The sequence below is a fragment of the Drosophila navojoa genome, chromosome 3 (genome assembly GCF_054131105.1).
Source record: "Drosophila navojoa isolate 15081-1374.11 chromosome 3, UAZ_NAV_1.0, whole genome shotgun sequence".
NCBI lineage: Eukaryota > Metazoa > Arthropoda > Insecta > Diptera > Drosophilidae > Drosophila > Drosophila navojoa.
The window spans coordinates 4,909,572-4,970,519 of NC_142891.1; the positions used below are offsets into that span (position 1 = coordinate 4,909,572).

The 60,948-nt window shown below is 36.8% G+C and overlaps 2 protein-coding genes across 4 annotated transcripts in view; one reads left to right on the forward strand and one right to left on the reverse strand.

Annotated features, from left to right (window-relative positions):
• The window catches only part of LOC108649311 (uncharacterized), a 2,403-nt gene extending 879 nt beyond the window's left edge, over positions 1-1,524 (reverse strand). The window contains exon 1 of the mRNA XM_018098282.3: positions 1-1,524. This exon is cut by the window's left edge and continues 178 nt beyond it. Coding sequence (XP_017953771.2) covers positions 1-1,439 — 1,439 coding nt within the window. The 5' untranslated portion in view covers positions 1,440-1,524.
• Positions 1,525-9,471: 7,947 nt separating this feature from the next.
• Positions 9,472-59,970, forward strand: beat-IIIa (beaten path IIIa). 3 transcript variants are annotated; one of them, XM_030387991.2, is made up of 7 exons: positions 9,472-9,803; positions 13,211-13,752; positions 42,113-42,321; positions 45,479-45,614; positions 58,318-58,580; positions 58,639-58,762; positions 58,837-59,970. In XM_030387991.2, the coding sequence occupies exons 2-7, from the start codon at positions 13,398-13,400 to the stop codon at positions 58,947-58,949; spliced, it is 1,200 nt and encodes a 399-aa protein (XP_030243851.1). In that variant the 5' UTR covers positions 9,472-9,803; positions 13,211-13,397; the 3' UTR covers positions 58,950-59,970. The 3 variants fall into 3 exon arrangements, with proteins under 3 accessions (XP_030243851.1, XP_089113835.1, XP_089113836.1); XM_089257709.1 differs by having other exon boundaries at positions 9,472-9,717; XM_089257710.1 differs by lacking the exon at positions 9,472-9,803 and adding an exon at positions 9,854-10,054.
• Positions 59,971-60,948: the final 978 nt, after the last annotated feature.

A 60,948-nucleotide genomic window follows, 5' to 3' on the forward strand; every position in this document is an offset into this window, starting at 1 on the left:
AGGGCGGAGTCCATGCGGGTCGCCTCAAGCTCCTCGTTCAACTTGATCAACTGACTGTCGACCTGGTCCAGCGTCTTGCTCTGGATCTCAAGCAGTCGATCAAGCTGGAGGAGGGACTTTCGCCAGCGCTTGTAATTGAACTTATCGAATTTACCCTCAACTGTAATATAAGTCATCTCCTTCCTGCGCAGGAAGTGATCCTTCAAGCTGCCGGCCAACAGACGCCTCTTGCTGGCCACACTTCGCAATTGGGTTATGGAGGAGATGAGCTGCTTCATCAGTTTCTCCTTGTCCAGGGAGTGATTGAGTTGATTAACTTTGTCCTCGACCGTAGCGACAGCACGACTGATGAGCTCTTGCAGGAATGGTTCCAAGATCTCATTTTGCTGTGCGCTCGGATCGGTCTCCAATATTTGGTGTGAGCTATCGTCTTGACTCAAGTCTGTTAATCTCTTCGTTACATCAAGGATCATAACCGATCTTGTTTTCGCATCAATCACATGGACTTCATCGCTCAAACTGCTCAGTGATGGAAATGCGGTGTTCAGTCCCGTTGTCTTCGAGCTCGCGGTCGCGCGACCCACACTTTCAGCAAAGAGGCTCTGCGTATCGTACTCATCGAAAATGGACGTGTCATACTCTCTCGACGATTTAGTTTTGTCAGTGGGCTTATCCACCTTCCTCTGCACAGCTATCGAATGGAAGCTGCTGACATCGGTCAGATCATTGATGTCGGGTAGAGGCCTCAGGTTAGCCATCAGCTCGTTTCGCACGTAGATTTCGTCATCCCGATGAATCGACAGTGTAGATAAATTCGAATTCGAGGAGGAGCCCTCATCCGTATGGATAACATACTTCTTCTTCTTGCGGGGCTCCGGGTGTTTAATCACCTTAAACATATATAACGATGAGCTGGGTTGGGAAGGAATGGATCGTCCGCTGCTATTCCTCGATAAGCTGTGCAAATCATCATTGTTCATCGTTGTGGATCTCTCTCCAAATTGTGACTGCTTTTTCTTTGGCTTTGGAGCCTTCATTTTTAGCAACGATTTTGTCTTAATGCTCTTCTTGGTAGCTTTTTTCGTCACAGTTGGCTTCACTGTTTTTCTTTTCTGGTAGACCGATTTAGGGATTGATTTCTTCGTTTTCTTGAGGATCTCGGTATCGACGGAGGACACGCTGCCGCTGTTGTCGACGGAGCCATCCATAGAGTCCAAGTCCGTTGAAGCATCGTCTGAGAGCCGGCCAGCGTTGAATGAATCCAAATTATCCAGATAATCCTTGTTGGATGTATCCAAATCTTCGTCCGGCTGATCGACAAAGTGTAACAATAAATTCAGTTTGGGCTGAACAATCGACGGCTGTGTTGACTTTTCGCTGGCTTCGTCAGCCGTCAGTGAAATCGCTGACAATTCCTTCGAACTCAACTGCCCAGACATGCTTCTAAGAACAACAGATACAACGAAAAGAATAAAATGGGCAAACAATAAAATCTTAAAAATAAACAAAGCAAATGAACTTTTCGACAAGGCATCAAAAAGTGTAATAAGCAAACATTCCAAATCGAACAAAGGTGGCTGAGTTTTGTTCTCTTTTTTTTTGGTAGGCAGCCCTTTGGAGAGTGTGTGTGTGCGCCAGCGTATTCGATTATCGAAATGCCGTTAACAGCAAGTTTTCACTTGGGCCCAACGGAGCACCGATGCGCAGCTAGTCTAGCCAGTAACAACTTCTTCAGGCACTAAGCACACACACAGACACATGCACACACACACACACTCACTCACATTCACTGACAATTACCGCAACTAAAAAATCGCCCCGGTCTAACAGAACCACAGGCATTCAAGGCTAAGCTCCGTTTTTATACACCCTGCAGACATACCAAGCGGATGAACGTGATCTTGTTTGCAGCCGAATGAGGTGGAATAGATATATACAATTTGGCGATTATCGTACTTTTATTCTTTCGTTTCTCTTCTTACACAACTGCACAGCTCTTCTCTTTTATCTCTGCAGCTGTGCATTAAAAAAAGCTTATGAAGACAACGTAAGCTCATCAATTATTTAATAGGTAAATGTAACAAATCTAAATCTATATATTATAATTAATATTTTCTATATAAACTAGATATTGCCTTTTTTCATAATTATTTAATTGTATATACTTGTATACATATAAGTATACAATATATTGAGATATTCAATAAATAATTTTTTTTTTGTTATTTAATATATGTTTTTTTTTAATGTATAATAATTTATAATTTATTTCTCATATTTATATTAAAAAATTATATCAACCAAAAATTATTCTATTAAAAATATATATTTTTTAATTAATAAATTAACATCTTTACTTCTTAAAATTTGTTTCAAATTTTTTTTAGCATTGGTATATACAAATTAGTTATAAATTTTTAATAAATAATTCTTAAGTAATAAAATAATAAAATCTTAATTTTTATATTTCTTAAGCTGTAAATAATTATATTTAATAATTTCTCTTAAAAAAAAAATAAATAAAAATAATAATAATAATAAAATCTTAAATAAAAATATATTTATAAATGTTGTATTATTTATCATAATGATAAAAGAAATGTCGTCTCTATCGTCACTTAATTTATACCAATTATTCTCTCAAGCCACACCAATTAATTCCCTTATTTTGTAGAATTTTTTTTTATGCATCTCACACTAAGTTTGCTTCCATTAATTTGCTCCCTCCATTAATTTCCTCTAACTGAAATAAAAATAAAATAAATAAATAAAAACTATCGCCATCTCTCATTCCATTCCAGGATATTTCCTAGTCGCACACTCTTGCTCTCCTGTTTTGTTGCTTCATTTCTGTGCTTTTTTTTTTTTGGTGGCTGGCCCGTTTGGCCTCCGCCTGCCGCCCCATGCCCCTGCTGGCACGTTTCTGGCTGGCCTGTTGTTGGTTAATATCATCACTCATGTATGCCGCATACTAAAGAGAATTTATCATGTCTGCTGCGGCAGCTCTAAAAAAATAGAGGGAATAAGAACGAAGGCAGCAGCAGCAGCAACAACAACAGCTCTCGAACGGGTCTTTGGCTGCTGCTGCTGCTGCTGCTGCCATTGTCGCTCAAGTGTTTCGGCAACCCAACTTACCTATACACAGAAATCTATCCATCTATCCATATATATTTATATATGCGTTCGTGTGTGTGTGTGCGCCTGTGGCTTTGGCTCTGAAGTTTCACCTGCTGCTGTTGCTGCATATTCGCAAAATTCGTTTACGTTCACGTTGCCCCCATTTGCTAAGTAGATTTCGGGCTACCTGCATGCAGGCAGCTCGTTACAGCTGCAGCGCTAAGGGAATATATCTATATTCCCCACTCGCTCTCTCTCTCTCTCACTCACTCTTTTCTCTCTTTCTCGCATCTCTCTTTTTTACAGCTTTTCAGATATATAGTATATGTGGGTTTTTTTTTGTCGTTCTGCCTTCGGGTTGGGCTGAGCGAATTCTGTCAAATTGCCTAAAACTTTCTTTATATTTGATGTAATGAATTCCCGACGTGCTGCTGCTGTTGCCCCAACTCTCTCACCAATGCAGAGAGTGCACAGTGGGTATCTATAGATACAGCACACCTGCATTGCCATCGACAAAGAACGCAAAGCAAGCAACAGCCACACATTGCGTATGCGTAATGTGTAACAGATATGCACGCTAAATTTGTTCTCCCACTCTGCCTAGCTAGCCACATGTGTGTGCGTATTTGCGTGTGTGTGTGAGCGAGTGTGTGTGAGTTCCGTTTCCGCAATTAAAATGTTGATTACATGAAGTACGACTGCCGCTTGTTTGTTTGCCGCTGCTGTGGGCGCTACAAAGGAAAACGGAAATTATGTGTATGCGGGCGTTAGCGCTTAGCTAAGCCTCAACAACAACAATAAGAACAACTGCAGCACCAGCAACACCAGCAAGAGCAACAACAACTGGCGCATAAAATGTAACCGCTCGCTCGTCTGATAAGATTTACGAGCTCCGCTTTTATGTCTTCCCAACTCTGAGCTATAATTAACCAAGTAAATGAGATAAAGAATTTACCAAAAAAAAAAAAAAAAAAATCAAATAAATAAAACAAAATAACAAAGGCAGCGGCAACACACTCGATAAATTTAGCATAAAAAAGCAGTCAGCGCTGAATCCCGATGAGCAGCAAAAAGATTTAAAACCATATGAAAACAGTAGCAAATATGAATTATTTTTAAAGAATAAATGCTAGAAAAATAAATTTGGAAAAGCTCAAAAATAATTTGAAGTATTTCAGTAAAACACATTTGTCATTTCGTTCTCATGCCCTGAATACATGAAAATAAATAAATTCTTGTGATGAAGTCAACGTATGTAACATTGATGCGTGGGTGGCCCCTTTCTATTATTAGATCATGTATTCATTAAGGAATTTGCTTGGGCTCAATACTAGACAGTCTCTGCTTACTTTTCGAGAACTCTAGTATGTGGGTATACATGAGCCCGGTCTGCTAAGACAAGCTCGTTGAATAACCGAAGTAATTGTTTGTTCTGTAAGTGTTGGCAAGAAGAGAGAAGAGCACAAAAAGCTAGATCTCGCTACAAAAAAAACCACTGAAAACGATAAATCGTGATTTTAATACATTATTGCAAGTATTAGTCATATATAAAAAATAAACAAAAGCCAAGAAAAGGTTAAAAAAAAATAAATAATATAAAAAAAAAAACTTTTGCAATATTCCAAAATCATTGAAAAAGGCATAACTGGCTGAAAAAAGCTAAACTGGCATCAATGTTTGCGGGCTATGCTTTCAGCATAAGCTTCGTCCAATTAAATCGCCACAACTCTTGCTGAAGTGCCCAAGCTGCCGTCTCACTCGCACCCACATAGTCGTCACTACGTTCAGCAACTACTAGCTTTGTCTCTCTCTCTCGCACTCAGAGTGAGTATATGCTAGAACGCAAACTCACGCGGATCATAGTTTTACAACAAATCTTTACAAGCTCTCAGCCACTCACTAATACTACCGCAACAGCAGCAGCCAATCACGTTGCGATTGAAGAGCATAGTGAAGAAAGAGCAAGCTGTGCGCGACTAAGCTAAGCTAAATGCTGATTTATCGTAGCTGATCGCAAAATGTAAGTAAAAATTATTTAATTTTAATTTAAAAACAAAGAAAATTTGAGAAGTAAATAAAAAAAAAATAATTCCATCTTGAATTTAATCGCAAAAAAGAATTAGCATGGATATATAGAAAATTCTATACAGTTGTTGTCGTTGCCTGTGAACCGTTGTTATCCAGCTCATCTCATCATGTTATCTCATTATTTTTTCAATAACCTGTGCAGACAATTTACAAGGCCGGAGCAAAGGTCAGGGGCCTCGCAACAGTTCCATGCGGCAAGCAAGCAAAGAAATCCGCCTTTAAATGTGGCAGTGGCGTGCGGCGGGTGTCCTCTGTTGTTAGACAACTTACATTGCTCGGTAATTAAATCAATCATACGCCCCGCATTGGCAGTAAAGCGCGCAACACGCAGCAACTGTGGCAGCAGAGGCAACGGCAAGAAATCCGAAGAAGCCGCGAAAAGTGGGCTACAGCAACAGCGACAACAACAACAACAGCAAGTTGCCTTAAGATGGTGGCAACACCCACGCAGACACCTGCAAATACTCACGCGTCGGCGCTTAGCATAAATGAATATTTATAATTCGGTGTCTTGGCGCCGCGCCTTCGCTCCCGACTGAGCCGCAAAGTGCTTTCGAGAGTGCAAAAATATTTTTTTATGAATATTTATTTGCTTTTGAAATCGAAGTTATGCATTTGTTGCTGCCCTCTTCAACTGCCAGCTACCTGTCGGCCGCCCAGCTCACCCCCCACTTTCCCACCCTGCCCCTTCAGCAGAGGTCGTCAAAGTTTTTGGCCCTTAGCCCGAGAGCCGCGTGCTCTGTGAAGGTGCGTAAGACAATTTAATTTATTTGACGCATTAAAGCAAAAATATTAACGCTATAAATCAATAAAAAATCATGCAAGACGCGTCCGGAGGCAGCCAAGAGGTGCAGAAGTTTCTTTTCATTGCGAAATATTTTATTTTTATTTAAGTATGCTGCAAACTTTGTTCTGCTTTGGCTGCTTTCTCTTGCTTATTTTTTTTTTTTTTTCTTGTTTGCAGCAGCAACAGCTTCTATTAATTTATGTGCCATTTGGAGAGCCTTTCCTCAAAGCCCGGCCCAGCCCAGCCCAGGCCCCGCCCCCCTCACTACGAACAGGCCGTGCAGCATTTTTATGACAGCTGCAAAATTATGGCAGTCAAAGTTGCTTTATGTGTCTTATGGCACTTATGGGCATTGCACTTAATATTCGCCAACAACACACATTCGCATTCGCATTCCCCTTCTCATTCCCATTCTCATTCGCATTGCAAATTCAATTTTAGTACATTAATCGCTAATCTCTGCTCTGCCAAAAACTTTAAGGCAACTTTCATGGGAATTCGCTAGAAAATTCAGCTGAATTCATAATTCATTTATGAATCCAGCCTTTATTTCGTATATCCTTCGAGGCCAAGCCGCTGAAGCCTTACCTTGGCTAAACAGAGTCTCACTGCAGCCAACCTTTCCAAGGAATTGCCTTGAAATTGACAACGACTGCCCAGACCAAATCCAACGCAGATACGATTGTCCTAAATATTTTCTAGGAATCAATTGGAAGCTCGTGGCATAGAGCTTAGACTAAATGTTCCAGAATTCATTCGAAGACGTAAACCTTTTTCGATTATACTTATATATGTAGGTACATATAATAATATTATTTTTTTTTTTAAGACCTTAGCCTGATTCTATTATATTTATACTTATTTTGTTATTATATATATTTTTATATATTTATAAAATATATAACTTCATTTAAAGTCAACTTACTTCAAAGTCTAAACTCTTTTAATGTATTTATTTCATTGAATTGATTTATATAAAAAAATATTTTGAAATATATATATATATATATATATATATATATAAAATGTTCTTTTAATTTGTAATTTAATTAATCTGTATTTTAATTTTCTTTTTCTGTATTGTATATTTTTTTAATGTTATTTTTATACATTTTTTATTTTAATTTAATGTCAACTATAATAAAAAAAATATATATATTTAAAAAATATAGACTTTTAAATATATTTTTTTTTATTTGAAATTTTGTATTTATATATTTTTTACTTGGTAATTTAAAGTCATTTCTATTCAATGTCTGCTTATTTAATAAATTTATTTATTATTATGTATTGTATATATTTAATTTACATTTATATACATTTTTTATTTTATTTCAATGGAAACTATTATCAAAGTTTAAAATCTGTTAATTTCAATATATAATTTTTTTTTACATTTTTTTTTTCATACATATTTTTAAATTTAAGTTAAAGTCAACTTTAATCTTATTCTAAGCGCAATTTATTTATTTTTTAATTGTATTGCATTATTTTTATTATTTTTATTTATTTTTATTCATACTTTAACTGGACGTCTTTTTAATACAAACTTGTTTGTATGATGATTTTTTATTGTGTCAAACATTTTAGATTTTCCTACATGCATTTTTCTATAATTTGCTCCTCCCATTTATTTTCTGTGCATTCGCATTTGCCGGTGTCCTGCTTTGCATTCTGCTGTCGCATTAGCTGAGCACTTAGACTTCTCTGTTCGATTCTCCGCCGCATTCATTGGCTTCGGACTGTGCCGTGCAGCTGCACAGCTGAGCAGAGCTGCACTCAAGGAAGCCGACAGTAAAAATAAAATGAAATGCCATTGACCCAAGATATTTTGCTGCTGCTGCTACTGCTGCTGCTACTGCTGCTGCTGCTGCTTGGAGTTTTCTTAGTTCCCCCCAACTGCAATGGTCAGAAGTTTCTTTTCATTTTCATGCGAAATTTGCATATGTATGGCTAGAGTAGCTGAGTGTGTGTATGTGTGTGTCCTTTGACACCCAACAACACCTTTGCAAGCGCTTCAAGTGCTGCTTAAATTTGCTATATAAATTCTCCAATTTCATATGACGCAGCTCAACCGTTTACAGTTGCATTTATTTAATTGAGGCAAACCATTTAAGAGTGCTCAAGTTGAGACTGTGCGACTATTAGAAATAAATACAGTTACTAAATATGTGTATATCAATTACAAAATCTATAAACTTCTCATGCATCTGTATTTCAAATTTAGAAACTCGAGATATTTTTATGAATGAGATGTTATTTTATATCTGATTTTTATATTAATTTTATTTGATATTAAAAAAATATTTAAAAAGAAAAATAAAAAAATAAATAAAAAATGAACTATTTCTCTTTTTCTCTCCCTCTCTCTCTCTCTCTCTCTCTCTCTCTCTCTCTCTCTCTCTCTCTCTCTCTCTCTCTCTCTCTCTCTCTCTCTCTCTCTCTCTTAATTTCAGATAGACAGGGCTTTATCGTCTTGGCATGTCGTCCTGATTAAAAATTTGTATAATGACATGTTATATTCATGAAATTTAATTATTGCACAAATTAAAATAAATTGTAATTACAGATTTGTTCTTGTAAAATTCCACATATTCGCACTTCATTTACTTTTTGCCTGCGCATCTATTCGGCTTCCATTGCCAATGAGCCCACATAAAGTCATATATCATGCATATATAAATATATATCTATTGATATGTGTATGTGTAAGAGTTGGCATTTTGGCTTGTTGGTTCATTAAATATTGTGATGATTTATCATATTTATTTGCATGTGGCTTTGCCCACCAGCAGATTGCAAAGAATTCACATATAATTTCATTGAATTTTCACCTCTTCTTTAATAGCTTTTAATTGTGCGCCAAGGATCAACGAGCGCTCGTTACACATTCACAATTGTCTCACATAGAAATTGTTTCGTTAGCTCAGAAGAGCTGAGCACATGTGCCACGCTGCTGTATGATTAATGTGCGGCACTCAAGAAGGTGAGAGATTTTATTTTGTTCGACTTGAGAACTTAGATAGATAGTGGCAAAGGCTAAATTAGTTTAAGATTTTAATTAGAAAGCTATTTGAACATATTTAAAATTCATTTGATAAATCAATTCATTAAGCTGAATTAATGTGAATTGACTAATAAATTACCTTCTATTAATATTTTCTGCGATCCCAAAAACACAATTCAAATGAAATGGCGCCCAAGTCAAACGAAAAATCCCATTATTTTAACAGCGCAAAGCTTTCTGTTAACGCTGAAGCGAAACGCCTGGGCAATGAAACACGTTCATAGCTGAGAGAATAACAACTGCTCGTTTCTGTTGCTCTCTCTCTCTCTCTCTCTCTCATTCGCTCGTGTATGTTGGCTCGTCTCACTTGAGGCTCGTCGGCTTGGCGTGCGTGTCTCAGGCATGCGCAAGGATTGCAGTGGCAGGCATAGTTCCGGCTTTGACCGCTGGATGGCGCACCACAAACTTGCACAAGAAGTTGAAAATTTTTTTTAGTTATGATTTGCACTCCAGTCCGAACGCACGTCGTTTGAATCGCGCGCGCGCTACTCTTTGGCATTCGAATTGAACCAGAACTGAAAAACCGAAACCAGAAACCAGAGGCACGCACACATACACACTGACACACACACACACACAAGCACTCACACACACTGGCAGCAATACTTCTGCATTTGAATGGACAAGTGTCGTGTGCGGGCTTTAAAAGTTGTTTCGTGTTAGTTCCATTAAAAAATAAAATAAAAAATTTGTGCAATAAAATCAAATTGAAAGCAAACAGAGAAAATAAAGTGCAAGTTTTAGGTGTGCTTCAATAAATTTGAGAAACACGAATTTAAAATATATTTATATACAGAAAAAAAAAAAAAAACAAGCAAAACAAAACAAAAATAAATGCGATTTGCGTGCCACAAACATTTATCAAGCATTTTGTTTGTTGTTGTTGCTGCTGTTGTTGCTATTGTTGTTATTGTTGCTGTTCCTTGTGAAAAGTTTCGAACTGCTGCGGTTGCGGTTAATTAAAATAAAAGCGCGACAATAGGAACAAAAAAAACGTGGAAAAGTAACAGTCTCTAATATAATAAAAAAATACTTGTTTTTTTTTTAATATTGTTGTATACTTAAATTTACTTTGATGTAATTATGATCTGTCTGTTGTGCGTGTTCTCTGTTCTTTAAAATCTTTTTTGTGCTTGCTCTAGCAATTTCGGTTTGAGTCTCGACTGTTTGTGATCCAATTTGTTCTATGTAAACAAATTCTTCAGATTTCGACTGCTCATTTAAAATAAAATGTTTGTTAATTATCTAAATATTTTAATATTCACTTTTTTGTAATTCGTTTACCTTATTTTTGCATTCATTTCGTCTTCTTGTCCTTTTCACTGTTCCTTATCTTAGTTTGGTTTGAGCCTCTGCTGTTGCTGATCTGTTCTGGTTCTCACTTTTCATATTTAACCTGCTCAATTCAAGCAATGTAGTTTAATACTTTTGCTTATTTAGTTATTTTCCATTTGTATTATTATTTTCTAATCATTTACATACATATATTCAAAATCTTATATAGTTCGCTATCATCAAAGGTTGCAGTTTGGTTTGAGTTCTTGCTGCTGATCTCAATTCCACATATATGTTAGAGCTGCTCAATTTAAGAATTTGTTTTCGTATTCAACATAAATATATTTTTTACACAAATTGTTTTTAATTCAGTTTTTTATTTTTTAATTAATTTATTTTTTTTTCTCTTTTGACTTGCTTGACAAATCATCTCCTGTTCACATTAATGAGTCTGCCCTTTGGTTTGCGTCTTGACTGTAGCAGATCGGTTTAGCTTGTACCTGCGCCTATTCCCCCTATTCTGTGCTCCTTGCTCTGTGTCTTGGCTACAGCTGATCTGCACTCTCCTTCCACTTGCCACTTCTTTGCTTTTGTTTCAAGTTTTCTGTACTTTTTTTAAACTTAATTTGCATCTATTGTAATTTACATTATTTCGTTCTACCAACTCACTAATTTCACTTAATTATGTGCGCTGCTCTGCTGCTTGCTCTCCACCCTCCCCCTTCCACAACGTGTTGATTGTTTTAATTTCGGTTCTTGGAGGATCTGGTTTGAGTCTCGGCTGCCTCACACTATTCCTCGCATAAAATTTGCTGCTGCATATTTTTAGGCGCTCTCGAAACAATGACGCAGCTATTTGTTGTTGTTTTTTGGGTTTTTGTCCGCTATCGTTTGTGTTTGTTATTTGTTATTGTTGTCGCTGCTGCTGCTTTATTATCTCTGCTCGACTTGTTAGCTGCCACATTTGTTGTTATTGTTGTTGCTGTGGCTGCCATTGTTGTGCAAACAGCCACAACAACATTTTGTGTACAAGTGCGTGTAAAAAAAAATTTGTCAAGTATTTTATTTATTTTATATTGTTTTTGCTTTCTCTCCTTTTCTGCTGTCATTAAAAGCACTTTGTAATGCTTTGTTGTTGAATTTCCCATTGGCTTTTGTTTCTCGCTTTGATTTTTTCAACGTGCTTCAACAACATCGGCCCAAATCCTATTTAGTTGTTCAATCAAGCAACAGAGCTTGTAATACCATGATGAATTTTTTCCATTGTTGACAGTTTGAGTAAATTGTGTATGTTGTATTGTTTGATCTGCTGTGCTGCACTAAAATCTGATTTGTTGAGCTTGCAACTGTATTCGAGATTTGATTGTAATAATAAACCATTCTGCCCTGATTTTCCATTTTTAATGGATTCAGGTTAACAAAATATTAATTGAGCTAGATCAATAAATAGTTACAGGAATTTGAATTGATGAATGGAGAATGAAATAAACATATATTGAATTATTATATATAGAATTATGATTAATATGCTGCGATCTGTTATACTATCTACAAAAGACTAACTTTTGGATTAATATAAAAATTGATAATTATATATACATATATATTTTTTTTTTTATCAACCATTTAATACCTTCTAACGGCTCTTCTGCTGTATAATAATAATAATGATTTTATGTAGGGTTTAATATGAATGAGCAAGCCTTTTAAGCATTTTTTACTCGATTCCTTAAATATTTTAAAAATAAAATAAAAAATTAAAAAAATAATATTTCAATAAATATATGTAATGATTCTTTCATTTGATCTGATTTATTGGTTAATTTTAATCAATTTTTATTATCAGTAAAATATTATTTTACAATTTATTTATATATTTTAAACATGTTTCAATCCGAAAATTCCCCAAATACTTATTTATTGTATATATATTTTTTTATTATTTTTAGATAATTTCCTCTATTAATTCCTTCAATTCTCCATTTAAGTAATTGTAATAAATTTAAAGACTGCTAAACATGCGAGCCAATGTAAAGTTATAAATAGTAATTAATAGGGCCAAATGGGCTGCGTATTAATATAGAAAGTTCTCAAAGAGAGAGAGAGACAGCAGAGAGTGGGAGAGAGAGAGAGAGAGAGAGAGAGAGTGAGAGAGAGTAGAGAGTGATGGACACACCAGAGACAGCGGGAGCAGTTGCCGCTAATCAAGTTTGATGGGCATTTCGCTGCAATGCGGCCCATGTGGGTCAGCGGAGCGTGTGGCATTATTATATTAACAGCGGAGCATCAACAACGACAACGACAAGGGACAGCGGACAGCGGACAACGACAACGAGCTAGCAGCGAAAGTGCTTGAACAAGGACTCTCAATTGCCTTGTTGTAAGCGTTTGCCAGTTAGCCGTAAATCAAATGCGCGGCAGCAGCAGCCGAGACTGAGGGGAAAATTTTGAATTTATGTTGCATGCGCCTCAATAGTGTCCCAAATGCTGCTCATTCTCTCTCTCTCTATCTCTCTCTCTCTTTCGCTCGCTCTCTGCTGTTGCTGTTGTAATTAATCTTTGGCCAAAATGCTGCAAAATTTATGTCTTTAACTTTGGGCAGCGCGTTGGCTGTGTCCTGGCCGTTTAATAGTTTCGCCCGCTTCACTTTTCTTCTTCTTTCTATTCTTCGTTCATTCTTTGCTTTCCTCTGCTCGTTTGCTTTCCGGTTACATTTCGCGCTCCCGATTAAAAGTGATTAATTGCCAGGCAGTTAAAATAAGAATAACAACAAGCAGAAGAGCAACAGCAACAACAACAACAACAACAATATGAACAACAAACAGCTATATCAACTTAATGTCTAAATTAAATAAGTGAATTCTTGCTTCACACAGAAATTAATAAACACATCGAATAGAGAGAGAGGAAGAGCGAGAGAGAGAGAGGGAGAGCGTGAGACTCTCACTGTGTGTGTGTGTGCGTGGGCTCGCCCACAGCCCATAAATAAACAGGCAAATAGCAAAAGGCGAATTTGCGGCCCTTTGACCCTTCCGGCAAAGTGAAAGTGTTTTAACTGCCAGCATGTGTATGCCAGAGCCCCAGAGTCACACTCACAGACTGAGTCACAGTCAGAGTCACAGTCACAGCCAGAGTCATAGACTGAGTCACAGTCATGGACAGAGTCAGCAGCAGCAGCAGCTGCTACCACAGCACCACCGACAGCACAGCCAACACCACCACCAACAGCAGCAGCAGGAGCAGCAGGAGCGGGAGCAGCACCCTCACCACCAGCAGCAGCACCACCATAGCCACAGCCACAAGCAACAGGCAGGCCAAGCTGTTAGCCTGGCCAAGAGGACAACAGCAACTACAACAACAACAACAGCAACACATTTGCAGCTTTGGTATATGCTACATGTGATATTAGTGCTAATCGGTAAGCCCAAATATTTCTGCCTATTTTTTTTTTTTGTTATACGTATATATATAATTATTTTAAATGGTTTGCAATTAATTGCAGAGGGCAAAAATTTAGTTTAAATGTTGCCAAAACTTGTACAAATTGAGATGAAAATGTTTGCTCATTTATGTTAAGTGTGTGTGCGTGTGTATGTGTGTGGGTGCCACGAGCTATGCCCTAGACTCATATACAAATACGAATCGCCATGGGGCTGCTCTGATAGCCATCTATAAGGCTCGCAGCTAGACAAACAAACATTTGGCCTGCCCGCTGGATTCATGTTGGCTGTATAAACAAATTATGCCAACTGCAATTGCCAGCGATAATATATACCGTAATATTCCATATTCATGGATTATTAAAATAACAAAATTGAATTTTTTCTATGAAAGGCAACAGCTGTGATAGAAAGCAAAAACGAAATTGGCAAAAAAGGCGAAATAATAAACAAAACTCTGACGAAATGATGAAAGGGTTACAGATTAGGTGAGGTTAGACTTGGGAATTGACATTTGTCAGTCTTAAGGGACTTTTAATAGAGAGAATAGGGTAAATTTCTTAATTTATATAAAATGTATTTCCACAGTTTCTTATTGTCATTAGTCAATGGGATTATGGACTGCTTAAATTGCAATACAAATTTAACTAAATGCGTTTAGTTTAATCGCATTTCATTAATCTTGATGACGAAAGCGAAAATAAATTAGATGGGGAATTTTTTATAAGCAATATGATAGCAATTGATTTTATTTGTAATACATAAATTAAAGAAATGTGAAGCGAAAATGCAAGCCTCATGGAAAGTAATCAAGGTTTATATAAATAATAAGATGGAAATAAAATACAAAATAAAATAAATCAAATAATAATTTATAAAACGAAAATTAATTAATAAATTACAAAAATAAGAAAAAATATAAATTGTAAATATATATTCATAAAAAAATTAATTTTTCTTATTTTAAAAATAAAAAACGACTAATGCTTCATGTATATATATAGCTAAAAAAAAAAGAGTAAATAAATAAAAAAGTAAAAAAATAAAAGTTACTAAAATATAAATTATTAGTATATATTAAATAAAAACATACATAAATGCAGCTCAAAACATAATAATTAATAAATATATACAAAAAATAAATAAGAAAAAATGAAAATATATAAATTGTAAATATATATTAAAAAAAAAAATAGATTGATTTTTTAATTTAAAAAATTAAAGACATATTTCATGTATATATAAAGCTCAAAAAATAAAAATTAAAATTAAAATAATAATAATTAAAAATATAAATTCTAAATATAAAGCTATATTTAAAGCTCAAAAAATAAGAATTTATAAACAAATTGAAAATAAAAAAAAACGTATATTTTATACAAATATACAGCTCAAAAATTTTATTCATCTTTTTATCCTCTTTTTTTTAATTTAATTTTCAATTTTAAATCAATTTAAATGCAACATCCAATAAATAATCAAAAATCCATTGAACTAGCAATTTAATAAATCAAAACTAGTGCAAAACAATTAAACTTGCCAACAAACAATGCACAGAAATTTTTATGAACTTGATAAACTGAAATGAATCTATAAAAGTTGTAAAACATATTTGAAACAAGAGGAAGCAGCACTTCAAAGCATGTTTGCCTCAATTACTTCTTCGATTGAGCCGCTTACACTTAAATGCTTTGAAATATTTATCCATTTACTCAAATTCCTGCTAAAATCCATGAATATGAATACCGAGAAAAAATGAAATGTAGATATAAAATAATATACGTGCGCTCAATTAAAATTTTCAGCCACTTGAAATATGTCAAAGGCGCAATTTTTTTTTTTTATATCGAACAGTTCAAGGACAACAACAAAATTATGCCAATAAAAAACACTCAAGGAAATTGCCAAGCAAAGTTCAAATAATCGAAACGAAGCAACTGGTACTTAAGTAATTTTCTAGCTAAGAAAAAGCAAACAACAAAACAAATTACGATACGCACGCTGCATAGAAATTAATAAATTGCCTGTAGATGGACGAGGACTCCTGCTCCTGCTCCTGCTCCTGCTGCTGCTCCTGCTGCTGCTCCTGCTCCCACTCTCTAATATATTCGAGCTTTGCTCCTGTTGTTGTGTCACTGTCAAAGCGCAAAAAAGTTAAGTTGACATTTCCGCCGAACAAACACACGCACAGAAAAAGAGAGAGAGAGAGAAAAAGAGAGGGTAGACACGTTGCTAGAGAGAGCGAGCTAGACGGCAATAGCTAAGGAGAGAGCGAGCGAGATGGGGCACAACATTAAAGCCATTGAAGAGCGTTGGCTTTCATTATTTTTAAATCATATCACATGGCGCAAAGGCAAACGGAAACGGATATGAAACCAACTGATGTGTGCGTGTGTGTGTGTGTGTGAGTGGGAGCTCGTGGGTGTTCGTGGAGCTTAATTCAACGTCTCATTTGCATACATTAAAATGTCACATTTTACATGCCGTTTGTGCGTCGCTCGCCCTTAAGCCATAACGGTTTGCCGTCAGTTAACGTTAAGAAGCCTCCGCCTGTTACACATAAACTACATTAGCAATTGCCAGTCTCAGAGTCTCAGAGTCAGAGCCGGAGTCAGAGTCAGAGTAGGAGTCAGCCATCAGGACGTCGCCGCAGCCGCAGCGGCAGCGGCAGCGGCAGAGGCAGAGGCATTGCAGCCATGTAAAAATGGCTTAACGCGCAAATCTTTCAACTAAACATTAATCCTAATGGTTTTCAATTTTTTCCCTCTGGCTGGAACGCGCGTCTGTGGCAAGTCAACTTAGCAGTAGCAGCTGAAAAAAAAAAAGAAAATAACATTTTATTGATAGGGAATGCTGAACTGCGAGATACGCTGGAATAGCTGGAAAAGTAGCTTAGAAAATGATGGACTATTAGATATGATGTGAAAGAAGTCAAAGAAGAATAAGAAGAATAAGAATGAAAGAGAGGAGAAGAGAAGAGAAGGGAAGAGATGAGAAGAAAACAGAAAATGAAATAGTTTTCATAGAAAAATGATAGATGTAAATGGAATAGAAAGAAAAGAACAGAAAATAAAAGAAATAGAAATGAGAGGATGAAAAGGAAAGGAAAGAAATGGTAAGGAAAGGAAAAGAGAAAAATAACAGAAAAGGAAAGGAAATAAAAAGGAAGAAAACAAGAAGGAAAAGAGAAGGCAAGGCAAGAAAAGAAAAGAGAAGAAAATTGAATAAAAGAAATGAAAACTGAAGCAAAGTCAACAGAGGAGAATCCCACCATGCCTATACTCCAGCCAGCCTATACTACCCACTGTCACCCACTTTCAATGAGTATAAAACGGGAAAAAAGCGAACCCTGCGCCCTCAGCCTGAGCCACAATTCCTGTTTTGCATGTAAATACGCTCTTTGATATTTGCGACGCATTTCGCCTGCAGCCTGATTGCCTCTGACAGCCACGCCCCGCCTCCCAGCCCCTCTAAAAAATATTGACTGACTTTAAATATGAATTTTAGCGAAATGCGCAAAGGCCAGCTCATAAAATGTGCCGCCCATTCTCATTAGCCGGCCTCATTAATCAGCAGTCGGCCCTAAACGAGAAACGAAACTCAAAAAAAAAAAAGCTAAAGGAATCAAAAAATCAAACGTTGCCCTTGACTTAGTTTGTTAGCCGGGCTGCTCATCTAGGCGGCACACGAGGCTAATTTCGATTCACATGAGAGGCGCGCGGCTGGGCTATTAAGGCAGATCTAGTTTATGCCTATGATGGACTATAAGATATCCAGTAAAATATAGTCTTCGTAGATGAATTAAAACTAAGGGAAAATAAAAATTTAAAAATATTTAAATGAAATCAGATGGTGAATAATGTAAATAATTTGAGAGAGATAGAGAGATAGATAGAGATCGAGGGATAGATAGAGAGAGAAAGAGAGAGAGAGAGAGAGAGAGAGAGAGACAGATAGAGAGAGAGAGTAAATTCTGTATGAGAATATAGAAAACTTTTCTTTTTATGGAATTTTATAATAATATTAATTATTATTTATATTATATCAAAAACATTTAAAATAAACTATTAAAAAAAATTTTTTTTTAAATAAAATAAAAAAAAACAAAATACGTATCTCTTATATTTTTCTTTTACTTTTATTAATATAATTCATATAATAATAATAATAATAATTGATAATATTAAAAATTTTTTTTTTAGAACAAAAATATATTACTATTTAAAATAATTTAAAAAAAAAAAAAGAAAATATGTATAATAAATTTTTTGTTCTTTTACTTTTAATAATATGATTGATTTTTTTTTCATAGCTAGAAAAATACAAAATGAATTCAAATAAAAATACCTTATATTATTTATATGTTTTATTTTTACCTATTTATTTATTTATTTATTTTATTTTATTTTATTTTATTTTATTTATTTTATTTTTTTTATTTGTACGGCTCTATTAGTATGCTTAGCTCATCTACCAAAATATTTATCACTGCATCAAGAGTCCATCAAAGATTTCTGTTTGACATGTTTTTACAAGAAAAACATTTGCTTAGGCCGAGTAAATATTGTCATTGTTGGGTAGAAAAAATTACAACAAATTTGAGATGGTCAACAAAAATCTGTGATGGTCTCGTGACACATAAAATAGGATTTATAAGAGCTATTTTTATTATTGCATTTAATTTTATATATAAGAAAATTGATATGAAATATAAAAAAAAAAAATATATAAAATAAAATTTACGAGATATTTAAACATTTTTTTTATCAAAATTTTTTAATAATTTAATTATAGAACTTTTCAATTAACCTGCATAGTTTTCGAATGCTCTAAAGCTGCATTATGTTTAACTGAAAAAATGTTGATATCTTAAATTGCGACAGACATTAAATAGAGAGAGAGAGAGATAGAGAGAGAGAGAATAGAAAAAATACCGCATTGCAATCAGCTTTATGATTATATTTATTCATTTATTCATTTTACGGATCGAATGATTTCTCAGGCCTGAAATATTTGATAAATACATTATTTATGTAGAGCAGCTTAATTCACGTACTTGGATGGAATTTATATATGTATATACATATATATATATGTATTTGTATATGTTGGTTTATTTACCCTCTGTCGCACCTTTGCGGCCATTGGGGACACTGGGTACACACGTGGCATATGCTCGCACACTATCGCATTAGGTTATCCTGGCGAGCTGAGCATAAGCTCAAGTGGGCTCTGCTTTTGTTTTCAAAATAAAACTGTTTCGCTACAATAACAAAGCAAGTGTTTTTGTTTTGATTATCCATAAACACAGAGTGAGAGAGAGAATGGGAGAGAGAGAGAATGGGAGAGAGTGGGAGAGAGTGGGAGCGAGAGCTACAATAGATGATGATAGCTGTCTGATTGCTCGCATACAAACACGCACACACACATGCTCACACACACTCATAAGTGTGCGTACTTCCATTTATTCGAGTGACACACATAAAAAAACGAGTGAGAACGTTGCTGTCGGGCTGCACCGACTGCTGAATACTCATTCAGGGCTTAGAGAAGGCTGGCTGAACTATTTTAGGATTTGCCACGCCCATAATGACATATTCTCTTACTTTACATAGTTTATGTAGTCATTGAATTTCTGGTACAAGTTCTAGTTTTGGATTTGCCACGCCCCCAATGGGTGTAGATATATCCTCCATATCTTATTGGATATATAATCTCAATTTCAAGTGCCTTGATAACTCGTTTTTCGATTTGCCACGCCCCTAGGCTTCAAGGCTATATAAGTTACATAAATATTTTAAATCTCAAGTCCCTTCATACAAACAAGTCTCTTCATATAGACAAAATCTATATACTCGTTTCATTTCGCGTGATTGAGTATGAACCAAATGGAAACCAAAGCATTCTGAGCCACTAAGCTATTGTTAAAGTTTATCTTTGCATTTGCCAAATGATGGCAGCTCGACTTTTGTTATTGTGCTCGATTTCATTTATTTGATGAGTGCTCGCAGCTGCTGTTGTTGTTGTTATTGTAGTTGAGATTGACGTTAACAGCAGGTAGCTTAAATAGAAATAAATTTTCGGCAATCGCATTGCTCATCAGCGCAATTCATGCATTCATTCATTCATTCATTCATATTTAATGATGCTTTTAGTAACAACATTTTTATGAACTCGACAATCAGCTGCACAAATCAAATTACAGTTTTTTTTGCCTATTTGATATTTGTTTTTGATTTTAATCAGAGATAATTATAGGCCGCAGAGCCATAGCTAAGAACGCCTGGACTTTAGCTGGAAGACTTGAATCACTTCGTTCAGCATTGTTCATTCATAATTAAACTCGGATAATTAAATGCTGTTTATGGGCTTTTCCTCTATCATTATAGATCTGAGAACATCAATTAATGAAAGACAGAAATCCGTTTCTCACATTTCGTTTTCTTTTTATCTATCTGGTAAATTGATATGCGCTTGGCCATAAATTGTAACGTTTCAATTAAAAATGATGGCCGCGGCCGAAAGCCAGAGGCGTGGCATAAAAAACTGAAATGTAGACAAACAATGGCCGATCGGGACCCAAAGGCCAACGCCCCACGAGCTAAGCAAATTGAAACAAAATGAAACACATTTTGTGCGTGTTCTCTGTTGACTTCTTGTTCTTCTCTTTTCTCTCCCTCTCTCTCCCTCTCCTTCTCTCTCTCTCTCTGTCTCCCTGTCGATTTGTATTGAAATCATTAGAGCGCTGCAAGAAAACGAAAAAGTTCTATAAACTGATGGGCAGCGGGCGCTGGGTGGGCGTGGCATTAATGTCTGACGAACAAACAAACAAGCGACTGACGCCTATTAATCATGCCGACTTTACGTACCATTAAGCACGAACATTTCAACGGGCCGAAAGGCGTTTCGACTTTTTGGTATATCATTGCAGCATGATATGAGAGTTCCCACGGGTCGCAACCTGTGGTCACTGTCTAATGAGTTGACCGACCAGGCAATACCCTTGACTTGAACAAAGGCGAATCCCAGCCCCAGCCCCAGCCCCAGCCCCAACCCTCGGCCGCTGACTGTCTGCCGACAAAAAAAGGTTCACAGCAGCGCTGCAATATGAGCAACAGCTAGACCCAAAAAAATACACACACACTCACACACACACACACATTCGGAGGCCCAACAAAGCACAAACACTGTAACTGGCTGCCTAATGGCAAAAATATTGTATTACAGCAATTTGTGCAGCACACCGCCCCCCATCTAGCCGAGCCACCCAAGCCAGTAGGGATAAAAAAAAAAATATAAATAAAAAAGAAAATATAAATAAAAAAACAAAATTTATATATATGTATATAATGGCACAAAATGAGCAGCCCAAGGGTCGCGCTAACGATATGGTAAATTTATCAAAAAAAAAAAAAAAAAGAAAAAAAAATCAAGAGAAGGAGTGCAAGACCCACAAACAACATGACACCAGTCCGCAGTACGTTAAGAGGGGCAGGCATAAAATAATCAGCACTCGGCACCAGAAATGATCCAGAAAAGGCAAATGTTGAGGCTAAAAGGCTTTTCAGGTCAGACGCTGGCCCTGCGCTCGGCTCGGCTGCCAAATTGATTTGATTTCCGGCCAACGTCAAATGAAGCTGAAAGATGCAAATTTCCAATTCGCACTTGTGCCGAGCCAAATGCTTAAATAATTTAAATATTTTGCTAACCAATTGCCCCATTCGGCATAATCAAAGAGCCGAGTGCGATGTAAGCGAGGAGCAGACCGAATCAGCGCTTAGTTTAAGTCATGTAAGCAGCTCACAAAAGCGGAAAAGACAATTCAATCGATTTGCTAAAGCATACATGTGTGCTATTACCCAAGTGTGTGTGAGAGTGTGTAAGTGTGTGCGAGAGTGCGCTTTGCACAAAAAAAAAAAAACATAAGAGATAGTGTGTGTGTGTGTGTGTGTGTGTGGGTGTGGGACAAAGCGCTGCACAAGTGCTTGAAATATTTTCACTTTTGTCATTTCCTACTCGCTTGGCATTCCTGAAATTCAAACAAAGAGCGACAAACGCTCCAGAAATATGTTAACGCACAAGTTAAAGAAAATGTAGCATACTTTCGAGGCGCGCGCGCACAGCTAACTCAGCCAGCTCAGCAGTTGGCGATGGCAGCGTGATAGAAAGCATATCAAAGAAATCGGAGCAGCTGTGCAGCTGTGGCAATTCATTTTATGAAAACTGGGTAAAGCTTGTTGAAATAATAATACACTTTTAGTGCGGCAGCGGAGGGGTGCATTAGGAGGTAGAAAGTTCCTTGATGTGCGGCATTCAAATAAAAATCTTCAGCTGCCCCAAGACATATATGTTGTACAAATCACTGCAATGCTTGGCTCTGGTCTGCTTGAAGTTGGATCAATATTTTCATGGGCAGCCAGAATAGAAAATATATCAAAGCTTAAAGTCTCAAGAGATGAGCGGAGAAGTTGCAGTTGCTTTTAATAACTCAGTCAAATGTCTCGCATTTGCTTACTTTACTGAAATTTTTGATAACTAAAAGTTGTGCTTTGTGAAGATTTTGTATTAAATAATATTTCATGTAAGAATGCAGAAAGCTTCTTTAAAAGTATTTATACTCATGTTATATGTTAAAGACAGAGCGAGAGGTTGAGAGCTCTGGGAATGCTACGTATTTATATTTATATATGCATATATGTAGACCATCTACAAGACGACTTATTTAACATTATTATTATTCACAAATTTACTTTCCTAAATTTATTTTAAGTACTCAAATTATTATATTAAAAAATATATATTGCCTTATTAAAAACTAAATTAAACACTTAAAAAATAATTTGAAAATTTTACTTAAATTTATACAAGTATAATATATGTATATATTAAATATTTAAAAAAAAAAACTTTTATGCATATTATATATATAAGAAAAATAATAAACAAAAATATTATATAAAAAAAATATTTTAAAAATATATATATTATTTATAAATATTACATTTTAAATTATATTTATTAAAATTATTTTTAAGTACTAAATTAAATATTAAATTTGAAAAAAATATTTAAATGTATACAAAAATAATATATGTATATATTAAATATATAAAATAAATTTTTATGCATATTATATATATTAGAAAAATAATAAACAAAAATATTATATAAAAAAAATATTTTAAAAATATATACATATAGGTATATTATATTTATAAATATAAAATTTTCAATTATATTATATATTTATTAAAATTATTTTTAAGTATTAAATTAAATATTAAATTTGAAATTTCTATTGAAATTTATACAAAAATAATATATGTTTATATTAAATATTTTTTAAAATTTTTTTATGCATATTATATATATTAGAAATTTAATATACAAAAATATTATATAAAAAATATTTTAAAAATATATACATATATGTATATTATATTTTTTAAATATTAAATTTTATATTATATATATTAAAATTATTTTTAAATACTAAACATACAAAATAATAAATGAAAATATAGTATATAAAATTATAAAAATAAAAAAAATTAAAGATATAATTTTATGTTCTTTTTATGAAATGTAAAACACAATGATTTATACTTAAATCTCCAAAGAGTTAGGTCTTGTATTTATATGATTTTTAAGCCACCCCCTTCACAACCCAGCTCAACCAAAGACCCACCCCGCTCAGCTAGCACACACTTTATCTTCACATCCGATATCAATTATATATAGCCAGTGTAAAACACTTGGAGCCCTGACACGTGCCCATCGCTGGGTGCTAATGGCAATGAGGAGTTCAAATCGTGTGAGGCGGCCGCGCCCAACACTTTCGCCCAGGACGCCCCGGCCGCAACAGGGGAAGCGCCGGCAAATGGCATCTCGATGTTAGTTTTTTCGTTTTTCTTTTTTCTGATGCTTGCAGTGAATTTTGGGCAATAGACGAGCGCAAATAGAGCAGAAAAATTGCGCCTCCGGCTGAGCGAAACTCGGAAACTGGGTCCAGTGAAAGTTGTAAAGCGAAAGTTTTAAGTGTGCGTGTGTGTGCGAGAGTGTGTGTGTGGGCCTTAGCTCCTGGCCAGGCGTGTAATTTATTTGGTAAGTGGTAATCAATGGGCGGCTGTCCAGTGGCCGGCATTGATGTTGATATACGACAATCCAAGCTGGATGGGTTAAGCCAACGCTGCCAGCGTGGAGCAGGCGAGCTTATCGCGACTTTCGAGGGCCTTCCTTCCAGCTGTAAAGTAGCCAAAGCGGCACTTTTATGGCCGTCAGTTGAAAGGTCACTGCAGATGGCAAAAGATTTGTGGCCGAAATTTATGACAACATGCTGAGGCATTAGCATTCCAAACATGCTGTTAACATCAGCATTTGCATATGCATATGACACACGCACACACACACACACACACGCATACATTCAAAGAGCACTCAGTGCGAGTGCTCGCATCATATGTGCGAATAATGTGCGGCAAGCGAAAGCAATGCCAAAAAGTATCCATAACAATAAAGCAGCATTAGCAGCTGCCCCTAACAACAACAACAACAACAACAATAAAGTTTTAGCTAAATTATGGCCATCATTTTAAATGTTATTTTTTCCCTTTTGCCATTTTCCCATTTTCGTGTTTTTTTTTTCTTTTTTGCCCTATTTTCTTTTTGTGACAAAGTGCAAAACTCAGCATTAAAATTGTTGCGCAAATTATGCCAAAAGCGAAAAATTTCCCAAATTTATTACAGCAAAATAGCTGAAGTGGAGCAAAATCTATGTGAGCTTCTGAATGCCCTCACTTTAAAGTGGAAATATAAATATATAGATCGATATAGTTTTTTGGTAGAGCCAAAATGTTTACTAGCAAAATTTGAACAAAAATCCATATATATATCATAAGATATCTTAACAAAATATTTAATATTATCACAACAGATATACATATGTTTATTTCTGTAACAAAATTTATATTTTATATTTAAAATTTTTTCAAAAATTAACATTTTCTGTATCTATCATTCTGATTTAATAAATAGATACTAGCCAACAAATAAGTTAAGGCTTTTACGCTGTAGGGCCCCTAACAAAAAATTGCAGCAAAAATTTTAAAAAGAATAATAATAATAAAATAAATAAAAATTAGTAAAATAATAAAAAATAAAAAATTTTGACGAACAAAGCAAGTAAATAATTAAAAAAAAAAAACTGCGGCAAAAATAAACAAAAAAATATATAATAAATAAAAATTTATAAAATAAAAATGATAATAATAATAAAAAAATAATAATTATTATAAATTCTTACAAACAAATCTAGTAAACTTTAACAAAAAATTTAAAAGAATTAAAATATTAATAAAAGAAAATACTACAAAAAAAAAAAAAAATCTGACAACAAAGCAAGTAAATTTTTAACAAACAACTGCAACAAAAAAAGAATAAATAAATATTAATAAAATCATTTCTGTTCTATTTTCTGTATTATTGACGAATTCACAAACACACACATTCATTAGGTAGAATATTATTCATGCTGTGCTTGAACTTTATTCTGTAAATTCATTTAAGTCGATATATAATTTATTATTATGAATTTACTAAAATTCTATTATAATTCTTAAATCACCTCCATTGATTCTATATAGCCTATCATCTCATATTATTAGTCCAACTGCTGTTCGATTCAATGTGACCCACTTGTAGAGTATTTTTATGTTCCATTTTTTGTTTTCCATTCTTTTTTTTTTTTTTTTGCCAAATGCGCAGCTCTTCTGTGCACTTGCTATTGCCGCAGAGTTGCCAATGGCCCCCACAGCAGCACAGTCAGTATCTACAGTATCTGTGTGTGTGTATCTTGGGCACTGTGCAGCTGTTTCCATTATGGCAGTCGACAGTCGAGAGTCCGCACTGCACAGTTCACAGCCGACAGTCGAATTTCAGGCCACACATTTGGACTTTGTGCATTTGTCGCGAGTTTTATGCGCTTATTTTGGCTCTTTATCTGTATGCCTGTGCGTGCGTGTGTGTGTTTGATATTTGGATTCTGTTTGTTGACCCACACACTGCGGGGGCAGCGGCAGCTTTACCGCTTTGTGCATATCATGAAATTTTAATTGAATTTATGCATTTTATTATGCATATTGGCGAGAGCGAGATGCCAAATGATGTGCAGACAAACTTTACAGCTGTCAATAGCTTTGACAAGCGATCTGCCACCCAGCCACTGCCTACTCCTGCCAACTCCCAGCTCAATGGGCCGCTGCAGCACTCATACGCCACGTTGGCTCAATGTCAAAGCGAGCAGCAGCAGCAGCAGCAGCAGCAATGACAACTACTTTTCGGCTTTTGGTGCTGGCGTTGGCCTCGTTTTGCGCGGGCTTCAGCCAGACATTCGCTTATTCAGTTTGGCAACATATTCAATTTTTTATGCGCGTGGCGCAGGTTTTGCAGCTGCGTCTGCCATTTCGCAGCTGCATGGATACATTTTTTACGGCACAGATTAATGCGGCGTGGCCAGCAGCAGGAGCAGCAGCAGGAGCAGGGGCAGGAGCAGGCAACGAAGTCCAACAAATGTATAATATTTGCATGACATTTTTAATGCAATTTTAATATGCGCGCGCAGCTTAATTAAATATTTAATATGCCATGCGATGGCCGCCATGCCTGCTATCTGATTTTTGTCCTGGCACGCCCACACGCCCACACGCTACAAATTGACTTTTATTCTGTGCCGCGCAAAGTTAATTATCAATAATATTTGTGCACATCACTGAATAAATGCAATTAATTTCCATTTGCCTTTGACTTGAACGGGAGACCGGACAGCCAGGAGCGAGGAGCCAGCAGAGGGCGGCGAGCAGAGTCGAAACGACAAATTCGTATGTTAATTACATAAAAAAAATGCATATATATATATATGTATGTATATGTATGTGTGGATAAACATATTAAATAATGAAATCAATTAAACAAACATCATAAGCGGAATATTTACTTCGGGCTTAATATAACTAAGGCGTGTCTATTGAGAGAAGGGGGCGAAGAGGGGGCTGCAGAGCTATGAACTACAACTGAAGTTAGCCAGTTGCTTTGAATAGCGAATTGAAGGGCGGCAATCTGATTAGGTAATCACTTGCAATATATTGAGAATTCTCTGTAATTATTCAAAGAATTTTGTATTTAATTTGCAGCTCCATCAATGCCATTTTATACACAGTTAAAGTTTTTGCTTGCAATGCTTCAAGCAGTGAGGTGACTGAGAGTCCTTTTGCTCCAGGAACTAAGATTACATACCAAAGATTCTTGCTAAGAAGGCTTAAAATATTTTCCAATTAAATTATAATTTACCATCTAATTAACTAAATATTATTAATATTATTAATGACTGGGAATGTCCTTAGCCCACGGTCACAAGAATTAATTAAAATTAAATTAAATAAAAAAATAATAGATCTTCATTTCTGTTAATATTAATATATAAAAGAATAAAAGGTAATTATATAAATAAATCATTTAAAAATATTTATAATAAAACTAAAATATAATATATAAAAAAATAAAAATAAACAAAAATGAAAATGAATAAAAAATTGAAAAAAAAAAAAAAATATATATATATAATAAAACAAAAATATTTGTAAATAAATAAAATAAAAGATAGTATAAAAATGTAAAGGTAAAAAAAAATATATATAAAAAAATAAAACTAAAAAAATAATAACTCAAAATGTATATAAAAATATTTTAAAATTAAACAATAATATATCTTAAAAAAAAAATAAATAATAATAATAATAATTTGTAAATAATAAATTATTTAATGACTTCCTGAAAACTCTACCTTTTTTAAAAACTAAAATATGTATAAAATATATATTTATAATAATAAACAAAATAAACTTAAAGCCCCCCTCAACACTAAAATTCTCAATTTAGCTGAAACTAGTTGAACCACCCGCATGATTGTTTAGATTAAGTGAAACATTTGATGGCATAGCACACACTCATAATTGACATTGCTCAATATTTGGTTAGCACTCGCATTTCAAAAGATTTATGTGCGAGCATTGATGTTAAGTGAGTTTGGGTCTTAAATTTCACTTAAGCCTTTAAGTAAATTATTGCTAATGGCCTGCAAACAGCCACGCAGAGGGGCAACGTGGCAACGGGGCAAAGGGAATGGACGACTGGCAGATCTTTAACTGCTCGATGGCTGACAGAATGGTGCCAAGATGTGGCACTCCAGTAAAGTAATCACAACATTTGATTGATTGAAATCAATTTCCCGTCAAAGGCAACGTCTGCATGGCTGCATTCCCAAGTGTGCGTGTGCGTGTATATGTGTGCGTGTGTGTGTGTGTCTATTTGTCTATGCATATTTACTTAAACTTCATTTCATTCTTCGATATGTCCTGGCGCGTGTGCCTGTGTGTGTGCGTGTGTGTACCGTTAAACGACTATACGCTTGAAAGCAAGCAAAGCAATAGCTACGACTCGCTCCTTGGCTTTGGCCATAGATGCCAATCGCAGACACGCGACAAGGACATCCAGAGCCTCAGACAACGATTGCTGCCTTATTCCGCGAAATTAATTTCAAATGAGTGACTGATGACGATTATTGAGATTCATATTCTATATACATACATATATGTAAATAATAAGCTAAATGCATGCTTAGCTAAATTCAAGTTGTTTTCTCTACGATTTTTAAAGCGCAAAACCAATCCGCAAAGCAAACAAATACACATAGAGAGGCGGAGGAGAACGAGCGAATACGTGGCTGGGATTTTTATAACCAAATCAGAACAAGGCTTCAGCTTTGGCCCCAGCCTCGGCTTCAGCTTTGGCCCCAGCCTCGGCTTCAGTTTCTGTTTCTGACTAAACAATTGGCTGGCTGACTCGTTGGCTGCCTGGCTGGTTGGTCTCGATTTGCTGGCGCTTTGTTTCCTGCCATGGCAGATGCTTTTTGGCATTGCTTTTTATTGTTTTTTATGATCATTTGTATTCATCAATTTTGTATTGATTTGGCTCGAGCACCCATTTCCGCGTTTATATGCCAAGACCAGGCAGTGAAAGGATGAAAATATTTATAAATATATATACACACATACACACATAGATATGTACCTATATACAAATGCCTTGAGTTTGGCAGTTCCTTTGCCAATGCGAAAACAGCATCTTACGAATTTATGAGCTATAAAAACAGCTGCTGAGCTGCTCCAATAGCCAGACCAGCACAGCCAAACCAAACACAAATACACAGACAACAACAGCAGCAACAACAAACTCTACAACAACAACAACAACAACAACAACAACAATAAAGTGCTCGAAATTTTTGATTACTTTTGTTATTGTTTTTATGCTTTCTCGCATATTTGTTGATTTTATGTTCCTTTATATTTTAATTATGCGCCAAGTGGATGATAAACAAAAATTAATGTTTATTGAAAAGTTACAAAAATACACTCAAAAGCTGCAATAACATTCTTTAAAACAAATATTGCAAAATGTCTCTTCAGTGTTCAGTGGAAAAGTCAGTACAATATAAAATGTTGTGATACTCTGAAATTAATAGCAGAATCGACTTTGCTAAGCCTCTCCAAGCGCGATTGGTTGTTGGTATTGTGTTAGTATTAGTGTGAGACTGTGAGCCTCCAGACAGCTCAGCTGTTATGTTAAAGTTGCAGTCTGCGCTAGTTCCCTCTCATTGCGGGAGAGAGAGCAGGACAAAGCTAGCTGTTGCTGAGCGTAGTTTGCGCTGTTGCTGAGCGTAGTCCACGCTGTTGCTGCGCGAGAGTGAGATGGCTATTGAGGGCATTCGGTCAGGCTCGCTGTGATGGTTGCTGGAATGAGTGAAATGAGAAGAACGCCGATCTCTCAACTATGACTATGGCGGCAGTGAGTTAAAGCGAGTGAGCTGTATAAGTTGCATAATTGAGTGATCAAATGGCAGTCTTAAGCTCTGCCAAGGCAAGTTGATCTTGTGTGGAAAGGATGTGAGGGAGAGCGGGACGCTATAGCGCGCTAGACAGCACAATAACAGTATGGCTACGTACAGTGGCTCACAGCTTATTTCAAACAGCACCTTATATAAAATGTATATATTAAATTAATTAAATTCCATGACTATATAATTATTTATTGCCTTCCCCTTGATCTATAATTAATTTAATATACTTCATTTCATAAAGTTGCTCTAGAAGTCAACTTAAAACTGTACTGTCACTCCGATCGATGCTCTCTATTCTAGGCTAATAAGCTCATTAGTCATCTCAACTGTCAATTGCATTTGCATTAGCTGCTAATGCAAGTTGCAGCAAACAGTTGCAACTGTTACCTGATTGGTCCGAGCTGGGCTAACTTTGTGGCGTCTTCCGCTGCCGTTGTCTTTGTCCTCTATGCCTTGAGCCGGACTGGCGCTGGCTGGCCCTGGCTGGCCCTGGCTGGCGCTGGCTGGCTCTGGCTTTCTATGATAAATTGATTGATATTTGAATTTAATGATAAGCGTGCTGTTAAGAGACGACCACTGCATTGAGTTGCCAATTGAATTTGCGACACCAGAGTGGAAGACGAGCGAAGAGAGGGGGGCCGTCGTGCCTTTCATTTTTCAACTTCAGCGACAGCAGACGGCGTTATGGCCGGGTCCTTCGTCCTTGGTGCTTGTGATGGCTTGGTCTTTGCGCAATATGCAAATTTCTGCTCTCCTCTTCTTCATCTCCATCTTCTTCTTGCCTTTTTTTAACACTTGATGCTTGATATAAGCAAAACTTTTGCCACTGATAATGACATTTTTATAGTGCGTTGACGAGCTCGCCAGCCATTAGGGCCACAAAACTTGGGTGCATGAGTTATTATGGCTCGGTTGGCAGCTGCTCGGGTCGAAACTGTCGCCGGTGTTGAACTAACAGCAATTTGTGTGGGGCATTGCCAATCGATTTATATGCCAATTTGCATAATCATTAAGTTCACACACACACACACACACACACACACGCACAGACAGAGAAATATATTGGCAATAAGGCTTGCATACAATTTTTGCTTCAATTTTATATAAAATTGATTTCTCTTTCGCTCTCTCTCTCTCTCTCTCTCTCTGCTGCAGAGGCCACGCCCACTTCCGTTCGCCTACTGTACAAATTGTACCTGTAGAAAATCGAAAGCCTTGGGACTTGGTCTGATTTTCAGTTACATCTCTACATGTCTCTCTCTCTCTCTCTCTCTCTCTCTCTCTCTCTCTCTCTCACTCTCTCTCTCTTGTCCGTGTCTGTTAAATTTTCATAAATTTCAAATTGTTCAGCTTATGAAAGTTACATAAATTGTTTAAACTTTTCGTTGGCCCGGCTGCCAATCTTCATACATTTTGGCCTCATTAAAGCGCCCCGGGCCAGACTTGGCCCACTGAATTATTTATAAAGGCACGCTGTGCGAAAGAAATGTACAAGTCGAATACGAATTTTCGGACATGGGCATGAATATGGACTATGTGGGCCGAAGGGCGGGGCGTGGCAATGTGGCTTCTTCTTCTTTTATATATATATATATATATATATATATATATATATATATATATATATATATATATATATATATATATATATATATATATATATATATTATTTTTTGACCAAGGTGCGCCTCCTTCTGCTTCTTTTTCTATTTTTTTTTGGCAACTTGAATAGAAGGAAGTGCTGCAAATTATGCCGGTAGCACTTTTCGTTAGCAGCCGGCCAGAGCGAAAGAGGAAGCCCGGCCAGGTACACTTTGGCCTTTTATTTTAGCTGCTATGCTTAGCCAGGTACACAGAGAGGTGCACAAACTCACACACACACACACACACACACATGTGTGTGTATATGAATGAATGCATAGCATGTATTTATTTTTAAATAGTTTTGTGTGTGTTTTTTTTTTTTTTTTTTCTTGCCCAGTTAGCCAAACTGACCATGGGCATAAAAAATGCTTTTAAATTGGGAACATGGCCAAATGGGCTCGGAGCTGCCATTTGTGTCAGCCTTTTAGCATTTCGCAGCTAAAGCGTCCCATAATAAAATAATTAATTTAAATATACAGTATTAGCTAGTTGGTGAAACTAAATAACGGCGTGACCAACAGACGTTAAATGACATTTGAGCCAATGGGAGTGCATGGAGCTAAAGAAATATGAAATTATATATAATAATAGGGGCTTTATATACCATAGAAAAGTTTAAATATAATTATTTTTTAAACATTATTAATTACTATAGAAGAAAGCTTAAAGATATGAATATAAAATTTTTTTTAAATTAAATAAAAGTTCTGCTAAAATTAAAATCAAGATTATCTTGTACTTTTCTCGTATTATAGAGAAGTCTATAAGCAGGATTATCCCCCTTTAGCGTGTTTTCAGTTTTCACTAAAAACTTTTGCGCTTGAAATCCAACATTATTTAACCAGAGTTTTGCTCTAAATTATTTATTATCCGCCTTATACCAGTACATTCTCGCCCAATGCGATATAAGAAGAAGCACGGCTCAGTATTTAGAATGTAAATTAAAGCCGCTTTTAGTTAACTTAACCCACTGGCAAATGGGAACGCGTCCAAGTCAATCTTCTCGCGTGGCTAGAGCGCAGCGTGCATAATCCTGCCTGCAAAAGTCAAAGGCAAAGGCAAAGGTAGAGGCAAAAAGCGCAAAGGTAAAGGCGGAAGCAGAGGCAGAGGCAGGTGCAGAGCCAGAGCGAGCTGCATTGGCTGTGTGGACGGCACTTTGACTAACTTTGAGCCAGCTTTTTGTGGCTCAAATGGCATTAAGTGTTTTAATTTGCCAGCTACACTGAAGTTCATAATTTGCACAGCATGTGCGACCAGACTATGGAATACCCTGTAGTCACCAAATCATACTCCAGATGTATGCACTCTACTGTATTATATTTCTGGTTACCTATGTTTGGGATTCCTTTTACTAATGTTTTTCTCTCTCTCTCTAGCATTAGCTCTTTTGTATGTATGTATCAACGGAATTTTCTTGCTTTGTCTGCTTTATGGTTAGATGTACGTCAAGGGGGAATATAAATTAAGCTACTCCCTTCACATTGTGTGCTAAAATGTATATACCCTGTACCTATGCTTGCAAAGCTAAATGAATCTGCTGTGGCTATATCATGTCTTTTTAGTCCGATTTAAAGTTGGGCCTAAGTCGTACTTCCACATGTGAATACCCTGTACTGCAGCGCGTTTCTTAAATAACATTTATCAGTACTCAAATGAACATACCCTGTCATAGCTGAAAATCTGATAGGTGACTAGAAAAAGAAGTAAGATGTAAGCAGAGGAAACAAAAGTAAATTACAACATGCAAATCTTCCTCATACTTAGAGCATGTGAGTTACTCTCGCTAATTAAGATTCTACGTTCTTTAGTATATTCAAGTCAGTCATTCATTCTAACCAAAATGGATAATAAGTGCTATTAGCTATTACTCTTTTCCTAATGAATATCCCATTACAGAGTATATATTAGTTGGGCACATTAAAATGTCAGTCAGCCTAGCAAGAGGTAAAGATTATAAGAGTAGTTATTCATCCCTCAATTTATATCGTATTACAGGGTATACGTTGGTCAGTCATATTGTAGAGTGTTTACTCATACCAAATTGTTGAGTATATACATATTAGTCAGCCATATTTACGCTTCCCTCAATTTATGTAAAATTGCAGAGTATATATTAGTCAGTCTTATCAAACAGTCAGTCAGCCAAGCAAGAGATACCGTTTATAAAAGTATTTAATCATCCCTCAATTATCGATATTATATCGAAATACAGGGTATTCCATAGTCAGTAATATTGTAGAGTACTTACACCTCCCTCTGCTCATATCAAATTGCAGAGTATCTATTAGTCATTCACTCGCTCCACACTCTCACATTCCTACGCTGCATTTCGTTCACCACGCTGCGCTGCCCCTTCCACCACCACCCCCTCTCGCCCATCGCCCTGCTTATGCTACGCAGCTTTAAGCATTCGCGATAAGAGCGAAGCGACGTCGCACTGCGCCGTTTGTTTCTTTTCAATTTAGCGCCAATTGAAGGGCCACAATTGAAATATTACGTTTGATAACTGTCGCCCATTTAGGCGACAAGGTAGCCCTGGCGAACTCCCGCGGCTCTCTGCCCCTCGCTCTCCCTCTCTCGCTCTCTCTCTCTGTACACTGCGTGCACTCTGTACGCTCTGTGGCCCCCTTTGACCCGGCCACGCCCACGCGCCCAACACGAGGCCTGACAGCCAGCGAGCCGTGTCGCAACGGCATTTGTTACTTTGCCTTTTGGCTTCTGACTCGGCGAGCGCGCTGCTTTTGATGTCTGCGCGCTGCCAACTCGCAATTGGAGTCTGAGAATTGGCTTGGGGGGTCGGCTGGTGGCGCAGGTGATTCTGGGTGGCGCTGGCTGGCGCTGGGTGGGTGAAGTACGGAAATTGTGCGCCGCAATCTCTTAAGACCGGCGACAAATATACTTGAGCGCCGTGTCCCGGCTCGGCTTTGGGCATTACCCAAGATTTAACAACAACTCCTGGCCTTTTGTTTGTCACGGTGTATGTGTGTGTGTGTGTGTGTGTGTGCGTGGTAGTCTGCGGGTTAAACGACGTCGCGCAGGTAGCGCCGGCTCGTAAATAATTAATCTGGCCACAAAGTGCGATTATCAAAGTGTTGGAAAAATGTTAAATAGCTCCCCGGAGGCGGTGGCCACATTAAAATGTGGCGACAGTTGGCCCCGGCTTGACAAATGCCAGCGCAAGTCCATGCCACGAGCGGGGGCGGAGGGCGTCTGCCAGAGGGCATTCTGCTTGACTGCCATTTTGATATTTGGCTTCCAGCTTCAGTTGATGTTTTTCAATTATGCAAATAAAGGGATTAATTTGTTGCCAGAGTGAAGGCGAGTTGGTGGGTGGAGAAGGGGTGGGGGTGGAGGTGGGGATTGACGGCATAGAGTGGGGGCACACAGCCACTAAAAATTGTTTTTAAGTGCGCGTCGAGAGCTGATAAAAGTTTCTACGCTTGCAACGCCCCGCCCCACGCTCTCATGGCCCCCTCAGGCCAGACGAAGCGCGACAACTATAAAAATTTCAATTACAACGCGAAAGGGTGTACTCGACGGGGATAGTGCAGAGACGGTGTCAACTAAATTGACTTCATTAAATTTCCAAAAGAATTTTCGACCAAAAGGCAGCAAAAGACGTGTGAGAATGGCATGAGAAGGAGAGAGAGGGGGAGAGGTAGAGGCAGAGCGCAAATGCAAAAGCTAAAGTGACAATGCTCAATGCATGACAACGAGAGTACACTGCGCGAAATTGTATATATATAAATGATAACAGTCAAAGTGAAACAGATAGGTAGAGCATGAAAATCTTGAGGGAGTATGAAAACTTAAATTTTCCGAGAGGAGTGCAAGACTGCAAGGGAATTAAGGAACTTAATAATTAATTGAGAGCTCGAGTGACTTTATAAATAAATAAATACCAAATATATTACGTGGCAAAAGTCCGTAATATAATTGACCGTAATGCAAAAAATATGTTTTTGGTTTCTCACGCCCATCAACAATATTTAAATAATTTTGCATTCTCTGAATTAATTATATATGCAGATAACTGTAATTGCCCCAATTTGAGTCTCATCAAAATGTCATGTAAACACAATACGTACAGATAAATGATAAAGGTGGCCTAAGCCTTTATCAGACGTGTCAGCCTTGCTGAGTTTTACATTGTGAAAGCAGAGCATGCAAAAGAAGTTTCGTGTACCCCTGGTCAGAGGCCAAATGAACAAGTCAACATGGTATTATGGTATAGATCTTACTCCCAAACTAATGGATTTGTCAGAGGACTCTGAAAAAAATGTAGAAATAACCCCTAAACTCAGACAAAAGTATTTCAATAAATAAAATAAAAATAATAATATTAATATTAATATTAAAAAAAAATAAATTAATAATAATAATAATAATAATAATAATAATAATAATAATAATAATAATAATAATAATAATAATAATAATAATAATAATAATAATAATAATCCTAATAATCCTCCTAATAATAATATAATCCTCCTCCTAATAATCCTAATAATAATCCTAAGAATAAAATCCTCCTAATCCTCCTCCTCCTCCTCCTCCTAAATCCTCCTCCTCCTCCTCCTCCTCCTCCTCCAATCCTAATAATAAATAATAATAATCCTAATAATCCTATCATATGCATGAATTACAATTTAATGGAAAATATATTGTTGATAATAAAAAATAAAAAAAAAAAAAACGAAAATTAAATATTGACAGATAAAAATAAAAATACAAAATAAAAATTATAATTATATAAATATAATATAAAAATTCAATAATAAAAAAATATATAAATATCTTATGAAATATTTTTATATTTATTTTTATAAAAAATAATGTAAAAATTAAATAATAAAATAATAAATCATAATTATGAAATAATTTTATACTTATTTTTTTTTTTAAATAATATAAAAATTAAATAATGAAATAATATAAAAATATCTTATGAAATATTTTTATATTTATTTTTATAAAAGTAATGTAAAAATTATATAATAAAATAACAGAAAAATTACCTATTAAATATTTTTATATATTTTTTATTTTTAAAAAATTATAAAATATATACAAATAAGTAGATGCTTACATTATTATAATTTTATTACAAATAGAATGCCTATTGTCTATCGTCTGAAGAATCATGAATATTTCACGAAACTCAACTCAAATAAATGAAAATAAAAATGGAATCTTATGCCAATATATAAAGGCATGCTAAATATCTCATAAATTCGCAGCTAAACTTTGCCACTTGAATTAAAAAAAAAAAAACAAAACAAAATGAAACAAAATCAAAAGTCAAGAAATGTTATCAAAAGTCTAACCTAATGTGAGCAAGTGAATGGGCTGTGAAAGGGTTGCGGGGTACACACACAGCAGGGCTGTGTATGCTGCTTCTTCTTCTCCATTATTTTTTGCTGGGGTGCGCTTCATTTAATTTTATTTGTCTCAAAATTTTAGGCGTCAATTTCAGCTGTGTGCGAGTGTGTGTGTGTTTGGCTTTTTGTTTAGACTCGACGTCTGTTCGACATTTATTTGCTGTTTGCCGTTACAATTGCTGAGCTGCGACTGAAAGTGGCTGTCGGGTATTAGGTCTAAATGGGGTATTACAACATTCAAAACAACAACAACAACAATAGCAATCAAAGGAAGTGACTGAAGAACAATGGGAAGTGCTGTCATATGATATGGGAGTCTGTTCTCTTCTCACTCCTCAACTCCTCTCTCCTCTCTGCTGTGATCGCTGCTTGGGTTGTCAACTGTAGCCGATGGAGGGTGTTGCACAAATTAAGCTCGAATGAAAATTAAACGATGCATGAAATTACTTTGCTGCTTCCTCTTCTTCTTCTGCTGCTGCTGCTGCTGCTACTGCTTTCTTCTCTGTCTCCTCTTCAACTTGTCGTGCTGGCTCTTGTTGTTGGCCGTTTCAACTTTGGCTTTGGCTTTGCCACTGGCTACGCCTTTGATGGAACCCCTGGTTGGCGAGGGGGAGGGGGAGCTCGGGCGCAGCTGTTGGCGCTGAAGTTGGAGTCCATGTCGAAGTTGGCTTTTTAATTTTTAATGTGCAGTCGGTTGTTGTTGCTGCTGCTGTTGACTTGAAGCATTTTTGCTGCAGGATAAGGGACACACGCAATTTACGCAGCTAACGGTATTGCGTTCAAAAGGAAACCGAGCCAAAGTAGAAATGTTGGACACACACACACACACATATATATATACACACAGGCTGAGGCCAATTTATAAAGTCAAATGTCAGTAACTACAATTAAGGCGCATTTACTTGAACGGTGGGCGTTTAGAAGTGGGCGTGCTCTAACTGTAGACAGTCGAAACTTGAGTTGATCGGAACACTGGCGTGCATAACAGGAATTGACATGAATTAAGCAATATTGAATAGCTTTAAGTCTGAGTTTAGTAAGTCTTGGCTGCTAGCAGAGTTTATGGAATTGTACTCTACATATTTTACTCAAAGTCGAAAGGGCTAAACATTAAATTAAAGTCAAAGTGAATATTTTTTAAGTTTACCACTTTGTCGCAAAAGAAATTACAGTTTGCGGGCTTTAGCTTATCTCTACCTGCTTTCTATTCGTTCCCATAAATCAAATTGACGCTGTCTAAGTAGCCATCTCGCTCTAACTCAGCAACATCAGGGCTTACGTTCAGCTACTGCAACGTGTGTCTCTCTCTCTGTCTCGCTCTCGCTTTTGGAGGGATAATTGGCGCCTTTAGCTTGAAATGAGAAGAGTACAACTACTACGCAAGCTCATGTGGATAATATTTCTACATATCTCAGCTTCTCTCACTAGTGCAACTGCAATATAAGTAGCCAATCACAAAAGATCTTGGATAACTGAAGCCAACAATTGCAAAGGGCAAGAAGAAATTCAGAATATTTAATAAATTGCGTTACAGCGAGACATTAAAATTGGTTTGCCTTTATAAATAATGTTGATTACTTTTTTTTTTTTAGTTCAGGCTAAATTTGTGTGCTTATTTATGCCCGTTTGTTTTTTCGTCGCATTATTATTCTTTCGGTTTATGTAGATTTTTTCTATTTATTTTAATTAATTTATTTTTTATGTATTTTGTTATTTAAAACAAATTAAATGTTATATATACAGATATATGTTTTATACATACATACATATATGTGTATGTTTTTCACTTGATAACTTGATTTTTCTCATTTTATCATGCAGATGAAAATGAAACGTGCAATATTTTCGCAACTCATAACGCTGATAAAAAAAAATTGTTGCATAAAATTTAATTAATTTCATATAACGCAGAGAACAACTACATTGTTTATCTTTAAAGAAAAATCAACCAAAAATTGACTAAAATATGATGACAATTTTCTGATTCACCTTTTGACCTATTTGCGTGACAATGTTTATAAAGAAATCAAAAGTTGTTTTGGTTAGCTGAAAAATATGTAAATGAAGTCGGAGAATTTAGATGCTCTGCACAGGCTTCCGCTACGAGTGGCACAAATCTTTTGCTTATTAGCACATTTTATTGCCTATTCCAAGACGTTTTGCTGTTGTTGTTGTTGTTGTGGCCTGGCGAAGCAGCTCGCATATAATATAAAACGGAAATGAATTTATAATGCACGAGTTTTTCCCTTTATGTTTATCCTTTCCTATGTATACATATATATAGCGATAGCTGTTGTTATTTTTTATGATGTCTGCCATAAATTGTTAGCCAAAAGCAAACACACACACACACGCACACACACACACACACCGACACGCTGACTGGCAAACAACTAACTCATTTTGTGGTTTTCACCTTTTTTTCTGTGGCAATTGTCTGGCTCACAAGTTTGCTTCTTTTTTATATAAAAGTCGCGATTCCGATTCAGATTCAGCTGCGGCTCTGTGTGATGGTGTGTGTGTGTGTGTGTGTGTGTGTGTGTGTGCTCGCATTGTTCAATATTATGCGAAAGTGTGAGGGTGTGTGTGTGAGTGTGTCTGTTTGCCTTCGACTGTTGGGCTGGGCGTGTGACAGCTCAATATATTCGCCATTTGTCGCCGTCGCTGTTGCCATCGCCATCGCCATCGTCGTCGTCGTCGTCGTCCTTCGCGCCCACAGGAGCTAGTCACAAGGTGGCTGCGGTTGCAAAACTGTTGAGCACAAGCGAATGCCTTGGCCGCAGACGTGAGGGCATGCATGGCAGGAAGGTAGCAAAGAGCCATAGTCATTGCCATCGACATATGAAGGAGCGCACACATGTGGGCGCATGTTGTTGTTGTTTGTTGCCGCTGTTGTTGTTTTTGTTGTTATTGTAGTTGGAAATGCAGGAAAATCAATTTCGTTCTCCATTTGCAGTTGGCAATTTGCATAATAAGGTCGTTTGGCGCAATTTGCATGTGAATGTGATAAATTCAACGGGTGGCGCACGCGGCGTATACGTTACACACACACACACACACACACACACACAGTCACACATGCAGCAAATGTCTCCATGTGTGTGTGTGTTTGTTTTTTTGTGTGCGCCTTTACAGTTAGCCCCACACTCGCACACCGCAAATGAAAAGTATAGCTGTATATTAAATAAGTAGGTGTGTCCATGTCATGGCAATGCCAACTACCAACAGCTGCCAGCTGCCAGCTGCCAGCTACCAACGGCCAACAACCAACAGCCAACTGCCAACTGCCACAAAGCAACTGCCAATTGCTGCTGACTGACTGTTGGCGTTTCGTTGCTGGTCAACTGCCTCCACTCCTGCCTCTGCTGCTGCCTCCGCTCCTGCCTCTGCTGCTGCTGCACAATTGCCGTGCAATCATAAAACGTGAAACTTCAACGCGCCAAAATGTCGTAAAAGCAAATATGAGAATTTTTTATATTTTTTTTTTGTTTTTTTGTGTGTGATTTAAACGCTTTGGCGTTGCCTTTATTATAGCATTCGAAAAAATAGCTGGGCGTTTATATCTAGCTCTAGCTCTGTGTGAATTGTGGACTGCAGTGACGGGCTTTCGTCTCTAGGCCATGGCTTTCTATTTATTTCTCTCTCTCTCTCTCTCTCTCTCTCCCTCTCTCTCTCTCTCTCTCTCTCTCTCTCTCTTTTTGTTTTCTCTGTTTTTGCATTTGGTCAGACGATTTGTAATATTGGAGCAGCGCGCTGCATAGGCAGAGCCAGTTGCTGCCGGCTCTGCAGCGACAGTTCCTCCATATGCAGTCGTGCGGGCATAATTCATGTGACAGCCGGCAGGACTCTCGTTTTTGTTGCTGTTGTTGTTGTATATTTATTTTTGTTATGCTGCCCGACTGCACTTTCTATTTTACATGCAAAATATGACTGGCAGCGATTCTTTTTCTGCTACTCTTTTTCTGGCTCACTCCCATGACTGGAAATAGCATTTTGCCGAATTGGAATACCTTCGAAAATCGATTGAATATACCCAACTTTTTTTTGGAGATATTTAAGCAACAATTTGTTTTGTAAATTTCTTAAAAAAAAATTTTTTTTTTTAATTTTGTTTAGAAGTATGTTTTTCTCATATTAACTTTTACATCTCTATAAAAGCTAAATCCTAAAATAAAATTGTATTGACACATTTACAATTTGTCTTTTATTAATGCTGAATATATTTGTTTAATATATATATGCATGTATTTTTATTTATTTTTTTTTTCATTAACATATTATTTCGTTTGATACATAATTTTTTAATTTTTGTGTATTTAATTTCTCTTCTTTCATTTTATTTATTTCTTATATATATTTAATTATTTTTTCATTTTGTTTTTTTCATTAACATTTTATTTCGATAAATACATATATTTATTTAATTTTTGTGTATTTAATTTATCGTCTTTAATTTTATTTATTTGTTATATATATTAAAATATTTTATTTATTTTTTTATATCCTATTTAATTTATTTATTATTAATATTATTATAAATTTAACATATTTTTATTTATATTTGTATAATTTTTAAAATCGATATTTCTTAGATTTTGTATTTTTTGTTATATTTCTTTATATTTATTTATTTTGCTTTGCTTTCTAAATTTTATTCATATATGTTGTCTATTCATTACTTTTTCTTTTATATTTTGAAATTTTGTTTTTGTTTTTTATTTTTTTTCCCCAACTCCAATATCAATTTCAACAAGTCCATTCAATTTAATGTCAACTACATCAAGACTTAAATTCATTAAGATCGCATGTAAACCCATATCATACTTCAAGAAATATTTCCAATCAGAGATTTTACTTGCATTGCTTCAGCTATTGCGCCATCAAATATTGATGAAACCTTGGCAGAATATCGTTCGTTAGAATTTATGTTTGGTACTTGAAAATTGCATGCATAGTTAAGCGTTATTCCCGGCTATAACATATAACTTGGCCAAGCTCGTGTGCTTCTATGCTCCAGCTCGTAAGCTTTTTAATAAATCCTCACGATTATAGCATTTGAGCAACAACAACAACAGCAACAGCAACAAATGTGGGCCATGCACGATGCATGCAGCCAGCAGCTAACTGGGCTAGCAGTAAAAGTTAACGTTAGAAGAGAAAGAAAGAGAGAGAGAGTGAGAGAGCAGAGATCATAAAAGGCAGCCAAGTTACCTTAGATAGAGCAGGCAAAGATGGTTTTACGACTAACAAGAGAGACAGAGAGAGAGAGAGAGAGAGAGAGATAAGGGAGGAATACCCGAAAGAATTGCGAATTCACAGCTAAAACTAAATGGCGCTCGCTTTATTCACTAATTGCAGATATAACCAGCTCGCTGACAATGACCGAGGTGAAGATACCCAATCACATAATGCGGCTGAAGAGCGCGCTGCTCGGCTGTCGCTATTCCCTGGACGGCGAATCGCTCTACTCGGTCAAATGGTACAAGGATGGGCACGAGATCTACCGCTATGTGCCGCGGGACAAGCCACCTGGACAGGCATTTCCGCTGCCTGGCGTCAACATCGATGTGAGTACACCCCCTAAGCAGCCCTCTGCCCCCCCTCAGCAGGTGCAGTTCGGGCAAAAAATTTAATTTGAAACTTTATTTCGGCTAGAAGGGGCAAAGATGTTGCCTCGAAATTTACTGTTACGGCCGACTCATAATGATTATTTGCAAAGAGCATGTAATTGCCCGAGCAACAGCAACAACAAAAGCAACAACAACAGCAACATCTTGTTGCAATGTAGTTGCCTTTGCCACGTAGTTTTGCCATTTAACTTTAATTTAATGTTGATGTAATTTTTTGTTAGCCATAAAAATGTTTGCTGCTCTCCCTTGCCCTATCGCTCTCCCCTCGCTCTCTCCCCCATCACTCTCGCTTACTCCCTCTGCTGTGTGCGTGTGTGTGTGTGTGTGTGCTGGGTTAGCTTAGGTCACGTTGCGGTCTGAGCTCTTTAACGTACATTGTACACGTCACTCAATTTCAATTGCGATTGAAAAGGTTGCCGAGGCCAAAATCACTTAAAGCTGCCAATCCTCAATGCTCGATGCTCGATGCTCAGTGCTCAAACGCCCGTCTCTAATAATAATAATAATAATTTGCTAAAGCACTTAAGTGCGTCTACTTTGTGTGGCATTTTGTTGACAGCACAACACAGCCCCGCCCCACTTACCGGCCCATGCCCCGCATCGGCGAGCTGAAACAAGCAAGCGTGATTCAGTCAAAAGCAGCTCGACTGGGGAATACCCTGAATGTTGCGGTGAGCTGATATTCCAATTGCTGCTTTGCTAATTGTGCTTAGTCTTTGCTATAGCTCTGCTTCATCTCAGCTTGAGCTTTACTTGAGCTCTGCTTCAGCTCTGTTTGGGCTCTGCCTCAGCTCTGCTGCAGCTCTGCTTGGGCTGCATTTCGATTACAATTGATCTCTGCTTGGACTCTGGCTGAGCTCTGCTTGGGCTCCACTTCGGTTTGGACTGCGATTGTTCTCTGTGATTGCTCTGGGCTCTGCTTAAGCTGCGCTTGGCCTCAGTCAGCGCTCTGCTTGGGTTCTGCTTACGATTTGCTTGGGCTCTTCCTAGGCTCTGCTGAAGCTCTGCTGAGGATCTGCTGAGGCTCTGCTTGGGCAGCGCTTAGACTCTACTTGGGCTGCCCTGAGGCTCTGTTTGGGTTCTGTTTGGGCTCTGATCGAGCTGTGCTTGGACTATGCTAGTGGGTTCTACTTCGTCATATTCATCAAATACATTTTTTCTATTATTTAAATGTAACGAATTTTAAGGGAACACCTACCTCAATACCTCCTTCTCAAGGTTATTTATATATTCATGACCTCTGCCACATCTCCTTTCGCCTGTTACACACAGCTCCACAAAATCAATATACCCTTCCATTCTATTTTCCTTAGTTAGCAAAAAAAAAAGGCAAAGCAAAGCCGTGAGCAATTGACGTATGGCTAACGCGGCGTATGAGCAATGCCAGCGCGACTTATTTTTTATGGCCTGTGCGTGCCGAGGCCGGCTGCTCGGCCTGCCGCTTGGCCTGTGCGTAATGCGTAGGCGTGAATGTCTACATTTAGATATGAAAGAGTTGTGTCCAAGTGTATGTGTGTGTGTGTGTGTGTGTGCGTGTGTGTAGGTCACAGATATTTATGTTCGTCTGCGTGATTGGCACAAAGGCTCGGCTGGTTGTTAAGCGACTTCGATTTGTGGCTTGCTTAAGATAATTGCTGATACTTCGAATGAGAAGACATTCGTGTGCGTGTGTGTGTGTGTGTGCAGTTGGCAATCCAATTAACGCGACTCGCTCCGATTTGATGAGCGCGCATGGCCTTAAAGTTGCTCTCAACTACATTGTAAGTTGATCTAGATTTGTTGCAGTTACTCCTGCTCTGCTCTCTCAAGGTACGTCGCATTAGCGCACATAAATAGCTCTGCCACCTGCACAAAAGAGTCCTAAACTGCGCGAACGGGCAGCGAGCATCACAATAAATTGTTCGCATTGCATTTTGTTGCAGCCATCATAAACCAAATGGCAATGCGCACGTATCAAGGGGAATGCAATAAATGCAAAGGCGCTTCATAGCCCACACTCACCCTCTCACTCAACCACCCACCCTCCCGCTCGTTGGCCGTCGACAATTTGAATTGTGGCCAGGCCGCCTCCTGCTCGACTTATGTTTGTGCAGCGGGCGCTGACAACTTGAGCGCTCATAGGAATTGGCATGGAAGAGTTTGGCTCTATCTGGCGCTCGCCTTTGGGTCGGAATCGGCTTAAGCACTAGAAAAGAAACAAACAAAAGCCAGTGCGCCATCATTGTAACGGGGCAATGGGGGAGCGGAGCTCAGGCAAGCAACAAACCAAAAATAATGTTGAACGTGACTTTTGTGATTGTTTGCAGCAACCAGAACAGAACTGAACAGAACAGAGAAGAACAGAACTGGCCAAGGAAAAGAGTCAAGAATTTTCATAAAAATTTGCTCGACAAGTTTTTCGGGTAAAATGGAAAGAAATGAAAACTTTGCCAAGCACTTTCGACTATGTGTGTGTGCCTGTGTGTTGGTGTGTGTGTGTGTGTGTGTGATAATAAAACTGCAACTTAAAGAACTTGACTGCAATTGTTTCTGGCAAAGATGTTGAGTGACTTTTACAACATCCACTACTTCAGCTCACATCTCGCATCTCACATCTCCACCTTCACTTCCATTTTCCACTTACATTCTCATGCGTTCAGCACTGGTTGCGTATGTAATCATCAAGTGGAGAATGTTGCGATTGTTTCTAGATATTTCATTGCTTGTTTTGGCTCTCGCTTATGACTTGTGCTTTTTCCATTGCTCTGCGTCTTGGCCAAAATTACATTTGAGGCAACGCCCACAGCCAGTAGCCGACAGGCTCTTAGACCTTAGACTAATAATGAATATACTTCTATTACCACGCTGGCCACTCTGCTGCTTCTCTTCTTCTTCGTCTTTTTCTATTTTGAGCTACAGAAATTATCATCAATCTTAATTTTTCACTCAGCGACAGCCGAGAATGTGAAAATCTGTAAATCTAATTGCCTTCACTTTGGGCAGCCTTGTCGAGTCATGGCTTTGTAATTTATTTGAATTTCCATTTGCCAAAATATATTTAACAAACATTTCTCACTCTCTCCCTCGTTCTCTCTCTCCATCTTTCTCTTTGCAGTTGCGCAACTCCTCGGATACGCAGGTAATGCTGCGACGCGTAACACTCCAAAGTTCTGGCGTCTATCGCTGCGAGGTCTCCGGCGAGGCGCCCGCCTTCAACACCGTCTCCGAGTCGGAGACAATGACCGTTGTGGGTAAGTTGCCATCTCTATTGAAAACTGTTTAAAAATATCCGCACTCCCTGCCACGCTGTCTCCCTCTCTCTTACTCCCTCTCTCTCTCTGTCTCTCTCTATCTGTGTGTGGGTGAAACAACAAAAATTTAATTAAAATGCTAATGGTTCACAGCAGTCGACAATGTTGTTGAATAAGAGCTGCAAGTGAGCTTCACTACTCCTGCTGCTGCAGCTCCCGCTGCTGCTGCTGCTGCTGCTGCTGTCCAAGCTACTGCAAAAGATGTGCAACAATCGAGCTGATTTTCCATTTTCAATGGGTTCAGGGTATAAAAAGAATATATATACATATTTATAAATAAAATTTGAGAGTGAGAGTCAATAAACTATACTGTCTAAGTAAAGTTATTGTTATTATTATTAGTATTATTATTATTATTATTATTATTATTATTATTATTATTATTATTCTTATTATTATTATTATTATTATTATTATTATTCTTATTATTATTCTTATTATTATTATTATTATTATTATTATTATTATTATTATTATTATTATTATTATTATTATTATTATTATTATTATTATTATTATTATTATTATTATTATTATTATTATTATTATTATTATTATTATTATTATTATTATTATTATTATTATTATTATTATTATTATTATTATTATTATTATTATTAATCAATTTTAAGCTTACCCACTAGTGGATGGAAATTATACTTCAAACCACAAATTTACAAAAGTCCTCTTTAAAATAATTAAATGAAATTTAAGTTAACTAATTAAAAATAATAAATTAATAAATAAATACAATTATTTAAAAAAATATATATTACAAATAAAAGATAAAAATATTTATTAAAAAAAATGATATTATAAAATAAAAAATAAAAATAATTATTTAAAAAAAAATTAAAATAAAAAACAAAAATAATTGTCAAATAAATAAATAAAGAAACCATATAACGCAAAATGTTGTAAACAAAATTGAACGACTAAAAAAATATTTTAATTTGTGCCATAAATGGCAGATAATATTCAGAATGTTTAATGCGCCAATATGCTCGATCTCTCAAAGCTTTTAGCCTTAGATTGCTTTAACTTTGGCTTATTTCAAAGGGGTGTCAAATTTTTTTCAACCCATTTGTATCAAAGAAAGTTTTAGGTCGATTAAGGTTGATGCTTAAGATGCTCTTTAATATTACTCAGCTGTGAGCTGAGATAGCAAAACAAATCAAGTTTATGTGTTGCAAATGATGCCAGCACTAAATCGGAAATGCCAAGTATTTAGTATATCAAAGTCTCATAGGCAGACAGAAAGATAGACGAATAGAAGTGAGTCAACATTCAGATATAAAATATATATCCTTCATAAATTGGTCAACAGTCATGCCTCCTTCACTTCGTTGCCTATTTTCTACCGTTATAAGTACCATTTTCTACTATATACCAATCAAGAGTTATAAGATTCCTAAAGTCCTTAAGTTTGAGCTCAGCTTACTCTAGTTTTATTTTTGACTCATTCCGAACTGCCTCGTATAAGCTACGAACAGTTGACAACGCCGGTTACACACATTCCAGCAGAAACAGCATGCCCTGCATTCACATTTTCAATTGGAAAATCAGGAAATCTGAACAAAAAGCTGCCATAAAGAAATGGAAAGAAGCAGCAGAGACAGTTGTAAGTGCCGAGTTGGCAACAGATTCCAAGGGTTTTCCATATGGCATATAGACGAGATGCTCTGGCATGCGAGCAAGAGTCAAATATTCGTGAACAGGTGAGAGAGTGTGTGAGAGAGAGAGAGAGAGAGAGAGAGTGTGTGTGGGAATCTGGTCAAAGCAATATCTTAATTGTTTTTGCCACTGCTGAGACCTTGCAACTTGTCGCCAGCGAGCATAATGAAATTTCTGCCGAGCTGCATGAATTCTTGCCTTGGCCTCAGCCTCAGCCTCAGTCGCAGCCTCAGTCTCAGCCAGCGACTTGCCTTTAAAGGCATTGCTTTCGCACTTTTTTGTGTTCATTGCGTGCCATTCACTTATTCTCCGTTGCTTTTCTTGCATTTCTTGTTATTTTGCTTAACACAACTGCATAAGCTAAGCAAACAATTGAAATGGAATTTTTCGCAGTCGTCCTCCTCGCAGTCGCAGTTGCCATAACAAAATTCAACAGCGATGGTTGGGGAGGGAGGGTGTGCTTCATATATGTGAATGCGACTCCACAGCAGGACAACTATGTGCACGTGTGTGAGTGTGTGCGTGTGTGTGTGTGCCCTGGTGCTTTTGCAATTGCAAGTGTGTGGGCGTGGCTGCTGCAACTGTCATTGCAATTTGAAGTAAAATTATGTTTTCATGTCGTGCGATTTAGTTGAGTAAAAGAAAAAAAAAAATAGAAGCAAAAAGAAACGAAAACAGAAATGGGTTAAGACAAAAGCGCCATCTGTCGGCTGGTGGCGCTTGGTGGGACCGGCAGCCATTGCCTTTTGTCTTGATGCTCGCCAAAGAGCACTCGGAAAAACTTGGCATTACATTTACATGCATATGCAAAGTGCTTGGGCGTTGCTGAGCGTCGCTGCTGCTGCGTCGCTGCTGCTGCTGCTGCGTGGCTTAGAATTTTATTGGAATTTACGCCAGGCAACCGCAACGGCGGCAACAGCAGCAGCAACCGCCCACGCTCAACTCAATCAAAAACCACAGCAGCAGCCGCCAGCTGATAGCCTGTAGCTAATCACAAATTTATAAACTCATAAAAAATCAAACAGTTATCAATATGTGCAGCTACCACAAATGCCTTGGGGAGGCTACATCATCATCCTCATCATCATCAGCGGCAGCATGGTGATCATCATTATCTGTAGCCCTGCTGCCCACTTTAAGCACATTTCATGCTGATTTGGCAGCCTTTGGCAATCCCTCATGCTCCCTAACAAACCCCTAAGACCATCAACTGCGACGCATCGGAATGTCGACGGAAATGGTTTTGCATATTAAACAATGTCCTGGGCTGCCAATTGGGCGACATTCGAGTCGATGAGGAAAACGAGAAGGAAGACAAAAACAAAGAGCAAAAAAAAAAAAGTCTCTCCAGTCTGCAGTCCCCAGTGTCCCCGAAGAGCCGTGGGTGGGCGGCCAATGGCAAATCGAACCAAAAGGGGCAAAGCTGGCGACTCATCATCAACAGCAGCAGCAGCAGCAACATCCACCACCTCCAGCAGCATCATCATTCTTCTCGTCGTTTGAGTGCCTCTCCCCATCTCTCACATCATCTTACTTATGTGCGGCTGCTGTTGCTACTCCTGCTGCTCCTGCTGCTGCTGCAAGTGAGCCATAAAATATGCTTTAGTGCGTTTACTTCGTGTTTTCCGGGGACCCACTTGACAACAGCACAGTGGGGCAAGAGCATGAAATTGCACGTAAAAAATAGATTACTTTTATTATTTCTATTGATGCTAAAGTCGTCTTCAAAAATTGCCTCACATAATTTAATTACAAATTATTTCAAATCATTTCTTCCAAAAACAGGTAACACTGTGCTCGATAAATGCACCGTGGCGCAAATCTGTAAATTCCGTACACAAATTTAGCAACAAAAATGAATATAAAATATAAATGTAAATCTAGCGTTGTTAAAAATAGAAATATATATATATATTTTTTTTTTAATTATTTTTGTATTATTTATAAATTATTTTTTTATAATTGTTTATTTTATTGTATATTGTTATATTAAATTTTTATATATTTAATTACATTTTTATATATACATAATTTATTTTTTATTATTATTTATTAAATTATTATATTATATTATTATTATATTTTAATATATACATAATATATTTTTTATTATTATTTATCAAATTATTATATTATAATATATTTTTATGTATTTTATTATATATTTAAAATTAATTTTTATATTATTATTTATTAAATGTATTTATTGTTTATTATATGTATTTATTATTTTTTTTAAATGTATTTAAATTTCCATAGAATTAACTAATTGCTAAAGGGACTTATTAAATTTTCTTCGATATTATTGACAGATTGATAAAAAAGAAACAAAAATATGTACATAGTGTTATAGAGTATTCCTAATCTTTAGCATAGTAACTGATATTAACAAAACTAAACAGATCGCGTTAGTTTAGTCTCTTCTTCTAGCCACTACATTCGTTTTCAGTACACTGTGCGACACCGCAGCCAACAGCTAAATCATATTTTAACTATGCATTGCAGCAAATCCTTAAACAATTGTCTCTGCTTCGATTTGCTTGGGATATGCACTGGAGCATGCTGTGCCCCTATCTAATTGGAATTGGAATATATCACAATGTCCTTTGACAGCTCCCTCTCACATTCTCTCTCTCTCTCTCTCACTCTCTGACATTTATTTGCCTCCGTGGTAAACCAAAAGTCCAGCAGGGATTCGCTTTTGCTTACACGCCGCTTCTTACCAATTGAAATTTACATTATGCTGGCGCTCTCTGCTTCTTCTTCGCTTGCAGCTGCTGCGGTCAAAGTGCGCTCTCTGTTGGCTTTGCTGCCGCTGCTGCAGCATCCATTACTCATACGCCGCATTGGACGAACGCGCTTCGGAAACGACTTAAAGGCTGCAACGGCATTTCGAATCGCGACAGTTGCTGGTGTTGCTGTTGTTGTTGTTGTTCCTGCTGATGTTGCTGCACACTCAGCAGTCGGCAGCATTTCCCCAGAGCCGTACCTCATCCTTTCGCTTGTTATCTTTGCCTTTACATATGGCAACGATTTTTAATGCACGATACGCTGCGGCGCTGTGCGTCGTTGAGGGCATGTTTGAGTTAAGAAAACATTACTGTAACCAGTTACTGTTACAGCTACAGTTACAGTCGCTGTTATTCCATTGCCCGTGTCCTTGTCGCTGCTGTCCCAGAAATAAAAGTAAAACGCGTTGTTTTATAATTAATGAGCACGCCAGGCGCAAGGCACTGCATATGTACTGTCTCCTTATGCCGCCGAACCACCACTCTGTGTATCTGTGTGTGCGTGTGTGTGTGTGTGTGAATTTATGGTTAAGTGCACTTTAAAGTACAAACATACATATAACTCACTTTGGCACTGCCGCCTGCTGAGTTTCTTCTCGCCAGCCCATATACTTATAATGTGATCGCTTATCGATTTTACAATATAAAAAGCAATTGCCCGCATAAGAGCCTGTGTGACCATTGCAGTACCCAGCCCCCCATACCCCTGCCTCTTTTCAGACAGTATGTGGAGCAAACGACCAAAAAAGGAGAGAACAAAAAAAATTAAATGTGATTTTTATGAGCTTTGAGTGGCCACGCAGCAAGCTGCAAGACATTTATAGCTGCAAGCCCCCCTCTTTCTGCATCGCGTTAACTCCCCTAGCGATGGCCTCGCTAATGAACTGTAAATTTCAAAAGTAACTGGTAAAGATTCAACAGACACGCTGCTAGACAATTTTATGGAGCAGTTAGCCGATAGATGGATATTGAAATGCATTTATAGTCAATCTCGATCAGAGCTAAGAGAATGTCATATGAAGTTTGTCTATTCATAAAAATTAACAATGCAGGCAGCTACAATTACTTTCGTGATCAATAATGATCTCCCTGTGTGCTGCAGCCTTCCATCTGCCTACTCATTACTAGTTGCGCTTTCGCCCAATGAAACCAAAGCGAGTATGTTGCCATCTCGCTCTAACTCATTAAAAGCCGCGACTATGTTTAGCCAACAGGTATAGTTGTCTCTTTCTTGCTCCCTGAGTGTTAATTTACGCATTCACGCTAGACTAATGCGCAAGCCCATTCGGATAATATTTTTAGTTTGCAACTTCAGAAAGCTTTTAGCCTTTCACTAATACAATCACAACAATTGTAACCAATCACAGCGAAATTTAACTGCCACTTGTTTGTAAGCACCAATGAGAGTGAATGAGCAATAACCAAAACAGGCTCTGCTGTGATCTTATTATGTTAATATATTCATGTTTATATTTTATACCATTACATATTTTGTGTTTATTTATATATATATTCTTAATATTTATAAATTTAGTTTTAATATTAAATGTTCAGATAAAGTTTACAATTAAAATAGCTAGACACGTGAATAGCTTTTTATGCAAAAAAAAAAAAAAAAAAAAAAAAAAAAAAAAAAAAAAAAACTTTATTTATCGACGTCTAAATAATGCCTAACTACCTACGTTTACGAATATTTCAACTTGTCTTATATTTTTAAGCAAACTATTGCAGCTTCTCTGTTTTACTTTTTGAAACTATTATGCTTCATATATAGTTCAAAAATAATTAAGTTTCTATAAGACTTTAGTCATAAATTAAACAGATTTTCAATTAACCCACAAAACGGTATCATGGGCAAATCTTCAATACAAAGTCTGGCAATAACAAATTCTGGGCCGCATTTGTTGAGCTTCTTTTTGTTAAATGTTTTTATTCCTAAATCCTTTACATACATTTTTGTTATTCATAACTATTCGGCTACCTAGGAGAGGAGAAATTCCAGCAGACTCTCTGCAAAAGTTTTGCCAACTTTTTTTTGTTTATATTTTGTTTTGCCTTTGCCTAAAAGCAAACCATTTCAGAGTGCAGATAGTTTGAAGAGTCGAGTTTACTGGCTTCAGCCTGTAAGCCTAATTTATTGCCACATTAAAACAATATTTTATTTCAATTGCATTGCAGCCGGCTTGCTTAGCCGGCTCCACATTCATAGCTTGCAAATGTTTATGAAACATTTTTGAGGAAGCACTTAATAGCCAGCCAGAAATTTGCGATTCAAGGCTCAACATGTGCATAATTTACAAAACGCACACACACACAGACACACACAAACACAGAAAGATACTCGCACACTCCCAGGCTTTGCATATAGATCAAGTGGCCCAATTCGCAATATCCTAGCGTTGGCCCAGCTTATCGCCTGCTTCACAGCAGCTGCAAAGTGCGCTTACCTGGCCAAAAAAAAAAAAGAAAAGGAAGAAAGTAAAAGGTAAATGGGAAGAGAAACAAAATAAATAATATAAGGAAAGAACATACCGCAGCATATTAAAAGGCGCCCCCAGCTGTGCCGACTAGATGCGCAGCTTGAGCACCGCCTCCAGCCCCACCCAGCCCTTTTCTCTGCTTCAGTGCTGCCACTTAAAATGCTCCCAGTTGTTCTCGTTGTTGTTGCTGTTGCTGTTGCTGTTGCTGTTATTGTCGCTGGCATTTGTCTGCCTGTAGGCAGCTATGCTCGCTGCTTGCCTTCGACGCTTTTTCACCTTTTCGCCAGGATTTTCCATCTTTTTGGCTGCTTTCCTTCTTTTTGGCTGCACAAGGGGAAGCAAACGAGCAGCCGAAATGCGATCAAAAGAAAACCAGAGGAGAGCAGAAGAAGAAAAAAAAAACCAAACTGCTTAGTCATAGGAAAATGCTCGAAATTTACTTGAGCCATGTTCCATGCTCGCTGCTTGGCTCCCCCCTGGCCAGCGCTCGACTTATTGCAGCCAGCTTGCCCTGGCCACATGCTCTAGCTCCGGCTCCGGCTCCGGCTCTGGCTCTGGGCTGTGGCCGCGCCCTGCCTCCTGCCATCGACTGCTAGTTTGCCACCTCCTTCTGTGTGCCAGCCGACGCCGCAGGTCGAAAATAATATTGTTGTTGTTGTTGTAGTTGCTTGGTTGGTGCGATTGCGTGCTGAGTTTTTACCAGCATAAATTGCAAACACACTAGCCACGCACACACCCATGTGTCTTGGTGTGTATGTGTGTGTGTGTGTGGTGTGTGCTGCGGGGCGCCTTTAGATTTATGCGACAAATAAAACTAAAGTGCGACAATATGGCGTTGGCTTAAAAAATAGCCATATAATATGAAAACAATTATCAGACCAACTGCCCAGAGGTGAATGAGTGCCTGTGTGTGTGTGTGTGTGTCTCTGTGTGCGTGTGTGAGAAAAAGGTCTTTGATCTGAGCAGCCAGACAAAGAGTGTGAAATAAATAAATATATAAATATATTTATGAAGAGAAAAACTAGAAATTAAATATAAATTGGGAACGTTGCTTGTCTGGCGAAAGGCTCTAGTCAGCTTGCATGTATTTAATTTTGTAATATTAAATAAATATAAATACTGTTTGCAATGCATATGATCTGCTCAAAAATATCATAAAATTTTAACAAAAATAAAGAGAAAGTTGGGAATTTAAAACGAAACAGAAGAGAGCTATTTGAAATATGAATATGAAACATATATGTAAATAATTTAACATTTGTTTCCATTTTTATTTATTTATATAAGCTGAAATTTAAGTTGAAAAATTTATTTAATTTTTATTTATTTTATTTTTTTTCCATTATAGATATATTATATTTTTTTTTATCTATTACTATTTAATGTCGGTGCCAGATTTTATTAGGCGCGTTTATCAAATATTTAAATGCTTTAACATTTCATATGAATATATATAATATATAATAAATAAAATAAATAATAGCAAACGGAATTAAAAAATTAAGGTAATTGGAAATAGCTTTGGGAAAATAATTCATGGATTAAAAAATAATAATTTAAAATAAAACAAATTATACCCTGATTTCCCATTTTCAATGAGTTCGGGGTATGAAAAAAGAAAAAAGGATTCACTAGTTGATGTCTATGAAGGCAATTTATTTAAAGCTAAATGTGTTATATATTCTTTTTTTCCAAGAAAATGCCCTCTTACACATGCACCGCAAATGGTTATTTAGATAGTTATTAATGGCTTTTTACTGTACGAGTGTGGGCCAGCAGGAATAATAGACTTGAATTGTTGCTCAAAGTTTGGCAAACTGTTTTCTTGGTAATCAATGCGCAATGGATTGCAGGAAATTTATATGCGATTAGAGCTGAATTAAAATGCCCATATAACTGTAAAACATTGTATTGTGTGTGTGTGTGTGTGCTTGGCTCACATTGAAACCAATTTTCTTTCAATTCAATTTTCAAGCAATTTTCGCATTCACCCATTTTTTGATAAATACGAATCTCATGGAAATGCAAGTCAAACAGAAATGCAATTTACAAGCCAAATGCAATTGCCGTCCATTTAAATATGCACGCATTTATGCCGAGTGCCATTTTCATATGTGTGTCTGGTCATATTTTATAAAGCTTCATATTATCCACATACGGTATGGCCCAGCAGGCCGACTTACCCACCCACCCACACACCCACACACACACACAGAGAGAGAGAGAGCTGCACTAAATTGAAATTCTGACTAAAAAAAGAAAGAGAAAAAGTAGAATAAACTTCACTTTATAAATTACAAATAAGCAACGAAGCCCAGCTACAAATGTATGTACGGCTACGGCCAGAGGCGAGCAGGAGGCTAAGCACATATCCTCTGCAGAACCTAAAACCTATGTCTGGATACGGGTTCAGGTTCAGGTTCGGTTTCTGTCCCTGTTCCTGCTGCTGTTCCTTTTCCTGCTCCTGTTAAAGTTCTTGTCATGCGAGCCGGCGAAGCCACAACAAAAACTCCACGCCCACGCCCCCACTCACTTGCCGGCCCCCAACTCCAGTTTCTAAAGAAAATTAATTTTTTTTTGAAAACCATTAAAAATTAATTTTATTTTATGGAAGAGCTTACACACACATACATACATACACCCACACACACACACACATACGAGCAGCTGCAAATGTTATGAAATTTGTGAGAGGCTGACTAAAATGAAACAAGAAATTCTACGCCACTTTTTATTGCACAATCTCTCTACCCCCACCTCACATTCGCCCTCTCTCCCTCACTCTGTCTGTCTCCCTCTATGTATGTGTGTGTGTGTGTGTGTTTGTGTGGGTCTCTTTGGTTTTGGCATGGTATATTTATAATGCATACAAACACTTGACTGCGTCTGCCCTGCCTCACAGTGGGGGCGTTAACTGGACGCCAGGGGGCGCCACACTTGACTTGATTCTTTTCTTTCCATTTTTGTGCCTTTTTATACCCGGAACCACCAATGCCAAAAGGCTAAGCAGGGTATCACGCTTCCTAACTAAATATGTACGTTACGAGCGGCATGTGGACTGATTATATATATTCTTAATCATAATCTAACTGATATAATGTATACTTAATCTAGCACTAATCTAGCTCTATTTTGTAGTGCAATAATTGGTTGAATTTAGAGTTTTTGTAGCTCATCTAAAATCAAGCTTATTTCAGATATCGATATACATTTATCTACATAAGATGATTAAATTTAGTCTGATTTACTCTACTCGATAGTCGATTGCCTCTGAGTGGAATATTATTGGCGCGTGGAATATAGTGGCTTAGTTACATTATAACGTATTAGAAACTATCGGTATCGCTTTCAATGACGTGTAATCGATTATAATCGAAAATATTTCAAATATATTAAAAATATATTAAAATTATTAAATTATAATGTTTACTAATTTGCGTTTTTCATCTTCCAAGCATATGGTAAAATATTCACACATGTATGCATATACATGTATCCGATTCAAGGTATTCCGGGCATGCATTCTCAGTTTAATTACTATATATAGTAGGTTCTAATGTAAAGGCTTATCAAATTGTTTAAGTAGATCCCTTCAAGTATTAAAATTGAAGCTCCGAGCATATGAATCAGATGCCATCTGCTTTTACAAACAAATTTCTATTTAAACTCAGGCCATATTCAGTTAGGGAACTCTCTCTAGGTATATCCCGTTCTCTTAAATTCTCAAGTCTACAATTTTTTCGGATGCTGTTTTAGTCATCTTATATCAATATATATTGAATCAGGATACATGTATATGCAACCATGTATTTGTAGGGTATTTCACAGTCAGTCAGTTCTTCTTCAACACATTTGCTTGCTTGCTTTATTTTTTTGGTCTTGCGCCCGTATATGCCCAAGAGCGCTAAGCAATGAGCGCGCGAGTGTGGCCGAGTGGTTGTGGGCGTTAGTCCTTGCCAGGGCCATAGTCAGAGCCACAGCCATAGCCACAGCCATAGCCGTAGCCAGCTGGCTTAACAGCAGCAGCAAAAACACGCCTCCACATACACGCTAAAATAAACTTTGAATAAGCATTTCGTATGCGTATATAAAATGGACTCTTCTCTGTCTTCCGCTAACACACACACATACACACACGCACTCATGCTCTCTGTGTAGGTCTGTGCGCCGTGTTTTGTATTTTACTGGCACAAATCTCAACATAAATCTTAAGTATGCCCCAATCCTTATTCCCCATTTGCCCATGCCCAGCATCCACATGGCTTTCATTATGGCCACGCAACGGGCACCAAAGTGAGCCAAATAGGCGAAGCTGCATGTAAAGCAATAAAGCAAAATGCGCAAAAGGAACTCGCCAACCGGCCAACCGGCCCAACTGTCCAGCTGGCCAACTCTGTTGAAGGACTCCTGCCCAGCTGCCCCGGCAGCGGCTAGTGCAGGGCAACAAAATATTTCAATTTCCCTGGCTCATTAAAATTAAATAACTGCGCTTAGAGCACATACTCTCACTTACTCTACCTCCACACTCACTCACTCTCTCTCTCTCTCTCTCTCTCTCTCTCTCTCTCTCTCTCTCTCTCTCTCTTTCTCTTTTGTAGTAATATCTTTGTCTCTGTTTCACTCTCAATCACGAGCAAACATTGCTACGAAAATAACCTGAGCTAAGCGCACACGTGCCACGCCACCACAATGGGGCAAATATTGTAACAGAAGAGAATATAAAAACAAACTAATTATAGAGCATTTCCTATAGAGAGGGTTAACTTGAAAAAGTTCCACAGACCAAGTAGGTCAGCATTGCGCCCCCCAATCGAATTGGAGAAAAACTTTGCTTTGCTTTTAGCGTGCTAATTATATTACTATAGCTAAGCTCTTTATATTTCGACCTAGGTCATAATTCCCATTCTAGGCAGCATTTGCATTCCATTTTGTGTGATATTCGTGAATGGAAAAACTTTTGTGTTTATACTCCTCCCATCTTCTGTTCAATGTGGTAAAGCATTATGCTCTATGATCTACCGATCGTTACAGTTTTTTTTATATTTTCTTTATGAATAATCGTGAATGAAACAAATTTTTTATTTGCTTTCGATTTTCCTCTGCTCTTTGCGCTATTCCTTCATAGACAAACCTTAGACCTTCTCTTCTCTCTTCATTTCTATATTCTCTTCTCTCTATCAATGTTCCCGTTTTTCGTATCGATCCACTTTTCTTTGCTTCATATACGTTAATGAAAAGGGAAAATATTATTGGCTCTTCAAATATATTAATCTATATTCCCTTCTTTATGCAATTTTTACAAAATAGTCCGCGATTACTCTCTCAACTCATTCAGATTGGATTCCATACCTCTTCTGTTTCATTTCACAGTTTAACCTATTTTTATTTTTTTTCGCCTGCCTTGCCTGATTTTGCCCCACTGTACAATGACAATGGCAAAGCAAGCGGCATACTTACAAATGTATGTAATTACAGTTAAAGGCTTTTTGATGTCCTAGTTGATGGCTCTTCGATGTGAGGAGCCACTCAGGCCCTGACTTAATTATGCAAGCGTGTGTGACTCCCACTCGCCTCCACTGCCAGCAGTTGTCCTTAATTCAATTACAATATATATATTATGCCATTGCCTGACCTCTTGTGCGAAAAAGTTAAGCAAACTTGTTCGCTCACTCTCTCACCCCCTCTCTCTGTCTCTTGCAGTAACCCCGAATCATGGGCCAAAGATAACGGGCGGGCAGCCGCGCTACCAAATCGGCGACATTGTGCGCGTCAATTGCACCTCGGCACCGTCGAAGCCCGTCTGCCACCTGAGCTGGCTGATCAACGGGGAGCCGGCGCAGAAGCAGCATCTGAAGCAGTACGACAAGATTGTGATGAACCGGGATGGCCTGGAGATGGCGCGCCTGGGCCTGGAGTTTCGAGTGCGGGCATTTCACTTCAAGAATGGCGACATGAAGCTTAAGGTAGGTCAATTGCCCAATCTGAAAGAGTTTGTCTAATTCGATCTGTTTCCCGCTGCAGTGCGTGGCCAAGATCAGCTCGCTCTACTGGCAGAGCAACGAGGAGAGCGTCGAGAGCGATCGCCAGCAGCGAGCACCGGCCCTCGAGTCGCGCGAGACCGTGGCAGCCAAGTCGAGCACAATTGGTAAAACTGCCGAGAAGAGGCAGACTGAGATATTCAGTGCATCTAGAGGTCTAACGGTATTTATATTTTTGCAGGTGCTGCCGCCTCGAGACAGCCCTCGCATCTCATCTCGCTGCTGCCCGCGGTGCTGCTGCTCTTCGGCGTCGTTGGATCTTGGAGCTGGCCACCCGAGTGCGTTGGAAGTTAACTAGGCACAGTAGACACTCGCAAAGCTGGCCACTTGCATCTTGCTTAAGGGCAGCAGCTTGACATCATGTGCAAGCCAACAAAATTCTTGTGGAAAAAAGAACGAAAAATAAGCAAAAATAAAACATATCCTATGCCAAATTTCATAGAAAAAAAATGCGCAAATTGCGCTAATTATAAAAGAGAAAAAAGAAAACTTTCATTCAATCGATGTGTATGGAATAAAAACATAAAAAAAAAAACTAATCGAAAATCTTTCAAAATTAGAAAATTAATATGAAAACACATGAAATACTCAAACACTTCTCTTGTAACTAAAAACTATTTACACGAGACGTAAAAACTACTCAACCTAAGCATTTAAGTAAAACTTAAACATTTTGTAAATATTAAGTGTTAAATTTAAGTCAGAAAAAAAAACATAAAGAAGCAAAAAGAACGTCAATGAAATGTTAAATTAAATGAAAAAATCTACAAAAATAATTATAATGAAAATATAATTTTCATTTAGTGTAAAGATTAGTCCATCAGTTGATGTTGAATTGGAGAAGGGGAAAATCAGCAAAAACTCTGTAAAATATATTTTTTTAAATTAAAATTCTAATCGATTTGACTATGATTTTAACTCAACTCAATTATAAATATATATATATATATATATTGTGTTATCCCTACCTTTCCTAGGATTCAACTGCATTTAGAGCATATCAAATTTTATCATATTTCAATTGTATAAAATGCACCTCACTTCGACTTAAACATATTCGAAATCTTCTAAAACGCAACTTTAATATAAATTATAACTAATAGGCTAAGCCAGCACCCAAATATCATAGTCAACTAGTCATAGATAAGGTCTCGACTTAAGATATTGTAAAGCCAGCCCATTTATCAAATTCCAATGCTGTTCGAGATGGGATGATGAAAACCCAAGCAGAACACAAAAACTCTAGCTGTAAATATCAACAGAAATTGTTCAAGCAAACAAAAATATAACAGAATTCAAATTACAAAAAATAAAATAAATAGTAAATTAAATAAATCAAATAAAATAAATTCAATTAAATAATGTCAAGCTGCACAAGTAACTGCTGTATGCCATAGCCAAAGGCCTGAGCAGAGTGAGGTCTCTTAAGAGACTAGACAAATATATGTAAATAATTTATATGAGTTACTGAATTTCAAGAGTTTTATATATATTTCTTTAATTATTTTTTTCTTTTCGCATATCAAATAAAATTTCCTTTACAAGTAAAATAAATTTGTTAAATATTTATTTTTAAAAGTATAATAGTTAATTGCTAAATTTAATCATTATTTTATTATTTTAAAAGAACAACTTAAAATTAAATCAAATTAAATATTGAAATTAAATTTATTAAAATTATTTATTTCCTGTACTGATTTTTTAATAACAATTGGTAATGATTATATTTTAATAGAATTGTAATAAATAATTGAATGGAAATATAATTTTTATTTCTTATCATCATTATTTATTTTTTAATACAAAATAAACATTTTTAATAATAAATAAATAATACAACTAATAAAAAAAAAAAAAAAAAAAATAATAATTAAACATATGCTTAATTTTAATTTACTATTATTTCAAATTTCTTAATATTTAAATTAAATTAAATGTTGTTAATTCTTATACTAATTCTAAGAGAAATTTGTTTATTTTATTTTTAAATATTTAAGTTGCAGGGATATTTTAATATAATTTTATTAAATGTTAAAATTATTTCTTAGATCATTTTATGCCTAGAATATAAATTAAATACCTTGACCTCACTCTCTAAGCCAAAAGAAAACACTTTATATAGTTTCCAAGCCCCCCACATGATTTACTGCTCCTTAAGGACTCTGCGAGTTCATGCCTGATATCAAATGTATCAATTAAATGTTGTGAAAAATGTCTTAAGCCGCTTTAAGCCACTGCTGAGCACACGAAACTCCAGCTGATTGTTATGTTCAAAGAGCTCCCTCCACGTATG

Coding starts and splice junctions, on each gene's coding strand:
- beat-IIIa (XM_030387991.2), top strand. CDS start 13,398: ATGTGTATGCCAGAGCCCCAGAGTCACACTCACAGACTGAGTCACAGT. Junction 13,753..42,112: donor TGTGATATTAGTGCTAATCG/GTAAGCCCAAAT, acceptor CACTAATTGCAG/ATATAACCAGCTCGCTGACA. Junction 58,581..58,638: donor ATGGCGACATGAAGCTTAAG/GTAGGTCAATTG, acceptor TTCCCGCTGCAG/TGCGTGGCCAAGATCAGCTC.